The sequence below is a fragment of the Ammospiza caudacuta genome, chromosome 24 (assembly GCF_027887145.1).
Source record: "Ammospiza caudacuta isolate bAmmCau1 chromosome 24, bAmmCau1.pri, whole genome shotgun sequence".
NCBI lineage: Eukaryota > Metazoa > Chordata > Aves > Passeriformes > Passerellidae > Ammospiza > Ammospiza caudacuta.
Genome location: NC_080616.1, coordinates 7,990,165 through 8,051,112, shown reverse-complemented (window position 1 = coordinate 8,051,112; position 60,948 = coordinate 7,990,165). Strand labels below are relative to the sequence as shown.

At 54.1% G+C, this 60,948-nt stretch overlaps 2 protein-coding genes across 2 annotated transcripts; one reads left to right on the top strand and one right to left on the bottom strand.

Annotated features, from left to right (window-relative positions):
- The first annotated feature begins 814 nt into the window (after positions 1-814).
- On the top strand, positions 815-22,401 carry LAMB3 (laminin subunit beta 3). Its single transcript, XM_058819269.1, has 23 exons — positions 815-824; positions 1,302-1,389; positions 2,034-2,191; positions 9,269-9,383; positions 9,522-9,595; positions 9,685-9,864; positions 10,410-10,473; positions 10,698-10,873; positions 11,175-11,295; positions 11,726-11,914; positions 11,994-12,149; positions 12,544-12,743; positions 13,627-13,738; positions 14,028-14,400; positions 14,940-15,100; positions 15,721-15,929; positions 16,865-17,068; positions 17,761-17,905; positions 18,724-18,931; positions 19,906-20,047; positions 20,150-20,326; positions 21,094-21,247; positions 22,022-22,401. The coding sequence occupies exons 2-23, from the start codon at positions 1,341-1,343 to the stop codon at positions 22,156-22,158; spliced, it is 3,504 nt and encodes a 1,167-aa protein (XP_058675252.1). The 5' UTR covers positions 815-824; positions 1,302-1,340; the 3' UTR covers positions 22,159-22,401.
- Positions 22,402-22,913: 512 nt separating this feature from the next.
- On the bottom strand, positions 22,914-35,300 carry CAMK1G (calcium/calmodulin dependent protein kinase IG). Its single transcript, XM_058819270.1, has 13 exons — positions 35,251-35,300; positions 32,301-32,417; positions 30,428-30,556; positions 30,102-30,176; positions 28,999-29,137; positions 28,372-28,495; positions 27,803-27,878; positions 26,900-27,012; positions 25,992-26,070; positions 25,462-25,549; positions 24,431-25,053; positions 24,191-24,310; positions 22,914-23,432 (listed from the first exon to the last, which is right to left on the bottom strand). Exons 2-12 carry the CDS (start codon positions 32,390-32,392, stop codon positions 24,214-24,216), a joined length of 1,635 nt encoding a protein of 544 aa, XP_058675253.1. The 5' UTR covers positions 32,393-32,417; positions 35,251-35,300; the 3' UTR covers positions 22,914-23,432; positions 24,191-24,213.
- Positions 35,301-60,948: the final 25,648 nt, after the last annotated feature.

The following is a 60,948-nucleotide window of genomic DNA, read 5'->3' as shown; positions in this document are numbered from 1 at the left end:
CGACAGCAGCACAACAGGAGGGACCTGGAGTCACCTGGAGGGTCCTGCTGAGCCCCCACCAGTGTGGGAGAGGAGCTTTGGGTTGTTTCACTGGAGAATATGGGAAGGGTTCCATTTTGCTGAGGATGGAAAGCAGTTTCAGCTGGAATTCAGCGTGTGGGCAGCGCCGGGGGTGGTGGCTGCGCTCCTAGCTGCCCTCACTCCAAACAGGGCTTTAGACGTTCCTGACTTTGCTGCAGCCGTATAACAATAATAAAGTTGTGTTTCCATTGGCATAACGGCCCTGCCCTGGCAGCCGGAGTGAGCCAGCCCTGCCTGGAGGGAGCCCATTTGGGTTGGACGGAGCCCATTTGGGTTAAAAGGAGCCCATTTGGGTTAAATAGATCCCATTTGGGTTAAATTGAGCCCATCTGGGTTAAACAGACCCCATTTGGGTTAAACAGAGCCCATTTGGGTTAAATTGAGCCTATTTGGGTTAAGCGGACGGCATTCGTGTCAAACAGCCCCCATTCGTGTCAAACAGCCCCCATTCGGGTCAAACAGCCCCCATTCGGGTCAAACAGCCCCATCCGCGTTTCCCCCGCCGTGCCCGTGCCCGTGCCCGTGCCCGCCCGGCGCTGCCGGAGCCGCGCTGCGCTCACAGGGTGTGGATGTCTGGGGCTCACCCTGAATCACTCCTTTGTCATCGCTGCACCCACAGCACCTCTCTGCAGGTGAGGCAGGGCGCGTTTAAAGCCTGCAGGAGCGGCCGGCGCTCGAGGCTCTGCCGGGGACACGGACACAGCAGGGACACGGACACAGGGGACACCCAGGGGACAGGCCAGGTGAGGTTTCTGTTCGCTGTGGGTGTGTGCTGGCAGCATTCCCTCCCCGGGCTGTCCCACGGGGCTCGTTTCCCTGCGGGAGACACTCACGGGAGGTTTTTATGGATTTCTGCTTCTCCTGGAATGTGAGCTGGGATTGGGTCTGGAAGCGCAGAGTGAGGGAGGGGCTGGGGCACACGGAGGGGCTGGGGCACACGGAGGGGCTGGGGCACCCAGAGTGTGCCCGGGGGCTGCAGGGCTCTGTGTGTGCTCGCTCCATCCCCTCCAGCCCCATCCCACCCGGCACCAGCAGGGCTGGGCCAGGGGCTCATTGCACTGCAGGCAAATGCAGTTTCAGCATCTGGTTTTCCTTTCATTATTCTTGACTTTTACCCCCCATGCTATTCTGTGTAGATTAATTAGAAATACCTCCCTGTGAAGTGAGGAGGGAGGAGGACCCGGAGTGAGCTTTTGAACTGACATTTCTGCTCTTTTCAGATTCATTTCAAACCCTTCCCCAGCTGTGTCTGTGGCCGGATGGAGCCTCACTGCCAGCTGTGGCCATGGGCAGCGCTCGTCCTGCTGGGTAAGGCTCACCCTGGGCTGCCAGAGAGCAGGGGAACGGCTCAGTAAAGAGAAATGCTGGTATTGGGAGCTGAGTGAAGAGCAGTGCTGCTGATGGGAGCTCAGTAAAGAGCAGTGCTGCTGATGGGAGCTCAGTGAAGAGCAATGCTGCTGATGGAGGCTGTGCAGCAGCTGCAGCAGCGGAGCCTGGGCTGGATGGCAGTGCTGGGGGTGGCAGGAGCCTGCTCTCTGTCCTGAGCTGCAGGACCAGGGGACACCAACCTGGGCTGGTTTTGGGGCCAGGGGACACCTCCAGGGCAAGGCACAGAGCATCCCTGCAGCCCGAAACCTGGGGCCAGGGCAAGGAGGTGCTTTGGAAGTAACTCTTAGTACAAAGCACTGTTATTAAAAAAAAAAAAAATTCCACCTCAGATTGAAACATCCTTCTTGTTCACACATGCCCAGGCATGGCTGGTTTGGTGCAGCAAGCAGCTCCTGGTTCTGTGGGGCTGCTCGGTGTCTGTGCCCCTGTCTGTCTGTCTGTGGGGCTGCTCGGTGTCTGTGCCCCTGTCTGTCTGTCTGTCTGTGGGGCTGGTTGCCGTCTGTGCCCCTGTCTGTCTGTCTGTGCCCCCTGGCACCCCCTGAGCCCCGTTCCCGCTGTTGCAGCTGCCCTGCAGCCCCTGGCAGCACAGCGATCCTGCTCCCAGGGCGGTGCCTGCTACCCGGCCCCCGGGGACCTGCTGCTGGGCCGGGCCCCTCACCTGAGCGCCTCCTCCACCTGCGGCCTCAGCAAACCTGAGACGTACTGCACCCCCCACGGACAGGTACGGCCCCTTCCCCTCACCCTGAGCTCCCCTGGGGCGGGAGAGCCTTCCTCCCCTCATCCTCCCTTCTTTCATCCTCCTCATCCTCCCCACCCCGTAGGGATGCTCCAGCCTGGAGAGGGCTCTGAACTCTGACGTGTCCCGACTGGGATGAGCTTTAAGGTCCTTTCCAACCCAAATCTTTCTGTGATGCTGGGATTCGTCCCTGGAGCCCTTCCCTGCCATCCCCCTGGCTGAGCTGGCACCAAGGCTCCGGCATGGGCAGCAAGGGCACCAAGGTTCTGGCATGGAGCACTGGGGACAAAACATCCCCAACCCTCCTGTCCCTGGGCGTTTTAGTTATAAACTGAACTCATATCTGCTTGTCGTAAATGGGAGCGTTCCAGCTTGGAAAAGCTGCTGAAGTTGTTTCCAGTCCCCGGTTGTGTGGAGGCAGGAGATCCCGCTGGGGGGATGATGCTGCATCCCGCTGCGCATTCCCACCCTGCTGCTGAGCCAGAGGGAGAATTTGGGGATAAATCTGCCCGAGCACAGATCTGGGAGCTGCAGAGTGATGTGTCCCCGGTGTGAGCACTTCTTGCAGCCTTCTGTGGCTGCTGTTAACCCCAAAAGGGCCTTGGGAGGAGCCCCGAGGGTTCAGTGCGGGACAGGCAGTTTTGGAAGGGATGCTCCAGAGGAAAGGAGTGGCAGCTCCCCAGTGGGGCAGAGCTTTCTGCACTGGAGCCCAGCTCCTGTGAGTCAGCCTTGTGGTTTCCATCCTCTGCAAACTGCAGGCCAAGCTGTGGCTGTGGATTTGTGGTGGAGCCAGTGCTGTCCTGGCTGGGCTGGGCACATTTCCACTCGTCCCTGGGCTCAGGAAGGGGCAGCTCCTGTCCCAGAGGGGTGTGAGCATCCAATCCTCCTGCATGCTGGGCTGGCTGCAGCATCTCCCCTCCCTCAGGTCCTTTTCCTGCTGACAGTCTCAGTCAGGCATTTCCTCCACTCCCTTTTTCTGGAGCTCTGCTGCTGCTCCCAGGGATCAGCGTTTGCGCTCACAAATAACCCCCAACTGCTTCCTGTGGCTTAATTAGCTTTTCCTTCCAAATTTCTGCTTATAGATGAGGCTGCAGGGCCAGGGAGGGAGGGAGGGAGGCAGGAGCAGCTCTGCACTCGTCTCTTCCAGGCTACAAATCCCAAAACTCTTTGGTTTTCGTGTCCCTCGTCCCTTGCCTTACAAGCAGCAGGGTTAAAGGGGATGTGAACAGTTAACATTGTGCTGAGCTGGGTTCTGCAGCTCTGGGAATGGGCTCTTCTCTTCCTGACATTTTGTTCCTTTATTGAAATGAGAGAGTCAGAGTTACTGAGAGCAAATCCCCTGATTTCTGTTCTGCAGCTGTAATTGCTGATGGAGGTTTGATTATACCAGCTCTCAACTTGGGAGAAATCCCCACGGGTTCAGCATTTCCTAATCCTTCCCTCCCTTTCTCTACTTCCCTAATTTAAGCAAAAATGAACTCGATTTCCCTATTCCCATCCTATAAATTAAACGGGCATGCTTTTTATAGACTCTAGGGCTCTTTTTGGTGACAAGCCCTGCTGCGGCTCAGTTGCCAAACGGGCACAGATCCGGGGGTGGTTTTGCAAGCTCAGCAGAGGGCAGGGGACCAGGGGTTGCTCCTGCCGGCCCCAGGGCCCAATTTTGCAACTCTGGTGGTCACTGATCAGCCGCAGCCTCTGCTCCATTGTCTGCCCGGCCCCGGATCCCTGTAACCTTTATTCTTTGCTCTCCCGATTGCTCCATCCCTGGCCGGGGCTCGGCATTGCCCATTATAGCCCGGGCAGGGCAATGGCCCGGCTGGGAACACTCGGGTTGGGGCTGCTGATGGAGCCTGCAGGGCAGGGAAACGGGAATGGACCGGGAAATGCAGCGAGGATGGGCTTGGGGTCGGGAGGGGCTGAGGGATGCTCGGTGGGACGGGCTGGGATGGACTGGGGGTGGGTCAGCCTCAGTTAGCGCTTCATTTAACTACAGAACAGAATATATGTAAATGTATCTGGTATATATATATCAGAATATATGAAAAATATCAGAATATATGTAAATATATCTGAAATAAATCTCAGAATATATGAAAAATATCAGAATATATGTAAATGTATCTGATATAAATATCAGAATATATGAAAAATATCAGAATATATGTAAATGTATCTGATATATATATATCAGAATATATGTATATGTTCTGCCTGTCTCACCTGAGCTTTGCGGGTGCCTGGATGAGGAGGGTGGGCAGCCCCTTTACCAGCTCTGGTGCCATGGAGCTATCCAGGGGGATGAGAGGAGAGTTCCAGAGGGACCTGTGGGAGCCAGGCGGGGAGATGTGAGCCCACCCCTGGCACAGCACAGGCTCCCTGTGCTGATGGATGGGGGCAGCTGCCTGGCAGGGCTGCTCTGGAGCCTCAGCACCGGCTCCTCTTTGGCTTCTTCCAAAAATACCGGCCAATATCTGCTGGGAGGGACGTGCCAGACAGCTCTGGGGCTGTGCTGGGGCTGGGCCACCTGCCCAAATCCCTCAGGGAGCTGGGAGCCCACCCCGGGCTGGAGCAGGGAGAGCTGTGCCTCCCACTCAGCCTCCCTCACACCCAGCCAGCTCTGCACAGAGCCGGGGAATGGATCTGTGCAATCCAACCGGGCTGGATGGACCAAAGCGTGGCTCTGGTTTGGCTTTTTCTCTGTCCTGTCAGGGGTTTGCCCAGGCTGCTGCTCAGGGCTGATCTCACCAGGCATTCAGGCACTCCCTGTGCCCCCACCTGCCCAGACCAGCCCATTTCCCGTGGCTGCTCCCTCCTCCTTCTCTGCAGCTCATTTCCCTGGCCTGGGGGCTGCAGATTGGCACATGCTGGGAGACACCTCCTCCCTGCCTGGCACCGGCTGGGGTGTGGGATAAGCTGCTGCAGTCTGGGCTTTGCAGCCTGTCAGATCAGCCTGGCGGGTTTCAGATGAGGTTTTGCTGATGTGAGAACAGATGGGCTGAGGAAAGCAGCAGCCACGAGCTTGCTTTTGAGTGAGGGAGAGGAACTGCATTTCCTAAACCTCATCCGTGGGAGGTTTGTCCAACTCCTGCCTTCACCCACCTCAGCTTTTGAGTGAGGGAGAGGAACTGCATTTCCTTAAAGCTCATCCCTGGGAGGATTGTCCAACTCCTGCCTTCACCCCACCTCTGCTGCCCCCCTGAATCTGGGGTAAATCCAAGCTGGGGGCAGAGACCTCTCTGTGTTTGAGCAAAACTCAGAGCTCATTTCCAGCATCATTTCCAAAGTGACACTGATGTCATGGCACAGAGAACCTCAGGCCCGGGCTGGGATTTTGGGGTGTCCTGTGTGGGGCTGGGAACTCCACTGTGATCCCTTTGAACTCCCTGGTTCTGTGCTGGATCTGTGCTCCCAGACTGAATCCCAGTCCAGTTTAGGGAATGCCAGCTGCTCACTGGGCAGTTTAACCATGATGGCAGAGCCTTGGGGGCTTTTGCTGCCTTTTGCCATGGCCAAGGAATGGATTTGTGCCCTGCTCCAGGAGCCTGGCACAGCCGTTGCTGCAGGTACCAGTGCTGGAATAGAGAAGTGTCCTGGGGCTGGAATAGGGAATGACATAACCTGGCTTTGCAGGGGCCTTTGCCCACCCCATTGTTAATAACCCCAAATCCGTGTGTGTGTACAAATCCCCACTGCTTTCCAGTGTTCCCAGATAGAATCAGAATGGTGATTGGTGTCCCTATGGAATATTGGTGTGCAAGGGCTGAGTGCCAGGGGCTGCCTGGCACAGTGCTCTGTGCCCTGGGGCACAGCTGGGACCCCCAAAGCTTGGAGGGGTCTCTGCTCCACGCCTGCACAGCTCAGCCTCCCTCCCTGCTGATGAAAAGTGCGGTTTATTTTGGGCCGTGCTGCTGTGCCAGGAGGGTTTCATTTCAAGGGCTCTCTGCCCATGTTAAAATGGCAGCAGGAGCTCCTGAAATACCCTTGGGCAGGGGCCATCGGTTAAACTGTGTGAGCTTTGCTGCCCTGTGCTCAGGAGCTGGGTCACGAGGCCAGGGCAGGAGGAGAGCACACAGAGCTGCCATGATCAGCCACTTTCAGGTTGTTCTTTGTGGACTTTTCCCCCTTTCCATTCATTTCTGAGATATGACTCTATTTATTCCGAGCACAGGAGTTTTCCCTCTCGCACAACTGTGCTGTGAATTATCTTTCAGAGGTCTGGGATGAATTTCCCTTCACCCCAGAGCCTCCACAACCCGGATTTGGGGTGACTGGAGCAGCCTGGAGGTACAGAGGGTGCGAAGAGATTCCCTTGCAGACCCGGAGCCCCTTTTAGGGCTGCCCTGCCTCTGCTCACGCAGAGCTGCAGCCCCTGGAGCTCCCAGGCATCCCCCGAGCCCGGTCAGAAATGGAAATGGCAAAGGGCTGAAGCAGGGACGTGCTGCTGGAGCTCTCCTCACTCATTTTTGGTAATTCCCTCTGTCCCAAGGAACTTTGAGCCACATAGTCACAGCTGCTCAGGGCAAATCCTGCTGTTGTGCAATGCAGGGGTTTCACAACTCACTGCGAGGATGTGACATGGATTTGGTTTCCAGTGTTAATTTTAGTCTTAATTAAAAAACTGAGGGGAAAAAAAATAAAGGAGATTTTTGCAGCCAGCACAGCCCTGGGCTGCCTGGGAAGGGTTTGTCTCTCACCCTGAAGCTTCGTTTTGATTTAGCACTGGGTCTGAGTGGGGGTGCAGCCACGCTGTCCCTGGCTGTGTGAATGAGCTCACAAGTATGCACGAGTCACTCCTAATGAATAATTTAGCCGAGATTAACCTTTCCCCTTGCAGGAAACCTTCCTTTCCCATTTGCTGAGCACAGTCAGGACTGGTGGGAAGCTTAATCACCGCTGGCAATTGTTCACTAGATTATTTCTGTGGATAATTCCTGCAGCTCCCTGACAATTTGCTGCTCATGGCCATTCTCTGAAATGAGCTCTGCCTAGTCCTGATTAAATTATTTGTGATTCTCGCTGGTAGAGCCAGGGAAATGGCATGATTATATATTTTCAGTGCGATGTTTGCTTACTTTTCGATATTGTTATAAATACTGCAGTTTGCCAACTCCTGTGTGGGGTATTTATAGACAGAGAACATAAAGATTGTGGAAAATACGGAAACAGATGGGTTCCAAGTGAGGATCCCACTGTGCACCCAGCTGGGGGAGGTTCCCAGGCCTGGGACAGAGCAGACCCAGGTCTGGGCTGTGTGAGGAATGAGACCACAGATTGATTTTTGTGAACCACAAATTAATTTTTAAAGGGGAAGCCATTAATGGTGGTGTCACTGCGTCCCAGTGGCTGCCACCCTGCTGTCCCTTCCCCAGCCTATGAAGGGCCCTCTTTAGGGTTTGGGCGGGATTTGGCTCCTCTCTTTAAGCACCCTGAGGAAGGTTTCAGCACAGGGCGCCTGTGCGGTGCTGTTTGTCCCTTGTCACCCCCTGGCCCTGCCCAGACCCTGAAAGCTGATTCCCCTCTGGGCTCCCAGCACTCCCATGCCTCCGGAGTCACCCAGAGCCACTGCAGCCCCTGCCAGCCCTGCAGAGGGTGTCTCATTGCCTTCCCTGTGCCCCTGCCAGGCCCAGACCCCCTCTGCAGCCAGGGTGACATTTCTGAGCCATCAGGGCTGGCTCTGCCACCCCTGGCACGCTCTGCTCCATCCTCCCTAATCCCTGTGGCATGTGACAGTGACAGACGTGTCCCACTGCTCCATTTGGGAGCCTCCTCGGCTGCCACTGGCACCTCAGACTGCCAGGGGGTTTGGGCTGGAGGAGATGATGCAGCTCCAGTGCCCTGGCATGGACACCTCCAGTGGCCCAGGCTGCTCCAAGCCCATCCAGCCTGGCCTTGGGCACTGCCAGGGCTGGGGCAGCCTCAGTTTCTTGGGATAACTTGTTCCACCAGGCTGGAGGTGCTGAGCCCTTCATTCCATGGTCTGAGCAGCATCTTCCCCCTCCCAGTGGTCTCTGCAGTCCCTGGCTCCTCTCCAAGAGCTTCAGCTGGGACTTCCCTGTCCCCAGGGATGCTGCTGTGGGCTCTGGCACCATCTCCCAAATTCCCCATCCCTCTAATTCACCATCTCCCTAATTCTTCATCTCCTAATTCCTGATTCCCCATCTCCCTGTTCCCGATCTCCTAATTCCTGATCTTCTAATTCCCCTTTTCCTAAAATTCCCCATCTGCCCCATTCCCCATCTCCCAAATTCCTGATCTCCTAATTCCCATTTCCCCAATTCCCCATCTCCCAGTTCCCATCGCCCTGGCCCTGCCCTTCCCACCCGGGCCCCCCTGGCTGTCTCCATCCCGGTTTCCTGGTGGTCCTCGCCCACCCCATCCTTGGCTGCTCTCCATCCCTTCCCTGTCCCTTGCTCAATCTCTGCCGTTCCTGATCCAGCCCCTTGGTGGCCGCTGGTGCCTTCAGGGAGCGTTGCCTGGTTAGTGACAATTTGGGTATTGTTTGCTCCCGGGGGACGCCTTTCTCCCGCTGCCCGTGCTGGATCTCTGTTTACTCCCCGGGTCACTTGCTCAAGTGAAGGGCTGAACTTTGAGCCACTCGACTTCCACCCCCTGGCTTGTGACCCACTGCGAGCTCCTGCTCTGCTCCCGGGGGACAGCCCTGGGGGCTGAGCACAGCCTGAGCCCGGGATAGGAGAGACAGCCCTGGGCTGGGTGGAAAGGGCAAAGCAGCGCTGAAAGGCTGCAAAGGGCTTTCTAGCCAGTGTTGGTGTTGCGGAAACCAGGGGGGGTGCTTAAAAAAACCACAGTTCTGATGGTTTGCCAAAAATCTGTGTTAGTCAAAGGCGTTTTGGGTTTAGTTTTTAGTCCATAAAACCTTGAGCTGTGGCTTTCAAAAAGGTGTGCAGGCTGAGTGGCCTGAGTGTCATCAGTCTCACTGATCACGGTCCCTCAGCTCTCATTGAGCTGTGCTGATGCTCCTCGGTCCTCAATGCACCCACCCTGCCTCTCCTCCTCACCCCCGAAGCCTCTGCAGGGGTGGTCACTGTCTTTTCTTTGCAGTGGAGCATGAAGTGCTGCAGGTGTGACTCGAGGCTGCCCCACAGCCACAGCGGGCACCGCGTGCAGAACGTGCTGTCCTCGGCCGGCCGCGCGCGCTGGTGGCAGTCCCAGAACGGTGAGGGCACGCACGGCTGCCAACAGCCCGCCCGAGGGGAGGAGGGCACGGTGCTGAGCTCTGGGGACGGGGAGGAAAGGAGGAAATGGCCGGTGCTGTCCCCATGTCCCCCTGTGACGGTGCCCTCTGTGCCCGCAGGTGTGGAGCGCGTGTCCCTGCAGCTGGACCTGGAGCAGATGTTCCAGCTGCACAGCGTGGTGCTGCACTTCAGGGTGGGTGTGTGGGGCAGCTCCTGTGCTCGTGAGCTGTCACTGCACGGTGCCAGCCTGGTGCCAGCCCATGTGCCTGTCCCTGCCCGCAGGCGCCGCCCGCAGCGATGCTGATCGAGCGCTCCCTGGACGGTGGCGGGACGTGGCAGGTGCTGCAGTACCTGGCATCTGACTGTGCCACTGCCTTCCCCCACGTGCCCCCCGGCTCCCCCGAGGGCTGGCATGACCCCCGGTGCCAGGAGCTGCGGGGGCACCCCGGGCACGGGGGCACGGTGGGTACCGGGGTCTTGCGGTAGTGCTGGGGTTGGGGTAGGCAGGGCTGCAGGGACAGGGGGTGGCCTGGGAGCCTGGCACACCTGGTGAGGGGCATGGAATCCTGGTACACCTGGTGAGGGGTGGGGGCGGTGGAAGGCTGGTACACCTGGTGAGGGCTGGGGCATGGAAACCTGGCACCCCTGGTGAGGGATGGGGGATGGAAACCTGGCACCCCTGGTGAGGGATGGGGGAGATGGAAGGCTGGTACACCTGGTGAGGGATGGAAACCTGGCACACCTGGTGATGGGTGTGGCATGGAAGGCTGGCACACCTGGGGAGGGGTGGGGCCCGTGGCACCCAGCAGTGCTGAGGGCAGCCCTTGGGGAGATCCCTGCTCCTCTGCAGGACCACCTTTGCTGCTCTGTGCCAGGCAGGTGTTGTGTCCCCTGCAGCTCTAACTGTGTTTAGTGAATTTGAGCAGAGGCAAGTCCAGCACACACAGTGCCCAGAGCAGAGAGCAGCTTGAGTTTCCTGCTTTTTAACCTCTTTGTTCCCCTCAAAGGTGAAATTCAGTATCCAAGACCTGGGGTCTACAATCAGCTCCTCCTACAGCCAGGTCATCGGGAGTAAGTGGTGGGCTCCTGCAGGGCTGGGAAGGGAGAGGGGAATGAGGCTCCTCGTGGTTCTCCCTGCAGTGCTGGGAAGTGCTGAGCTGGGGTAACCCCTGGGGAACCCTGAGCTGCTCCTCTGGGCTGTCCCAGAGCAGCATTTGTTCTTTGCTGATGGCTCAGCTGCTGCTCCTCGTGCCACGTCCTCCTTCCCTTGCTCACCCGTCCCCTGTCCCCACCAGGGCTGGGGCCCTTCACCAACCTGCGCATCAACTTCACCGAGCTGCCCCACGTCCCCCGCCAGGGCTACCACTCACCCAGCACCTTCTACGCCGTGACGGAGCTGCAGGTGCTGGGGAGCTGCTTCTGCCACGGCCACGCCGAGCACTGCAGCCCTGCGGGGGAGCAGCAGGGCACGGTGAGCTGGCCATGGGCTGCCGTGGGCATGGGCATCGCTGGGATGGCTCTGGCAGGGACCTGGGCACCCTAGGATAGCTCTGTCATGGGCTGCCATGGGCATGGGCACCCTGGGATGGCTCTGCCATGGGCTGCCAGGGGCATGGGCACCGCTGGGATGGCTGCACTGCCAGCCTGGGGTGCTCCTCGGCCACAGTGACCAGGAATGGGCTGTGGGAGGCTCATTGCTGGGCACAAATGGTGAGGCTCCGCGCTGAGCCGCTGCCCCAGGGTGGGTGTGTGACCCTTTGTCTGTGCAGCAGGTGCCCGGGCACTGTGTGTGCCAGCACAACACGGCGGGGCCGCACTGCGAGCGCTGCGCTGCCTTTTTCAATGCCCGGCCCTGGGCACCTGCCGAGGACAGCGACGCCCACGCCTGCCAGAGTATGGCCCCCGCCCCAAACCCCACCTGGCCCAAATCCCCCTGCCCCAAACCCCACCTGGCTGAAATCCCCCCGCCCTAAATCCCACCTGGCCCAAATGCCCCCGCCCCAAAGCCCACCCGACCGTAGCTCCCAGCCCCAAATCCCACCTGGGACAATTCCCCCCACCCCAAATCCCACCTGGCCCAAATCCCTCCACCCGAAATCCCACCCACAGCCCCCAGCCCTTCCTGGGGCTCTGCGGGGCTGCTGCTCACACGGTGTCTCGGCACCTTTGCCTCTCGTGGCTGCAGCAGCGCCCTGGTGCCACCACAGGGCTGTCATGGGTGTCACACGGGAGCCTTGGGCACCCTCTAGTGCCGCCGCCGCTGCAGCCGGGGGGGATTTGCACGGTGCTGGCCCCATCAGAGCCGTTTGCTGGGGTTTTTCAGGATGTGACTGCAATGGCCACTCGTCCTCGTGCCACTTTGACCCCGAGCTGTACCAGGCCAGCGGTGGGGCCAGCGGGGGCGTGTGTGACAGCTGCCAGCACAACACCGAGGGCAACAACTGCGAGCGCTGCCAGAGCGGCTTCTTCCGCAACCCGCGGCGGGAGCTGAGCCACCCCGAGGCCTGTCTGCGTGAGTGCCCCCCAAACACCCCCCAACACCTGCCCCAGGAGCTGCCCCCTCAGCTGGGCCCTTTCCTGCCCCTTTGCAGCCTGCGAGTGTGACCCCGAGGGCACCGTGCCCGGCTCTGTGTGTGACCCGGGCACAGGGCGCTGTGTCTGCAAGGACAACGTGCAGGGCGACCGCTGCCACCTCTGCAAGCCAGGCTTTGCCCAACTGGCTGGTGCCAACCCTGCTGGGTGCCGCAGTGAGTACCCCTGGGACACCCCCTGCCCCTGGGATGCCCCTTACAAAAGGGAACTCTGTCCTGCCCAGCTGTGGTTTGGGATTCTCGAGCCAAGGGCCCATTTTGTAAAGGTTTATAAAAGCTCTGGGGGTGGTTTCAGGTGTCAGTTTAACAAAAAGCACAGGGCAGGTGGTGTTTGGGGGGTGCAGCTGTGTCCTGAGTGCTCCCAGGGTTCAGGGGTGATGCAGGTGCAGGTGCAGATGCAGGTGCAGCTCTCCTGTCTGGGGGATGCTGTCAGAGCCTGGTGTAGATCAGATCTCCTGAGCTCAGGTGGGCAGGGAGGGAGGCGAGCCCCCCTTGGGTGTCTGGGGGCTCCCCCCAAGGCTGCTCCTCACCCATGCCCTCCCTGTTTCAGGGTGCACCTGCAACGCCCTGGGCACGCGGCAGGACACCGCGCCCTGCGATGGTGACACCGGCAGCTGCTCCTGCCTGCCCAACGTGGTGGGCACTGACTGCGGGCAGTGTGCGGCCGGGCACTGGGGCCTGAGCAGTGGGCAGGGCTGCCAGCCCTGTGCCTGCCACCCCCGCGGCTCCCGCAGCCCCCAGTGCAACCAGGTACCCCCAGCCCGCTGCAGCCTCCTCCTGGGGGCTCCCCTTCCCCTTCCCCTTCCCCTTCCCCTTCCCCTTCCCCTTCCCCTTCCCCTTCCCCTTCCCCTTCCCCTTCCCCTTCCCCTTCCCCTTCCCCTTCCCCTTCCCCTTCCTGCTGGGAGGGGCTCTCAGGGTTGAGCTGCCCAGACCAGGGTGACACTGCCATGGCTCTGTGTCCCCTCACTGTCACCTGTCAGAACACCAAACTCACCTGCTGGGTGGCTCCTTTGTCCTGCCCCATCCATAGGAACCTTCACAAAAAGTGCCGTGTGTTCCCCAGTGCATCCCACTCCTATTTTGCTCCTCCTGATTCTTAGAAAACACCATGACAGACTATTCAGGAAAATGAAAGGAAGTGGTAATTATTGAGGCAAGATTAAGTCACTTAACAAGCCTGATATTTATCAAGAAAGTCCTAATAAGACATCTTCATCCAGGCGAAGGAAGTTAATTACGCTCATTTGTCAATGAAAAGCATGTGTGCCACTTCAGGCTTAAGAGGCAACTGGGAAAATTAAAGTTAAATGCAAAAAACCCCAAACCATGACAAATTCTAAGAGCCTAAGATAGGTTCCAAATGAGCTCAGCGTGGGGAGGAGACCCGAGATGGCAAAGCAGCTGCTCGTGGGCGATTGCTTTGTTTTTGAAACAAGGCTGAGCCCCCTCCTGGTGGTGCTGGGGCTGTTTGGAGCCTGTTTGCATCCTGTGCCAAAGCTGCAGCCTGGCAGGGGCACCTCGGGCACGGCCTGGGCACACACTGAGAGGGGGAAATTGTCCATGGTTGGTTTTGGTGGTCAGAAGCAGCTGGGGCAGAGCTGTGCCAGGCGTTCCTGACGTGCTGCCCTCTCAGTTCACAGGGCAGTGCCCGTGCAGGGACGGCTTCACAGGACAGACGTGCTCGGCCGTGGGGCAGCGGCAGTGCCCAGCCCGGCACTACAGGGATGCTCGGGGAGGGTGCACAGGTACTGCTTGGCCTTGGTACTCCCTGGTGGGAGCACAGATTTACCCACCAGTGCCCTCCCTTGGGCAGCCTTGGGTGAGTCCTGGGCCCCCTGGGCTGACCCTGTAGGGCCAGGGGCTGTGCCAGCTCCAGGGCTGGGGGATCTGCCCATTCCTCTGCCTGTGCCAGCAGGAGAGGATGGACATCAGCTTGGGGTGGGACTCATTAACCCTAATTAAGGGGCTGATTTTACACAGCTATATGAAGTTATTCACGACCACCTTGTCTCTCCCTCCCCTCCCCTGTCCCAGAGTGTGACTGTGATTTCCAGGGCACGGAGGAGCGGGGCTGTGATCAGGCCACGGGCCGGTGCCTGTGCCGCGCCGGGGTCACCGGGCAGCGCTGTGACCGCTGCCAGCGCGGGCACTGCAGCTCCCAGCCCGGCTGCCAGCCCTGCCACCCCTGCTTCCACACCCTGGACGGGGACATCCAGCTCCTGCAGCGGCGCCAGGCCGGCCTGGCCAACGCCACGGTGCGGCTGCCCGCGGGCACGGGGGGCTCCCAGCTGGACCCCCGCCTCGCGCGGGCACAGGACAACCTGCAGCAGGCGCTGGGCATCCTGGGGCACCCCCCTGGCACACAGCAGGGCCTGGCCCAGGCAGGCGGTGTGCTGACTGTCATCAGGTGAGGGATGGGAACTGCCCGTGGGGTGCAGCCCTGATCCACGGGGAAATGCTGGGGTTTCTCTGGGAGATGCTTGTACGGTTCTGCTTCATTTCTGTCCCTGCCGTGCCTGGCTTTGCTCACCAGGGAAGCAGCAGAGCAGCACTCCCACGTGTGCCTGTCCTGCTTTCACATCTGCCTGTCCCATGCACAATGTCCCCGATGCAGGAGGAGTGTGGGGAGCCTGCATGGTGGCGCTCTCAGGGCTGTGCGGTGGCACTCAGAACGGGGTGGTGGCACTCAGGGCTGCGTGGTGGCACTCCCAGGGCACATCCATCACTCCTGGTCCCTGCATGAGCATGGCCCTGCTGTGGAGGGGCTGCAGCCCAGCTCCTCTCTGCAAACCTGTGAGGGCCTGACGTGTCCTCGGCTGTCTCTGGGCTCAGGAGTGACCCTTTGCCAGGTGCTGGCAGTGCCCCAGCACAGGTGGCCCCCTCAGCCCTGCTCTCTGTCTGCTTTGCTCTCTCTCTAATTCTCATTTTGTTCCTGTTCTCTGCCAGGGAGCAGCTTCGAGGCATAAATCCCAACCTTCATTTCCTGGATGACACTGCCTCTCTGTCAAGGGAGCTGGAAGCCCTCAACAGCAGCTTGTTTGTCACCAGCTCCCAGTACCAGAGCAAGAAGACCCAGTTTGAAAGCAGCCTCAGCACAGACCTGTCAGGTACAGCTCTGCAGCTGCAACATCTCTTCATTTGCACTCATTAATTTACCTGAGTGTGACTGCCTGGGCTTTCTCCCTGGCTGGTGGATGAGGGGGGTTTTACCCTGCTGTCAGAACAGCAACCACATCTATCTCCTCTCCAGGTGCTGCCCATGCAGCCTGGCCCATGGCTGGGGAAGGGAGCCAGGAGTGCTCACTCTGCACCTCTCTGTCTGCCCAGAGCTCTGTGTCCTGGCCACCCTCCTTCCTGCCTGTGCTGGAGGGCAATGATGGGGCTGCTCAGGAGCTGGGCAAAGGCTCTGAAATCTGTCCTGCCCTGCCAAAGGCCAGCATCAGCGGGTGTGCCTGGGCTGGCTGCAGTTTAGTTTCAGCCCTGAGCTCAGTTTAGTTTCAGCCCTGAGCTCAGTTTACACTCCAGCCCTGAGTCCAGTCCTTCAGGAGCTCTCTGAGGGAATGGCTGGAAGGTGTTTATAACCAAAAGGAGTTTTGGTGATGTCTTGGTGACTAACCCTGCACCCTCTCCTGTGCAGGAATGCAGTGCAGGGCAGGGGCAGTGCCTCCCCGAGGGGCTGTGCTGCATTTGTGACTCATTTGTGCCTTTTATCGCCTCGGTTCCCCAGGAGCCCTGCAGACCATCCGCTCTGCCCACCGCAGCTCCAGCAGCGCGGCCAGCCTGGCCGGGGGAGCCCCGGGGCTGCTGGCCCAGGCCAGGCAGAGCCGCCTCAGTGCCCAGGGGCTGCAGGGGGACCTGGCCGGGGACACGGCCCGGCTGCTGGCCCTGAAGGGAGAGCTGGCCTCGGGGCCCGACCTCACCCCTGTCATCAACCAGGTGAGGATGGAAAGCGGGTTTGTGACTTGTCCAGGGTGTGGCTGGTTCTCAAGGGGCCCTGCAGAGCTCAGGATCCCATCCTGCAGCCCTGCTCCTCTCCTCAGGCACAGCAGGACACAAAGCACTGTCCAGACAGACTCAGCTGGAGAGCTGGCTGAGCATCCCCTGCTTAGGGATCACAGATCCCACAGCTCTGCCCTCCACCCCCTCCCAGCCTGCCCTTTTCGCTGCAGGGACTCTCTCACGTCACTTCTGTATCTCTGAGACCCCCTTAATTTCTGGCTGAGGTTTCTCTTGTTTCTCCCTCACCGCTCTGTTATTGCCATGGAGACCCATTTCGGTGTCGGTTGCTGTGGAGACCACCAGCCTCCCTCCCCTCTCTGCTGCTGGGGGCACCAGCACATTCTGAGCCACCAGCCTGGCCTGGCTGGGCACGTGGAGGTGCCCTGCTGCACTGAGAGCCTGGGGCAGCTCTGACAGATGCCAGAGATAGAGCTGCTGCTCCCAGGGGCTGCTCTCAGGTGCAGCTCTCCCCCAAAGCAAGTAGGGCACAGGGGTGGTTCTGCACAGAGGTTTGCTCCACACAGATGTGCTGTTACTCATTGGGAGCCACTGGGGCTTGGCTCCTGTTTCTGCTGCAGCTCAGGCTGGTGATGCCATGCTGGCCAGGTGCCACTGGCTCAGGTGGGGGCATCCAGCTCTGCCTGCCCTTCTCTGACCGGCACATCTCCAGTGTTTTGTGCTGTGCCACCTGTGTCAGTGCCAGCCCGTTGGGCTCCATCCGGTGCCCACACAGCTCCTGCAGCACGGGCTCAGCAGTCCCAGCTCCCCTGGCAGGGTGTGCCATCCCTGCGGGGCTGCGTTTGCCTCCCTGTGGGCACCGAGGTGCATCCAGCCGTGCACTGCCCAACCCCAGCTCTTCTCTCCCTGCCCAGGTGTGTGGAGGGGCCCGAGCGGAGCCGTGCACCCCTGCCCGCTGCCAGGGGCTGCTGTGCCCTCGGGACAACAGCTCTGCCTGCGGGGCTGGCCAGCCCTGCCACGGCCTCTTCCCGCTGGCCAGCGGCGCCCTGGCTGCGGCCGGCCGGGCGGCCAAGGAGTTCAGCAGCCTGAGCGCCCGGCTGCGGGACACGGCACAGCTGGTGAGTGTGGGCAGTGCCCGTCCACAGGTGGTGAGTGTGGGCACTGCCCGTGCATAGCTATGAGTGTAGGCACTGCCCGTCCATAGCTGGTGAGTGTGGGCACTGCCCATGCATAACTCTGAGTGTGGGCACTGCCCATCCATGCTTGGAGCTCTGCTTACCACAGCAGAGAGTGAGGAATACCCACCTCAGGGCTTAACCCCTTGGGCAGTTTCAGAAACCCAGGGATTTTGGAGTGGATTTCTGTGTGTTTCCTGCCTCCCCAGCTGAAGGCACTGGGCACAGCACAAGGACACCTCTCTCCCTCCTGGGTTGGGATCAGCATGGCAGGAGGGCTGGGAATATGGAAAACTCTCAGATTCTTCACGTTTGATGCAACCAGAAAGAGTTCATGGGTTAGGGCTCTTGCAGCTTCTTTCTGTGCCTTGCAAAGAGAAAGTGAGGTTCCAAAGTGATTCAAAATGCATTTCAAAGGTATTTATAAAAGCTGAATGGTGCTGTCCCTCTTTGAGAGCTTCCTTTGCAGACCCAACCCTCAGTCATAAACCTTTACAGCCCTTTGAAGCTCTGGCACAGTGAGAGCAGGGTATTGTTGCATCTTTATAGCATTATAACATCCTGCCTGACCCAGGCCAGGGCTGTGAGCTCTGGAGGGAGCAGAGGCCCCAGCAGTGATTGATTTCTGTGTGCAGATCCAGAGGACAGAGCTGTCGGCCAGTGAGATCCAGAGCAGCACGCGGCGCCTGGCGGAGCAGCTGGGGCTCAGCAGGGCACAGCTCCAGGGGGACGTGAGGCGGGCACGGCAGCTCCTGCAGCGCCTGCGCGCCTTCCTGGCAGGTACCAGGGCTGGGCAGGGCTGCAGCCTGCCTCCTGCATGGCAGGTACCAGGGCAGGGCTGCAGCCTGCCTCCTGCATGGCACAGCTGCTGTTTCGAGTGGTCAGAGAATCACTGGTCTTGGGACAGACCTCCAAGGTCACAATCCCAGTTGTGCCCAATCCCCGCCTTGTCACCAGCCCAGAGCATCTAGGTGTCCCTTGGATGCTCCAGGAATGAGGGTTTGCAGCCAGCAGGGACCTGATGCACTGAGGTTTTCTGGCCATGCTCACTGATGCAGACAGACAGACAGATGACCGTTCTCTGGAACAGGCTGTTAATCAGATGAGGATTCCTTATTGTCCTATAAACTGATGGGATGACTTATTGTTCACAGACAGATTGTAATAACATAATGAGCCTCCTGAGCATTAGCTGAATAAGAAAATCAGGTCATTTGGTGCTGCCTGGTGTTAATGATGAGTGAAGATATTTCTGAGCTAATCGCGGGGCTAATGTCCCTTGGGCTCTGCCTGCTTCTGATTTATTAACTTGTATTTGTGAAAAGAAAAAAGGCTTGTCTTGAAAGACACCCTCATCTGCTCAGTGAGGGCTGCCTGGCTGCTGTGGGCTCAGCCATGCTGTTAGCATTGCCAGACTCAAGGCATCACTTCAGCTGTTTCCTGAAGGCTTTGCTGGTGTGAATGAGAAGTGCGTGGAACTCAAAGAGGTGGGTCCAGAAGGGATGCTGGAGGCTGCCTGGAATGAGGAGATGTGTGTGAGACGTGCATGGGTGTCTGCCCTCCTCCTCCCTTCCCTGACGCTCTCTGTCTGTCTGCAGACAAGGACACGGACCCTGCCTCCATCCAGGAGATCAGTGAGTCAGTCCTGTCCCTGCGCCTCCCCACGGATGCTGCCGCAGTCCGGAGGAGGATGAGCGAGATCCAGAAGCTGGCGGCGGAGCTGCAGTGCCCCGAGGACATCCTTGCCCAGACGGCCGAGGACGTGGCCAGGGCCAAGAGGCTGCAGCAGGAGGCAGAGCAGGCCAGGTGGGTGGGGGTTCAAGCCACGGCCAGCCGAGGGTCCCTTGGCTGGGCTGCAGCTGCTGGTTCTCAGCTGGGCTCCAATCTTGCTCTGCCCGAGCTCTCCTGACTTGCACAATCCCAAGTTTTAGGCCAGGATCTTCTGTGTCCATCCAGTGCCTAAAGGAATGAGTCTGCAATCTCCAGACACCTCCCGGGGCCCCAGTGCAGATAAATCTCCCCAGAATAGATCCTGTTAAAGATTCCAGGACAAGAAGGGCTTTATGGAAAGCAGGGGAGGCTTTGCTCTTATCTCGAGTGCCTGTGCTGGGAGATGACAGCATTGCCCTGGTATTAGCTGATACTGGTGACCTACATCCTAATTGCACAAGAGAGCATGGGGAGAGTTAATGGGGTATTTGTTTTCTGGGTGAAAGTTGGGACAATTATTCCACGGTCCCTTAAAAAGTAATTACAGGGTGTCCTTGCCAATTTGGAGCATCTGCTTTGTCACAAGTTGACTTGCAGCAATACCCCAGCGAGAAGGTCAGCAGGATAAATCTGTAAACTCCTTGGCAGTGTCTGACACCTGCTTAACCTGCTGGAAGTGATGAGGCAGAGGTGCCTGGCTTTCTCCAGGGTGCTGTCACCCAGCCCGAGCAGCAAACTGTTCACTGGGGCTGCTTCCATGGTTATTGTTTTCCCTTTGCCACCTTGTCGTGCACCATGAAATAAATGTTTCAGACTAGTTTGGAGGAAGGCATTTATCTCCCCTTTTTAGTTTGTCTCCTCTGCTTGAGGCTGTGAAGTGGAACTGATGTTCCTCTCACAAGGAGACCTGCTGGAGTCCAGATGTGTGGGTTTTGGGGCTGGGACATTGTGACATTGCCAGCAGCAATCCTCTCCTGTTTCCCAAGATTTTAAACCAAACTTCTGTGTCCTGGACTCCCATTCTTTGCCTTTTCCACCCTCACTCCTGGCTGCTTCCCACCTCTCCACAGGAACCGGGCGAACGCGGTGGAGGGCAGCATGGAGGAGGTGCTGGGGAACCTGCAGCGAGCCAACACCATGCTGCTGGAGGTGCAGAGGGTCCTCGGGGGCTCGGGCCTCTCGCTGCACTTCATCCGGAAGCGCGTGGAGGAGGTGAGGGACCCTGGCGGCCTCCCTGTGCCCCGTGTGTTTCCTTCAGCCAGCAGGGCTGGCACGGGGAGAGTCTGGGTGTGACTCTGATCCCTGTGCCCTCAGATCGAGGCCGTGCTCGGGCCAGCTGAGAAGAACGTGGTGGCCATGGGGGCCGGGCTGGCCGGGCTGGCCGAGCGGCTGTCACAGCTGCAGCGCAGCACGGAGCAGAACCGCCTGAGGGCCGGGGACACGCGGGACATGGCGGGGACGGCGGCACAGCAGGCCACCAGGGCCCAGCAGGTACCAAATCACAGCAGGGCCCAGCTCAGAGCAGGGCCGGGGACACGGCGGGGACGGCGGCACAGCAGGCCACCAGGGCCCAGCAGGTACCAAACCACAGCAGGCCACCAGGGCCCAGCAGGTACCAAACCACAGCAGGGCACCAGGGCCCAGCAGGTACCAAACCACAGCAGGGCACCAGGGCCCAGCAGGTACCAAACCACAGCAGGGCACCAGGGCCCAGCAGGTACCAGCAGGGCCCAGGAGGTACCAGGTCACAGCAGGTACTGGCTCACAGCAGGGCCCAGCTCAGAGCAGGGCAGCAGGGCCCAGCAGGTACCACTCACAGCAGGCATCAGCAGGGCCTAGCAGGTACCGGCTCACAGCAGGTACCAACTCGGCATGTGCCCACGGCCAGCTGTGCCCTCGGTGATGCCATGGCACGTTCCTGTGCAGTCATGGCTGCTGAGCTGTCACACCACAGCATCGTCCTGCTGCTGAGCCTTTCCAGAGCCAGTCCCAATCCTAAGGCCCTTTGCTGGGGCCATTCCCAGCCCTAAGGCCCCTTGCTGGCCCCTCATTTCTGGTCTGTCCTGCCTGAGGCCTCCTGCCTCGTGGAGCTGTCTCTTGGTTGGTCTGTGGGTGCATCACAAACTGGCACACATTTGGTAACAGATAATGCTCTGTTTAACATTTATCATCCATTTAACATGCAAGCAGGATCCAGCACTGGCAATGCCCCGTGCCCAGGCTGCTGGGTGTTACCTGCAGTGTTTGTGCCTTTCCAGGCCCTGGCCCAGGTGAAGGAGCTGTACTCGGAGCTGCAGAGCCGGCTGGGGCAGGGCCCGGCGCTGGGCGAGCGGGGCACGAGGGTGCAGAGCATCGGCCAGGAGGCACAGGCACTCTTCCAGGAGACCGTGGCCATCATGCTCAGGATGCAAAGTAAGGCTCTCAAAACTCCGTGCCATGATTGTGCCATGGGGAGGGGCTTGGATTGCTGTGGTGTTATGAGGGAGACTGTGACTGTGTTCACAGAGGTCTGAGGATGAGGGAAGAGACGAGGATCTGACTCCATGTTTCAGAAGGCTGATTTATTATTTTATGATATATATTATATTAAAGCTATACTAAGAGCATAGAAGAAAGGATTTCTTCAGAAGGCTGGCTAAGAATAGAATAAGAAAGAATCATAACAAAAGCTTCTGTCTTGGACAGAGAATCTGAGCCAGCTGACTGTGATTGGCCATTCATTAGAAACAACCACATGACACCAATCCCAGATGCACCTGTTGCATTCCACAGCAGCAGATAACCATTGTTTACATTTTGTTCCTGAGGCCTCTCAGCTTCTCAGGAGGAAAACTCCTAAGGAAAGGATTTTCCATGAAAGATGTCTGTGACAGGAGACAGTGCACTTTGGGCAGTGAGAGGGTGGGATGTGGGCTGGAGCTGCTGCTGCTGTGCCAGGAAATGGAGAGTTTTCAAGGGTGCCACCATGAAGGGAAGCCCTGCCTGCAGTGCCACTGCTCCCATGTTCCTCCACACACTCATTTCCATTTTCTGGCATTCAGAACTAAAGGGAATGGTGTCTGGGGGCTGTTCAGAGGGAGTGCAGCATGTTGGTTTTCTTGCCCTGTCAGAACTGTGCAGCAGCAAGGCGGAGGCTCAGCCCAGCCCCACCATGTAACCCTTCCCTTCCCTGCCCTCTCTCCTCAGCTCTGGAGTCAGAAATTCAGGAAGGCAACAAGGCTCTGGTGTCCAGGGTGTCACGGCTGTCGGGGCTGGAGGAGAAGGTGGGCAGGATCCGGGACAGCATCAAGAGGAAAGTCGCCTACTACGAGAGCTGCTCCTGAGCAGCCTGGGGCATGGCTGCCTCCCCTGCACACCCCGGCTGCTGCGCTCATCCCACTTTCCAGCTGGAGCTCTCCTGTGCCCAGTTCCCTATTTTTAGCAAGTTAATTTTCCATACTTCTGGAAAATAGCTGCACTGAAGCGAAGGAGCACCCCCATGGAGGGGGCTGGACTGGCCAGAGCTGCCCAGTGGTTGGAGGAAAAAGGGGGAAGAGACCTCAGGCTCCCATGGCAAATAAACACATCCCCAGGTTGTTATTTCCAGAGGGTTTCATAAACCAGGAAATTATTTTTTCTTCTTTTAGCCAATTCAAGCTCTTTAAGCTGAATTTCACTGTTCAAATTAAAGCCCTCCTGTGGGGTCTTCTAAAGCTTTTTATCTGTGCTGCAGTTAATTCTTCAAACATGCCACGGCTTCAGTACTTCCCTCTGAGATCTTCCTTCAAATAAGCAGATCAGAGAAGTGGAGAATTTTATCTCCCTCTGTACAACGTCCCTACATTTATGCAAATCAGACAAACACAGGCTCACAGTCAAAGGTGAAGGCAGATGTCTTGTTTGATTTTCTGCCACAATCTGCTTATTTTCCACAGAACATTTTGCCAGAAAAACACCAGTGGGGGCAGGTCTGGGATGCACAGGGAAAGCTTTAGGAGGGACTTGACAGACCATTTCCATGTCAGATCTGTATGAATAACCAAGAGGCCCTTTACAAAACAAAGCTTTATTAAGCAAGTGTTCATTGTGCAATGACAGGCTCGGAGGGGGAGCTCAGACCTTGCTGTGGCATTGCCACACACAGGGAGGTTTCTAGCAGGTTCTGTCTCCTGTTGGGGCTGCACTGAGGGCTGGGCAGCTGAACCCCTGCGTGCCAGAGCCTGGGCTAACCAAGGCCAGGAGAGGAGAGGGTGAGGGCTGTAGAAACAAGGGAGCTGCCCCGGGAGTGAAGCTCTGCATGGCTTTGGTTTGTGGGGCTGATGCTGTGCGGGGCCTTGGTGCATTGACAGCTACACAGGGTGCAGGGAACACAAGCTGAGGATGCCCTATGAGAATGGACACTGGGGCTGGGAGCAGGAGCCTCAGACCTTCCCTCGCCTCCTCCGGGCTGCAATGATCCAGAAGCAGCCCCAGCTGCCTGCAGGGATGGATCCTGGCACTGCTGTGCCCCTGGCCCAGCTGGTCACTGCCCTCCAGGGCCGCTGGCAGGGCACAGCCTCCTTTCTGCTCACACTGCCGGCTCTCAAGTGCAGAAAAGAGTCAAAGAGCCCTTCTGGTCCTGCAAGAGAGACAATTCCAGGTGAGGACGGGGCTTTGTTCCCCTGCTAATGAGCTGCGGTGGGGCAGGCACAGCTCGGGTCCCTTTGTGGCTCTCACAAAGGGCTGTCACAGCTCTGATTGCTGAATTGGCCTCTCTGGAGTCTGCAGTGGCTCTAACTGCGTTTGTCTGTGCTGTGCTGACAGAGTGTGCAGATGATGGCAGGGCTGAGCCAGGCTGTGGTCAAATGGGATCCAACTGCATTGTTTTACTCTGCTTTACAGAATGAGCCTCTCTTTACAAAATGGGCTCTGCTCACAAAGACTTTCAAACCTGCCTAGGCCAAAGAGAGGAGCTGCCTGTGCTGAGCCCTTTGCTCATGGCCCCAGCTGAGACCTGGTGAACAGCCCAATCCCAGCTGAGGGACAGGTTTGCATCGGTGTTTTTCCCGATAATTAATAACATTAAAAGTTATTGAAAGCTTAGTAACATTTTCCTATTAATCAGTGCAGAGTTTGGTGTGACAAACCCAAGCTTGGCTTCCTCTCTCAGGTTCCTGGGCAGCCTCGTTGGGATGTAAAAGTTGGATTGGCCTGGCCCTGGTGGAAGCTGAGAGCTGAGTCATGGCTGGAGAGGTGTTGGTGAAAGGATTTTTCTCTTGCAAAAACCCTGCATTTGTTTATTTCTGTACAGTCACTGTGCTATTTCTGCCTTTCCCTTTTGCCTGCCCTAATTGGATTAATTAGGAGCAGCTGAAGATTGGATTGCAGGGCACTCACCTCTGAGCACGTGGCTGCCTCCATCACATGATCAAACAAACTCCAGTTTGCCCAGTGCCACAGTGAGACGAGTGTTTACTGGTTTTCACTGGAACGAGAACCTCTGACTTGAAATGGCTGCTTGGGAATGGGTGAAAGGGAACAGAAAGAAGAGAAATTGCAATTATTGAGGATTGTTCTGTAGGGGAATTGTCTCCCATTCCATCTGCTGGGAGTTCATGGAAGGACCTGGATACCTACTGGGATCTTGACTTTTTGAGCAGCGCTGTCTCGGAGCAGGAGGACGCCTTGCTCTTCTCATGGCCCACACAGGAGGGGCTGCAGCCACAGGAGCTCCTGCCCGGGGGGCTGTGGCTGTCTGGCAGGGCCAGGCTGCTGTCCCTGGGCAGGGGTCCCTCCTCCTCCAGGGGGCTGTGGCTGTCTGGCAGGACCAGTCTGGGGGTGTTTGGTAGGGCCAGGCTGCTGTCCCTGGGCAGGGGTCCCTCCTCTGAGGGGCTAGGGGTATCCAACAGGGCCAGGCTGGTGTCCCCGGGTAGGGGTCCCTCCTCTGGGGGTCTGGGGGTGTTTGGTAGGGTCAGGCTGTTGTCCCTGGGCAGGGGTCCCTCCTCTGGGGGGCTTGGCAGCTTTTCCTCCCCCATTTCTGTCTCCTGAGGGGGTCTGGGTGGGTTTGAGTGCCCCTGAGAGGAGCCCTGAGCTGTGTCCTTGTCATCTCCTGGCGCTGCTGTTGGGGGGGTCCCCGAGGGGCTGCTGGGCCTGGGGGGCTCGGGGGTCTCTGGGGCAGGGACAGAGCCCTCGGCCGCCCCGTGGCCGCTCATGTGCAGCTTCTTCATGTGGTGCACGACGGCCGCAGCGTTGAAGGCTTGCTGGGGAGGGAGACAAAAGCCCAGTGAGCAGCTGGTGATGGCAGGACACGCTGTCCCCCCCCCAGTGACACCAGTGCTGCCAGCACCGGCTGTCTGGGATGGGCACATTCTGCCAGAAACCCACAAACACCACCTGCCATGGGTGCAGGCTGCTGCTGTGTTTGGAGCTCACAGCTGCTTCCAGCCCAGGGAGACAGGGAACAGCTGGAAATGACCCCTCTGCTCCATGGTTGGGGTGAATCTCACTTTGGGAATATTGCTGCCGTCACCCTGCAGACAGGGACTGCAGGCAATCCCAGCTTTGGAGGATCCCAGGGTTTGGGTGCTCACCCCCCCAGCTCAGTGCTGGCTGACAGCAACTGGTGTTTGCTGGTGAAATGGCTCTGGGCTCCAGCAGCAACCACTTACCCTCCATTTGCTCTTTGCAAAGTTTTTCTGGATCTGAGCGCTGACAGATGGGTAGATGTCACGGTGAAGGGCTGTATTTCCATTAATCCTGCAGATGGAAGAGAAGAAAATGGGCTCGTAGGCAGATGGCATTTGTAAGGCATTCCACATTCTGCAGGCACCGAACTGCTTTGTACGTTCAATCAGCAATAATTAAACCCAAAGGAAAAACAGCAACAAAATGTAACACAAACACACACTTCAAAGCCTGGGAAAGCTCAGGGTGGGATTTCTCCTCTGCCTCTGTTTGTGGAGGCAAATATGCACAAATTGCATCCTTAATTATTCATGGTTTGCTTTCTGTGCACACAAGAAGGAGCCAGCCTGGAGATGCGGGGGAGGCGGTGACGATAATGACGTTAACGATGTTAATGACGTTAATGACGGGGTGGGGGACACTCCTGTGCTGGGGACACTCCTGTTCCCTGCTCCCCCAGAGCACAATGAGCACACTCAGTGACCCCTGGGACCCCCGGGCACCCCCAGCTCACCACGGGTGCCTCAGGGCCTCCTCGCAGGTGAACCTCGCGCTCGGGTTCTTCTCCAGGAGGTGCCGGATGAAGTCCTTGGCTGTTGGGAAAGGGGAAAAGAGAGAGGGATTATTGTCCCGTTATTGTGCCCTTATTCCAGAGCTGGTCCCAGCAGAACATGGGGAATGCTGCTGGAGGAACAGCACAGAGGTCAGCCCCGAGGAGAGGGGTTTGTGTGGCTGCTCCAGGGGAGGTTCAGGGGCATTTGGGGAAAAATTCCTTCACTGAAGGAGTGGTCAGGCACTGGAAGGGGCTGGGCAGGGCAGTGGTGGAGTCACCGTCCCTGGAAATGCTCAAAAAATGAGAGATGGCACTTGGTGATGTGGTGTGGTGGGATTCACTCGAAGACTGGACTTGGAGATTTTTCCACCCTTAATAAGTCCATGATTACTCCAGTAAAGGAAGATTCTTATAATGACAGGCTCCAGATGAAAAAACATCAACTCTGCATGCACCAAACTTCACTCTTAGAGTGTGTGAATTGGAATTGAATTATTCACCCAAAAAATAACTCTAGAAACCATGAAGTGAAAACTGAGCAGATTTAGAAGCTGCCCTGAAGAGTTCTTACATCTCTCCCCATTTTTTTCCCTCTGTTTTTCTTGCAGGAAGGATTGTGATGCTTGTTATTAAACCCCAGCACACCCCCTGCTAAGTTTGTTTGTTTGTATAAAAGATTGATGTTGAAATAAGCCGTGAGGATGCTGCCTGCAGTGAGCTCCAGGAGCAGCTCAGGCTGGTGAAATGGTGGCTGACAGGACAAAAGGAAAAAATGGGGGAGAAATGCAGAGCTTCCCTTCTTACAGAACCCCAGAATGGTCTGGGTTGGAAGGAGCCTCAAAGCTGATGCAGTGCCACCCCTTCATTACCTGACTCGGAGATATCGTCCCAAAACGGAGACTCGAACTCGTAGTAGCCTTCCTTGATCTTCTCAAAGAGTTTGGATTCGGTTTCCTCGTAGAAAGGAGGGTACCCGCAGAGCCTGGGGCAGAGCAGAGACACAGGGGCCCTTCAGTGGCAGCCCAGAGTGGGCACAGGCTCCTCCATACACAGCCAGGAGTGACAGAGGTGACAAGGTGTCACAAGGGCGCTCTGTCCCCTCCCTGTCCCTCCCTGCTCAGGGGATCAGCAAAGCTGCACAAAAGAGTTAAAAACTCCCCTGCAGCAGCAGCAGCAGTGAGAGGACAAAGCCACAGCTGGTACCGAGCTGAGAGTGTGGGAGGAAACGAAACAAAAAGTCCCCGGGAAGATGGAATGGTTTTTGTAGGGAGCTGGAGAAAAACAAAGCCAAGGATGAGGCACAGGCAGAGCAAATGGGATTCCTGTCATCTCCTCTGCTGTGCTCGATTCCCCACATCCCTTTAATTTCTGGGTTTGGGAGGAATTCAGTGCTGTGCTCCATAGAGAAAGGGGAGGTCTGGGGGAGCTCCCAAACCCACGGAAAAGGAAAAGGAGCGAGTTCCCAAACCCAGGACAAAGGAAAAGGAGCGATTCCCAAACCCAGAGCAAAGGAAAAGGAGCAATTCCCAAACCCAGAGCAAAGGAAAAGGAGCGATTCCCAAACCCAGAGCAAAGGAAAAGGAGCAATTCCCAAACCCAGGACAAAGGAAAAGGAGCAATTCCCAAACCCAGAGCAAAGGAAAAGGAGCGAGTTCCCAAACCCAGAGCAAAGGAAAAGGAGCAATTCCCAAACCCAGGACAAAGGAAAAGGAGCAATTCCCAAACCCAGAGCAAAGGAAAAGGAGCAGCTGCTGCTGCCCTGTGGCACTCACAGGATGTAGGTGATGACCCCGATGGACCAGCAATCCACGGCTTTGCTGTAGGGCTTCTGGGCCAGCACCTCGGGGGCTGCAGGACAGCAAAGCAAAGGCAGCCCTGAGCAATGATGGCTTATCCAGCACTGGGGGCAGCAGGAGTCACAGCCAGCCACAGCCCCATCTCCCAGCTGAGTTGTCTGCGGTTTTTGGGTCTTTTTAATGCCATTTTACAGAAAGAACCACAGACAGTCTCTGCCTGCATGCTGAGGTTTAACCACAGAGCTGATCCAGCCAGTGCAGTCTGGTGGGAATTAAATAAAATCCCATTGCATTAAAATAATTTTTATAATTTTTTTCAATAGATACATTGCCCTTAAAAATTACCATCTTCTTTGCATTTTTAAAACATAGAAGTTTTTCAGTCCCTACACTCATTTATAGGGTCTGTGCAGTGCCTCTGTGAGTCCCATGTTGTTACCAACACACTGATGTATTTCTTTCCCCCTTCCAGGCATGTCCTGGATGTGCACTGCCCTTTCTCCAGGAACTCCACCAGCACAAACCCACTCCTGCCCCTGGCTCACCCACGTATCCTGGGGTCCCACAGGCCGTGGACATGATCCCGTTCTGCTCCATTTTCGACAGGCCAAAATCCGTGATCATGATTTTGGAGTTCTCCTCGGGGGTGAGGTACAGCAGGTTCTCAGGCTGGGGACACATTTGGGGCAGGAAAATGGAAAAGAGGAGTGTGGTTACCAATTGTTGTGGTGCTGTTGTGAGGTCCCCAGGATGAGGTGAGAGATGAGAATTGACTCTGAGTTCTCAGCAGGCTGATTTATCATTTTATAATATTATATTAAAAGAAAATGATATACTAAAACTACACTAAAAAAAGAAGAAAAAAATCAGAAAGCTAAAAAAAATTGTAATAAAAAACTTGTGACTGACCAGAGTCCCGACACAACTAAACAAGAATTAATCATTAATTAAAAACAATTCACATGGAACCAATCAAAAATACACCTGTTGGTAAGCAACCTCCAAACCACCATCAAATAATTATTGTTTACATTTCTTTTCTGAGGCTTCTCGGGAGAAAAATCTTGGGAAAGAGAATTTTTATAAAATGTGGCAGTGACAGAGGAGCAGAGGGGGTGGAGCAGGGCAGGTGAGGGGTGGGGCAGAGCACAGGTGGGACAGGCAGGGCTCACCTTGAGGTCCCGGTGCACGATGCCATTCTCGTGCAGGTATTTCACAGCTGTCAGCACCTGGTGGATCACCAGACTCGCGTCCTTCTCCGTGTACACTCCCCGCTCCAGGATCCTGTCAAACAGCTCTCCCCCAGACACCCTGTGCAGAGAAAAGGACTGCAATAAACACAAACAGAGCTTTTGTGTGAGCTCAGCTGAGTTCTGCTCCTCCCTCACCAGGTTTTGGGAGGCTGAGGCTGATGGGAGCTCCTGGGTGCAACGCCAGGCTGCCAGTGGGCATTGCTGGCACACCTGGGCACTCTGGGGAGCTTTGAGGCAAGTCCTGCTGGGGCTGGTGTCACAGACATCTTTTATGGAAAATCCTTTCCTTGGGATTTTTCCTCCTGAGAAGCTCAGAGGCCTCAGGAACAAAATGTAAACAACGGTTATCTGCTGCTGTGAAATGCAACAGGTGCATCTGGGATTGGGCCATGTTGGTTGTTTGTAATTAATGGCAAATCACAGCCAGCTGGCTTGGACACAGAGCCTGAGCCACAAGCCTTTGTTATCATTCCTTCTTATTCTATTCTTAGCCAGCCTTCTGAAGAAATCCTTTCTTCTGTTCTTTTAGTATAGTTTTAATGCAATATACATGATAAAATAATAAATCAGCCTTGTGAAGCACGGAGTCAGATCCTGTCTCTCCCCTCACCCTGAGACCCCTGTGAACACGGGCACAGCGCTGGTACCGCGGTACCCAGCCCTGCCTCAGGCTCCCCCCACCAGTGGCCAAGGGTTTGTTCTGTACTGAACCTGCAGTCAGGCAGCAGCAGCAGCAGGAGGGTGCTCAGAGCTGTTCCCTGCTGCTGACACGGTGCCCATTCCATTTCTAGAAACCCTGCGTGGCACAGCTTTAATTAGAAATGCTTCTGTCTCTGCCCTGCTAAAGTGTCAGGAATTGATTTGCATAAATAGATCCAAATCGGGGTTCAGAAAGTCACTGTTGGTATGGGGATGGGCCAAGGGGGCACAAGGAATGCCCAGGTGGGTGCTGACATCCCACACATCCCCTGCTCCTGCCCTGCCCCTCTGTGTGGCCCCAAAATGGCTCTGCTGGTACTCACAGCTGCATGACCAGGTAGAAGTGGGTTGTGCTCTCATAAATATCCTCCAGAGTCACAATGTTTTCATGCTTTATCCTGCAAAGGGAAATGTGGGTCAGAAACAAATCCTGGCAAGGGCAGAGGGGGGAAAAGCCAGCAGTCACCTTGCTTTAATCACCAGGGAGCGTGCACTGGGGGCTCTGGGGCTGCTGTCCCTGCCCTGCATGGCACAGGACCACTGATGTCCATCCAATTCCTTTTGGGGCACCAGGCCCCACCAGTGGGGCCAGACCCTTTAAATACAGCCCCCAGCACATCAGGAACGCTCCTTGGGCTGTCACACTCACTTTTTCAGCACTGCTATTTCATTCTCCAGGCTGCTGTCCCTGTTGAGAGGAGACTTCTTGATGCATTTCAGAGCAAAGAGCTGGCCAGTGCTCTTCTGCTTCACCAGGAAAACTTCTGAGAAGGCACCTCTGCAGAGAGGGGAGAAACTGTATTTCAGGGGCATGGGATGGACTGACAGAGAGGGGAAACAGCACACAAAACAATGTGCTGGAACTTCACGTGGGTGCTGATTCTAAAGCTGGGGCTGTACTGGAGCAGCCCCAAGCTCAGGGTGTTCAAGGCAAGGTTATGCAATGAGAATCAAACCCCACAATTTTTTCTGTACAGAAAATGTCCATTCTGCACAGCCCAGGAGGGAGCTGCAGTTTGGGCTGTGCCACCCAACGTTCTGCAGGTCCAACATGCAAAGAAGCAGGAGAATTCCAGTTAATCTTTAATTCAGCCTTGTTCTGCTGCTGCTGTCCCCGTGTCCCCTTGGGGACAAAGTGACAGTGAGTGTCTGCCCCCCCAGCAGCATCAGGTATTTATAACCTGCCTAAAACCCCAATCCAGCTTTGTCCTGGGGCTGAGCACGAGGCTGGGGCAGTGACAGTGACACTGGGCCAGTCCCCACTAATCCTCATCAAACCTTAATGATGCAGCTTCTTAATTGAGGCCTTAAATGAGGCTTGCTGGGAGGCTCAGGGCAAGGAAGGGCAGTGCTGTGGAGCCTGGGGGAAAGTGAAAACAACTTTGAGGTTGTTTTAAGTCCCAGATCTTCATTTTAATTCTTCAGAGAGCTGGAGCAATGCACGTGGGAAAAATCCCAATTTCTAATGTTAAATTCTCCTATTAAAGCAATAGTAGGAAATGAACAACCTACAAATCAGCTGCTGGGGCATCTGTTCTATATCTCTGTCCCAAACAGTTTATAATAATTATGCTCCTTATTAAAAATGATGAATCAACAAGTGGGCAAGGAGAGAACAAAGCTTTTTGTAACCTCATTCCCTCAGTGAAAGCTGCTGGATAATTCAATTAATCTCTGAGGCTGACAAGGCTCAGAATTTGGAGGAGCTGCTTCTTTGGGAGCTTTTTCGTGGGCTCAGAAGTCACAGAGAATTTGTCCATGACAGAAGTTGCTGGTGGAGGTAATTCAATTCCTCCCCCACAACCTTGGGAATGTTTTGTTGTCTCATGCCCATGAATAGGCAAATGAAGCTGTTAACGCACAGGGAGGGATTGTACAACTCCAGCATCCTTGTTTTTGTTTCATTCCCCAACTGAGTCAGGGCTCCTGAGCTAAATATACAACTTGTTATTGTCGTGCTCTGCCTGCCAGCCCTGACCGTGCAGCAGGAGTGGGCAAAAGCCTGCCCTGCAAGAGAGGGTCCCTGGGGGCAGGGGGCTGCGGGGAGGGCAGGGGGCTCTGCAGGGAGGGCAGGGGCACCTGGAGCTGTGCCTGGGGCTGGGGGCTCTGCTGCTCTTTGGGGAGGGTGAATCAGGAGCGGGAGCAGCAGCAGCAGCACCTTGGGCATCCCTCACCTGCTCCTGGCCTGGGACCCTGGCCAGGGCCGGGAGGGACCCAGGGACACTGAGCAGGGCCAGGAGGGACCCAGGGACACTGAGCAGGGCCAGGACAGACCCAGGGACACTGAGCAGGACCAGGACGGACCCAGGGACACTGAGCAGGGCCAGGAGGGACCCAGGGACACTGAGCAGGACCAGGAGGGTCTGGGGACATTGGCCAGGGCCAGGAGGGACCCAGGGACACTGAGGAGGGACCCAGGACAGACCCAGGGACACTGAGCAGGACCAGTTGGGCCTGGGGAACCAGGGCTGGGGCTGCTCGTGCCCAGGGACACAGGGACAGCAGCTCCTGTGGGTACTCACGAGCCCAGGGCTTCCATGAAGATGAAGGTTTTGCGGATGTTGCTCGTCTGCTTCTTCCAGGAGCCGCTGCCTTCCTCCTCCTTGCGCCCCATCTCCTCCAGAGTGGAAGCAGGAACGCTGTGAGGAAGAGGAGGAGGAGGAGGATGAGGAGGAGAGGTCACTGCCACAGTCTGTGTTTGCAGGGAGCCCAGGACCCCCCAGTCACAGCTGGGGTCAGAGCTTGGCCTGGGAGCTGTGAAATGTTCCCCAGACCCCAAATCCCATCACGGGATCTGGTCTGGGGACTGGAGGGACACTGGAACCTGAGACAGGGACCTGGAGACGGGGGAAAATCGATGTAAAAGTGACCCTGGGAGTTGGGAGCATCCCTGGGAATGGGGAGCATCCCTGGGTGTGTGGAGCAGGAGGGGAGCCAAGGGCAGTGGGACACAGCTGAACCTTCAGAAGACAAAGCAAAATCTCTCCTTGATGTTTTTTACCCCATTTGGAAAAGGCAGGAGTATTCAAGCAGAGAAGAAGCTCAAAGGTCTTTTTCCATGAGAGGCTGCTTGGATATTGGATTCCTCCTGAACCTACTTTATCTCCCTAATTAGCACGTTTGCAGGGTGTTCGGCTCCTTGACACAATTTTTAAAGGTTAATTTAACATTATTGAAACCGAAATTGACTCAATTGTAAACAGCTGACGCTTTCAGTCCATGAAATCACCGAAGGCCTCATGAACTTGACCTTTATTTACCTCTGGGTTTCCGATGCCTGTGGAACTCACAGAAACCAGCTCCTTCCAGAGCCCAGCCTGATCCTGCTGTCTGAAACCAGGGAAGGTCAAAAGTCCTTCACAAAAACGCTGATCAATCAGTAGAAAACTTTCTGCCAATTATTTTAAGTCCCTAAATAACGTTTTCTTTGCAGTCATCTGCCCATCCCAAACCTACAGATCTGGAATATCACAGAAAGAGAATTTGCAGGCAGACATTCACCTGGTGATGGCAGGTGAGTTTTATCCACTCTAAACAAACATCAGAGCTGGCAGGGTGGTGCCGAGTGACACGGAAACTGAGAGGAGCTCCCATTGATCTCCCTGGCTGCTGCCAAACACAGAATGTGAGGTGAAAAAGGAGAATAAAGTCCCCAAGTAGGTCAGGCTGGCCCTGGGGACGAGTGGCATTTTGGCCTCTGCGCTGGAGCCTGTCCTGGTTGGGAGCAGCTGATGGGACAGAGGGAACAGGGCAGGGAGACCCTGCTGGCCTGGCAGAGGTGACAGTGCCAGCCCTGGGACGGGGGATGGACACTCACTGCTGAGATTTGGCCCACCAAACCCCGGGGCTCAACCCTGGCTCATTTCAGTTCCATTCCCGGAGCATTTTGATGTTTAATTCATTGTGAATTCAACAAGTTCCCTGTTTTAAAGGGACTTTGGGCCTGGGGACAGATCCCAGCCCTGGGATGCACACAGAGGTCACCCAGGGGCACCCAGAATTAACATTATTTTAAAGAATTATTTAAATAATTCACATGATTTTAACCCCTGATCCCACGAGGGGCTGTGGTGCCCTTGTGCCCGTTCACCTCCTGGCACTGCAAGCACTCCGGTGTGCCAGGGTTGCATAATGAGATTAAAAAGCTCATTAACCCATGAAGGTGAGACCTTGTGGGGCTGAGAGGGCAAAGCTCATTAACCCATGCAGGTGAGACCCTCTGGGGCTGAGGGTGAAGTGCAGAACTCAGCCATAACAACCACAGCAACAGGCAGGGCTGCACCTGGGTTTGCAACCTGGACAGAGGATAACAAACAATTGTGATATCAGAAGATAATAACCAAGTGTGATATCAGAGGATAACAAACAAGTGTGACATCAGAGGATAACAAACAATTGTGATATCACAAGATAATAACCAAGTGTGATATCAGAGGATAACAAACAAGTGTGACATCAGAAGGTAACAAACAAGTGTGACATCAGAAGGTAACAAACAAGTGTGATATCAGAGGATAACAAACAAGTGTGACATCAGAAGATAAACAATTGTGATATCATAAGATAACAAACAAGTGTGACATCAGAAGATAACAAACAAGTGTGATATCAGAGGATAACAAACAAGTGTGACATCAGAAGATAACAAACAAGTGGGATATCAGTGTCTGACCTCTGGGCTCCCCTCAGCCTGAGCCAAGCCCTGCTCTGCTCTGCCTGATCCAGCTCGACCCTGCTCAGGGTGCAAGGGCTGTTCTGATGACCTTGCTTAAATCATTCCCGAGGAAATCTGCTCTGCTCCCCCATCCCACGGGCACAAACCCATCTGCAGGCAGCCCCTGCCCCTGGATGATGCTCTGCATTAGCAGAACGATTGTAAGTCATGATTAATGGTCTCGTGACAAACTTCCATGGGCAGGGGGAGCAGACATGCGGCTTGCAGGGCTTTGCCTTTGCAATTAGAAGTTTATGGGGAAAAAAGGGGAATGCAAATTCAAAGGGCTTTGATTTTTAAAAGAAATACAGCAAAGCGAGCAAATCTGCATGTGAATGAACAAATGAATGAATGAGTGAATGAATGAAGTGCCAGGGCAGCCGCCGTGTTCAGGGACAAAAGAACAAGAAATCGAAGCCACGAGCTCGCCATTAAAAACAAACCCACATCAGGGCTCTGGATCCCCCTCCGCAGCATCCATTCCAACTTGGGGAACACTGGAAAATCTCCATTTTCATGGGAAATATCCCAGATTCCCTACAGTACTCTGGGTGGAAAATGTCAGAGACGGCTTTCTATGAAATCACCGAACACAACACGAGTGCTGGAAGATCCTACAGAGGAGCAGCCCTCTGGTGTCTCCCTGCTACAAGATAAACCCAATTTCAGTCAAAGCAGGCGAGCGGGGACCCCACCTGCTTCGCCGAGAGAGCAGGAACGGCAAAGGGCTCGTAAGGAAAGGGAATAATTGCGCTTACCCAGGTGAGCACGGACAGAGCTGCTCCTGCCGGCGGCTCCGCTCGGCGCCGTCTGCGGGGATTAGAGCCGGAGGAGGAGGAGGAGGAGGAGATGGAGCGCGATGGTAACCGGGGAGTCACCGGGGAGTCACCGGGGAGTCACCGGGGGCACGGGGACAGCGCTGCAGGGCTGGGCTCCAGCGCCACCAGGCTCAGGGCTGGACCGGGATCTGTCCCCAGTGCCACCAAGCTCAGGGCAGTGCCACCAGGCTGAGGGCTGGGGCTGGGCGTGCGGCAGCTGCTCCTGCTGGCACTGAGACATCCCCAATAGAAATCCAGGCCCCCTTCCTCACCCAAACAACTCCTCAGGGCTTGGAAACCACTCCCATTGCCTTGGCACGGGCTGGCACTCCTGTGGCACTGCCCTGGCACTCCTGTGGCACTGCCCTGGCACTCCTGTGGCTCTGCCTTGGCACGGGCTGGCACTCCTGTGGCACTGCCCTGGCACTCCTGTGGCACTGCCCTGGCACTCCTGTGGCACTGCCCTGGCTGTCCCAGCAGCAGCTCCAGCCCGAGCAGGGGATGCTCCTCACCATCCCTGAATGGCACAAACCCCAGAGAGCAATCACTGGGCAGAGGTTAATCGCCGTGCCCCCAATTTGGGGCTGTTTTCCCCAAACAACGCCTCTATTCTGAATTTCAGATCCTCCCTGCGAGTGCCTGCCCAAGCACAGCGCATATGAATAGAGGAAATATTAATAATTCCTTGGATCTTTTCGGTGCTGTGGGATTTTTAGAACTGGCAATAACAACTTTACTGACTGCATCCTCAGTTGATTCACACTGCCATCTAGAATAATGCATGGAAAAAGTCCATATCACTGTGGAGTTTAGCTTTATGGCAGGGATAAATCAGCTCTGGGGCAATACTTGAAAATCCCATTCTTTTTCTGGGAATATTTTCCCTCCGGAGCTTGGTTCCAAGGCAGAGGCTCTGGGGTGTTGTTCCTTTGCTGCTCGGGCTCCATCCCAGGGATTTTGGTCAGGATTCCTGGAGGCGGCTCTGAACGTGCAGCTTCCCTTTAGGGCAAGGTTTGGGGGGAATTTCCATGGAATTTACCTGGAAAGGCACTTAAGGCCTCACCTGTGGAGTGAGGGGGAGACACCAGAGCCAGAGGGGTGGGAGAGGCTTTATTAGGGGGTTAATTTGGTTTATTAGGGGCGTTAATTTTGTTTATTAGGGGGGTTTATTTGGTTTATTCAAGGGATATTTTAAGGTAATTTATTTGGGTTTATTTAGGGGGATTTTTTAGGGGTGTTTATTTAAAGGGGTTTGTTTGGGGGGTTTATTAGAAGGGTTTATTAGGGCTTTTTCAGGGGGGTTATTAGGGATGGTTTTGGGGGGTTTATTAGGGGATTTATTGGGGGGGTCTTGTCAGAGGAGTTTATTTAGGGGGGCTTATTAGGGGGGTTATTTGGTTTTTTTTTCTGGGGGAGGTTTATTAGGGTTTTTTTGGGGGGGTTATTAGGGCGTTCCCAGCCATCCTGGGATGGTTTGGAGGAGCTCGAGGCAGAGCTGAGGAGCACAAAGAGAAGCCCTGATGTGCCAGCCTCAGGTGAAGCTGGGAGGCCTCAGGAACAAAATGCAAACAATGGTTATCTGCTGCTGTGGAATGCAACAGGTGCAGCTGGGATTGGTCTCATGGGGTTGTTTCTAATTAATGGCCAATCACAGTCGGCTGGCTCGGACAGAGAGCCGAGCCACAAACCTTTGTTATCATTCTTTGCTATTCTATTCTTAGCCAGCCTTCTGATGAAATCCTTCCTTCTATTCTTTCAGTATAGCTTTAATATAATATATATCACAAAATAATAAATCAAGCCTTCCTAAACACGGAGCCGACATTCTCCGTGTCTGTTCCCTCACGCTGGGACCCCTGTAAGCATCCCCACACCGGCACAGCCCTGGAGCTGCGGGCCGGGCCAGCAGAGAGCACTGCAGCACAGCCCATGCAGCTCCTGGCCCCGGCAGCCACGGAAAGGCGCAGGAACAGCGCTGCTTACAGCAAAGCTGAGAGAACACGAGCGCTGCCCTTGGGAGCCTGAGCAGGGCACGTTATTGTGGCAGAGCTCCTTGAAATAAAGTGCAGTTCAATAACACGTTCCTCTCAGCCTGGGAGCACCGTTTGCTTTTCTCTTTGCCCTAAACCTGCTCTGTAAAGCAGGGAGGCTCCTTCACCCAGGGCGTGGTGGGGATGAGCTGAGCTGGGTCTGGATCCTTTGAGCCTCAATGGGAAGGAGCTGCTCTTTTCTCCAGCTTCATTTTTAAACTTCAGTGGATAAACTGGTGAATGAGTTACCCAAGGAGCTCAGCCTCAGGTTCTGCACGTCCTCCTTAACCTGGGAATTCTGGTCCTGGAGATTACATGGTACCCATTCCTTTAAAAATGGCAAAGAATTATGTAATTAGCCGCTGATTAGCATTACTGTTAATTACCCTGTTCAGTGGCACATTTACTGCACAGCTCCATCATCTGTCCCTAAATAATTCTATCCATCTCTTGTATCTCCGTCTTTTCCATACAAACCTGCTTTTTCTGGGACACATCCCACCCCCTGCTCAAATCCCCATCCCAAACTGACCCCCGACCAGGATTTGGGTTTTGGGGCTGCATATCTCCCCTGCCCAAAGCACCATCCCCAAACTGACCCCCAGCCAGGCTTTGGGGCTGCATTTCTCCAACCTGAGCGATGTTTTCTCTGAGAGCCCCCCGAGGAGAGGCTTTGGGGCACCCTCGGCCATCCTGGCTGGAATTGCAGCCTCGCAGCCACTGCCAACAGAGCCCTCCCTGTGCTGCCAGCCCGCACCCAGAGCTCACCAAGGGGAAGCCAAATTAGGGCCCTAAAAGGGCCTCTCATTAGCCCATTGAAAAACCCAGTGCTAATTATGCCGTTTGAATGGATGTTTACTCCAGGGGTTAATGATGCATCCCCGATGAGCAAAACTTCATTTGGTGCATCTGGGGAGGCTCAGGGCGTGGAGAGGCCTCTGTGCTGCTCCCTCTGCTCAAACCCTTCAGGTTTTGGGGCTGCTCTGCCTCTCCCTGGGGGAATTGGGGTTCCCAGGGCTGAGTCCTGCTGCAGCCAGAGTGACCACGAGAGCCCACAGACCTCGGAGTGGCTGCAAAATGTTTCCTTCTTGAGCAGAGGATTGGGCACACGATGGCTTTGGCAGTGGGAAGGCTTTCCTGGGACCTGTGGGGACCCTGCGGGCTCTGTGCTCACCCCCAGCCCCCTGCAGCCCACCCTGCCCATGAAATCCTGTTTGCCAGCACAAGTTCATTGGAACATGAACAATCTCAGTGTTTGTTTGCTCCTCTGCTCGTGCTGCACAAACCCACCCTCGCTGTTCCCCTCAGGAAAAACCAATTAAAAGAGGAGGAAGAGAAACCCAGACCGTTTTCCCGAGGCCACAGAATTTCTCAGATACCATTTCAAGGTGTTTATTGCAGCCTTTCATCCCCCTCCTGGCTGTTGGGGCTGCATTCCCTGCCTGGCAACAGATGGGATTCCAATTTATTTTTAGCAGTGTGTTTGCTTTGGTTGAACCCTCCAACACCACCCTGGTTTAAGGCCATGGAGCCCCTCGGGGCTGGCAGGGTGGGAGTTGAGCAGAGCAGCTCCTGGGGTGGGACCAGCCCAGTTTTGGGTGTTTGTTCCCATCCTGGGCTGCTCAGAACCTGCACTGCCACTGAAACGTTAATTTAATTTCACTGGAGGGCCCTCAGTGAGGCTGCAGGAGGGTTCTCAGCCTGACTTCTCCATCAGTGCCACAGAAGTCACAGAAATGCCCCAGACAGCCCCAAAACAGGCACAATCACCCCTGAGTGCACAGTCCCTGCACAGGATTCAGCTCTTTGCTAAAAACACCCTCTCAGGCACAGGGAGCTGCTTCAGATCCCTCCTTCTGCGCCTCCCCACAAATGGATTTCAATAATTAAGTGTAATGGAGGAGCTCTGATTGGATTCCTCACTCAGAGGGTTAATTGAGTATTCCTAAATAAGTTACAAAATGTGTTCCTTTGGACCCAGCTCCTTTTGCTTTATCCAAACTAAAATACACTGCTCTCCAGAGAGTTCTTTTTTGAGAATTGACTGGAGATAATTATTTCAGATAATTAAGATCACTGAGCAAAGTAATTTAATTTTCTTCCCTGCCTGTCCCTCCCTCCAAGAAATGTAAATGTCTGTGGAGCAGCAGATCAATAAAAGAACCTTTCCAAAGGTTAACTTGGCCAAGGGTGTTCTTGAGCTGGGAGAGGCCAGCGTGGAGTGAACCCCAGCAGAGATGTTTGGAAAAGCACTGAGATTTCCAATTAAATGATTCCCCCACCAAGACTGGTTTCTGAGTTTGTTTTTGGATTTGTGCGTTTCAAGTTTTCGGGGGTTTTTTTGTTTGTTTGTTTTTGGGGGGTTTTTGTTTGTTTTTTTATTTCAATTATTATTCATGTTGACCAAGGGCAGAGCGGGGACAAGGAGCTGAAGCTCTGTGGCCCCAGGATTTTATTGAAATCTGCTCTGGGCAGACCCAGCAGGGGAGGGAGATGCAGCTGATGAGGAAAGGTGAATTGTGCTCAGATCAGGAATTCCCTGCAGCAAACCTCTGGCAAAGCTGTGCTGGGACAGCAGCACAGAAATGGAACTGGGGGCTTGTGGAGGACTGGATAAGCTGCGTGAGAAAATGGATTTCAGGCTTTACTTTCCTTTTCTGTCTGGTTTTCTGCCTTTTTACCTTCTCTGAAGCCTGGCACGGAGAGCAGGGGTGCTTAGGGGACCTGGCCCCCCAGTGCCCCGGGTGTTTGTGCAGGGAATTGGCGACATTTGCACAAAAACATCTTTTCTGTGCCCTTGTCCTGTAACCGCGGCTCTCCCTTCCAGGGGAGAAAGTGCCCAGCCTCTCACCCCAGAGAAACAAAACCAGCCCTGCTGAGCCTTAAGCAGCTTTTGGGATTTCAGCTTGAGCCAGGGCTGAGCCCTGGGCTGTGCCCTGAGCCCGGAGCTGCTCCCAGCTGGGCCAGGCCTGCCTGAGCTGGGGCTGCAGGGCAGGAACCTCGGGGCTGCAGGGACCCTGCTGGGGAGTGGGACTGAGGGCTGGGTACAACATCCTGGGTACTGGGTAATAGATACTAAATATTAAATACTAGATACTAAATGCTAAATACTGTGTACTAAACACTGGATACTGGGTACCAAATACTGGGTACTAGATACTAAATATCAAATACTGGATACTAAATACTGAATTCTAGATACTAAATATCAAATACTGGATACTAAATACTGAATTCTAGATACTAAATATCAAATACTAGATACTAAATATTAAATACTAGGTACTAAATATTAAATACTAGCTACACAATGCTAAATACTGGATTCTAAAAACTACTAGATACTAAATATTAAATATGAGATACTAAATGCTAAATACTGGATACCAAATACTGAATACTAGATACCAAATGCTAGATAACAGATACTAAATACTAAATACTGGATATACTAGATACTAATTACTAGATACCAAATCCTGGATGCTAGATGCTAAATACTAGATACTAAATACTACATGCCAAATACTATATAACAGATACTAAATACTAAATAGTGAATACCAAACCATGGGGTCAGTGTCCATGGGAAAGCCCCCCAAACCAATCCTCCTTTCAGCTCCAGGAGGGCAGCATCCCTGGGCAGCATCCCTGTCCCTGTGCTTTCCTGGCCCTCTTTGTGTGCCCACGCTCCCCTGGCAGTGCCCCCCAGGCCCCTGGCAGTGTGCCCAGGTTCCCCTGGCACCCTGAGGTTCTGGGGAGCAGCACTCAGGGTGAGTGGGGGGCTCTGGGGGCGGGCAGGGCTCCCTGAGTGCCTGCAGGGTGTGGGAGCCCTGCCTGCTCCCACAGCACCACCTGGGAGCTGCCCTGAGCTGAACCTGGGGCACTTCAGCCCGAACCCACCGGCTAATGGCTGCACGCTCGTATGAAAGCTTCCCGTGGCGTGTTCATTATGGTTTGTGTTCTACAGGGGCCACTCACCCACAGCACAAACACTTCAAGCCTGCCAGAGCTGCTTTGAAGCTGCTGGGGAGGTGAGCACCAGAGTTCTGCCGGCTTAATTAGAACAAGAGGTTACAGGGATGCTAATGCCTGATCTTGCAGGGCTGACAGGAGGGATTAAAGGTGCTGCAATCAGGTGCCTGTGAAGCGGAGGGTTCTGGATGCTGGGGGGTTTTTCTGAGCTCACATTCATGGATTGTGGCTCCCCTTTCTGGCTGAGGGAGCTCCTGGTGCTGGGCTGTGCCTGGGACAGGGCTGGGAACAGCCAGCAGGGTCTGGATCCCCAGGAGGGTCTGGATCTCCAGGAATTCAGGTGCTCTGGACCTCCCAGGAATTCAGGTGCTCTGGACCTCCAGGAATTCAGGTGCTCTGGATCTCCCAGGAATTCAGGTGCTCTGGATCCCCAGGAATTCAGGTGCTCTGGATCTCCCAGGAATTCAGGTGCTCTGGATCCCCAGGAATTCAGGTGCTCTGGACCTCCAGGAATTCAGGTGCTCTGGATCCCCAGGAATTCAGGTGCTCTGGATCCCCAGGAATTCAGGTGCTCTGGATCCCCAGGAATTCAGGTGCTCTGGATCCCCAGGAATTCAGTGCTCTGGATCTCCCAGGAATTGGTGCTGGGCCTTCCAGGCTGTGACAAGTTACACTCAACCTGTCTCAAGGTGGTGAAAATCTTGCAGCAATTAATTAACTTATTGTATTCCTGATGTTGGCTGTGCCTCCCTGGCACCCAGAGGATCTCAGCTCTTTGATCTGGGGGTGATTTATTGCACAATTACACATCCCCACACCATCACTCATGCTGGGAAGAGGTGCTGTGATCTCATCAGGCTGGGCAAACGTGACACGGGAGGACTTTTATCAAGTGGAGAGGGGCTGATGGATGGAGGAGCCAGGGAAGTATTGATTGGAGCCAATATTTTATTTTCTACATTGATATTGTGCAGACAGTGGCAGACAGAGACCCTGCACGGCCCTGGTGCTCCCTCCATGATGAGGAATTACCCTCCTGAGCAGTTCTGTGCAGTGAGGGATGGTGCTCTGGGACCTTCAGTGACTTCCCAGGGAAATGTTTGTTCTTTAATTATGGAAAGAAAGAGGCAGAACACGCCATTGTATTTCTCGTGCCATCAGAAACAGCGTGAGGGGAATGCTCTGGGGATGTGGGGCTCCCTGTGAGTGCTGCTGGGCTTTGGGATGCCCAGGAGCTGCTCAGGTGTTCTTGGGGTGGCTGTGGGACTGTTGGGGTCCCTGTTGGGGTGGGTCCCTGGGGCTGGGGTGTCTCTCCAGGAACACCAAATCTCAGGAGCCGCTGCGGGCTCCTCCAGGGGCTCCAAAGGCAGCAGTGGCTGGGGCCAGCCATGTGTGGATGAACGTCCCTGCAGCTCTGGGCTGTGGAAGGTGGTATCAGGAGAGATTTTAGTCTTGGTTTAGTCCTGGTGTCCCTCCTGACTCGGATCCAGAGCACCATTCCAGGGTTTGGGTTCTCCTCTCATGTCAAGGTGGTTCCTGTGAGTTCGCCTTGCTGGGTGTGCCTGATGTGCTCCCCTGCTCTCTGTTCTGCTGAGTTTAAATAAATCCTGCATTTATTACCCAGAGTTTTGCCCATATCCATCAGGGCCAGATGGTGATTGTGGTTCCCAAATTGCCATCCTCCTTTTCTCCCCACCAAAAACAGGAAGGGGGGGATTGAACTTGGACTAAAACTCTTTGGTTCTTGGTGGCTCAGAAGTCATCAGGAGACACCCAGGAATGAGACAGAGCCCCTGGCTTGTGCTGATTCATGATGAGGTGAAGAACCTGCAGGATTTGGGGTTGGTTGGGCTTTGTGCAAGGTCCAAACAGGGAAGATTTTCACCGGAGTTTCTGCACCAGACGATGGGGGTGAGTTTGAACTGTTAAATAAAAATCGAGGGCGGTTTTCTCGCAGCCCCGGTCCATCTGTCCGTCCTGCAGAAGTATGCTGTCCGGCCCAGGGGCGCTGTATTCTCGCCGCTCCCCACTGGAGGTCACTGGAACATTGGTTACCATTGTCCCCCAGAACAAAGGAGCTGCCAAAGTGACGTTGGGCGAAATTAATGTTTGAAATTTGCGGAGATTTTTATCAGTTTCACGTATGAGAATAAATCTCCAAATTGCTCATAATCCCTGTGCGTAATGGGTATTTTATAAACACTTCTTATGCCCCGAGGAAACATCAGCAGAGGCTTTATTTTACAGAAGTATGACTCAACTGCCAGGAATTTTGAGCAAAGCTCCTCTAATGGGTTCTCTGTGCCCCAGCTCTCTTTGTCATACCCTGATGGATGTGTCAGAAGTTCTAAAACACACCTGAAGCCACTCTGTGGTTACCAGCAGGAAACCTGAAAGCTGCCATCACCATCAGGGCATTCATCCTGTTTGTGGTGTTAGAAATGCTGGGGAGAGGAGGAGCAGCTCGAGCTTTGCAAAGCTTATTTATTATTATTACTATAATATATAATATATAATATATAATATATAATATATAATATATAATATATAATATATAATATATAATATATTATATATTATATATTATATATTATATATTATATATTATATATTATATATTATATATTATATATTATTTTTCTTTCTCCCCCTGCCCTGGTGCAGGCAGTGTCCCTGCCCACCCAGAATTTTGGGAATCCTGCTCAGATCCATCCCTGCTGTCTCAGAACCCTGGCAGGAGCAGCCTCGGTGCTGGAGCAGGAGCAGCTGATGAAGGAACAGGAGCTAATTATCAGCAATGAGAAAAGTTTGGCAACTCGTCACAGCCTCATCAGTGCAAACCAAAGCTGCTTCCCAACCCGTCTATCAAAGTGCAGTTGCTGTTAATGATAGACTGAATAATAATTAGTATTAACTGAAAGGATCCCTTTCTATTTCCCAGTGATATTTCAAGGCGAGCAGCAGACTCCTGGCTTTGGGTGAGATCCAGCTCCAATATAGCTCTGGGATTTACATCGCAGGCTGTAGATGGAAAGCGAATCTGTGGAATTTGTCAGCCTGTGGCAAACCCGGTGCCATGTGCTGGGAGTGATTCCTGGGGCTGCACCCGGAGCTCAGACAGAGCCTGGGCCCGTGGGAGCAGCTGGGGAATTCCATGGCAGGCGTGGGTGGTGCTGGGAATGGGCTCCCACAGCCTGGGTCCCCGTGGAGCAGGGCTGAGATCATGTCCAGGGAGCAGGAGCAGGGCTCAGACACGTCCAGGGAGCAGGAGCAGGGCTGAAATCATGTCCAGGGAGCAGGAGCAGGGCTCAGACACATCCCCATGGAGCAGGATCCTGCAGGAGCAGGGCTCAGACACATCCATGGAGCAGGAGCAGGGCTCAGACACATCCATGGAGCAGGATCCTGCAGGAGCAGGGCTCAGACACATCCATGGAGCAGGAGCAGGGCTCAGACACATCCATGGAGCAGGAGCAGGGCTCAGACACATCCAGGGAGCAGGAGCAGGGCTCAGACACATCCCCATGGAGCAGGATCCTGCAGGAGCAGGGCTCAGACACATCCCCACAGCCAGGATCCTGCAGGAACAGGGCTCAGATACATCCCCATGGAGCAGGATCCTGCAGCAGCAGGGCTCAGACACATCCATGGAGCAGGATCCTGCAGGAGCAGGGCTCAGACACATCCATGGAGCAGGAGCAGGGCTCAGACACATCCATGGAGCAGGATCCTGCAGGAGCAGGGCTCAGACACATCCATGGAGCAGGAGCAGGGCTCAGACACATCCATGGAGCAGGATCCTGCAGGAGCAGGGCTCAGACACATCCATGGAGCAGGAGCAGGGCTCAGGCACATCCAGGGAGCAGGAGCAGGGCTCAGGCACATCCAGGGAGCAGGATCCTGCAGCAGCAGGGCTCAGACACATCCCCACAGCCAGGATCCTGCAGCAGCAGGGCACTAAAGGGATGAGAACCTCCTTGGCTGGGAACTCTCCATGCTGGCGACATGCAGGATGTGTGTCAGCATTGAGGTTTGAATGTTCCCACAGGGCAGGAGGTGCTGTCTGTGCTCTCACAGGGCAGGAGACGCTCTCTCTGTGCCCAACAGCTGCTCTCTCTGGTGCTCAGCCCTGCAGGTGACAGTGCTGCCCTCCCTGCAAGCTTTGGGGACAAGGGAGGTGGTTTGCTGTGAGCTGCCAACGCCAGCATTATCCCAAAACGTGCCCCAAAGCAGCCCCGGATTTGCAGGAGGTTTGAAACCCCCGGTGGGGTGTGCAGGTGTCTGGGGCAGCCTGCAGAGCAGCCTGGCCTGGCTCACAGCACAGCTCCTGCTCCGTTTCAGAGCTCATCCTTAAATGTTTGCTCCAAAGCCCTGGAGCCCCAAGAAAAGAAGATGCAAATAACTTGACTCTTTTCCCATGGAAGCAATTAAGGAACTGTGTTAATAAGAAATGAAGTTGTTTGTAAATTTTAATGGTTTAAAAGATGCCCCAGGGAAATCACAGACAAATAGGAGCTGTTTGGTGCAGACCCTTTCCAGCCAAGCTCCACCTCCGTGGTGGATGTGATCAATTAAAAATTAGCAGGAGAAAATGACACATTCTTTTTCATTTCATGCCTTTGGCCAGGAGCATTTTCTAACACAATGATTTGGGCTAGGAGGGGAGTGTGGCCTTGTTTCCTCCCCATTTCATCCCAAAATAGCTCCAAAGGGAAAAAAAAAACCAAACAAAAAACAACCAAGGAAGCAACCACTACCAAACCCCAAAGGCAGCCCCATGAAAATGTCTGAATATATGGGGTTTTTAAATTCTGTGACTCAAAGCCCATCCCATCAGTCTGAGGCCCAAGCCCAGCTCTCTGGGCTGGTGTTTGGGGCAGGAATTGCTGCCAGGGCTGTTTTGGGGCAATGAGAGCTGCCCAGGGCTGTTTTGGGGTTGCTTTGGGGCAATAACAGCTGGCTGGGGCTGGTTTGGGCCAGGAATTGCTGCCTAGGGCTGGTTTGGGGCAGGGATTGGAGCAGGGATTGCTGCTTTGGGGCTGCTTTAGGGCAGGGATTTCTGCCCAAGGCTGTTTTGGGGCTGTTTTGGGGCAATAAGAGCTGTCCAGGGCGAGTTTGGGGCTGTTTTGGGGCTGTTTTAGAGCAGGAATTGCTGCCCAGGGCTGCTTTGGGGCAGTGACCCGGCACACCAGGGTGGCACTGAGGGGTGCCCAGGGGTCCCCAGGATTCCGTGGCTGCCCCAGGAGCCCGGGCTGAGCCGAGCTGAGCCGAGCCGAGCATCCCCACTCTGCCGCGCAGCCCCTCCTGTGATCAGCAGAATTTGTTTCCCCCCGGATCCCTGTCGGGCTGCTGGACCAGACCCCGAAGTGTGGGGGGCTCCACAAAGGCCTCCTCTGCACACTAAAGAGCCCGAGCTGTCACTGCAGCCAGTCTGGGAGTCACACCGGCGCTGGGAGCGTCCTTAGGGATCCCGGGCTCATTGGGGCTCTGTGACTGAGCAGGAGCAAGCGCCGGGAGGGGAGCTGAGCTCTCCCCAGCCCCGTCGAGGCTCATTTCCCTCCCTCCATCCCCAGCACTCGCAATCCCTCGATAATAAATGCAGCTCACATAGGAAATACCCCCCGGACTGATTTCTCTCCACTGCAAGAAGTGATTTAAAAGAAGACGAAAAAAGACATTGAATGTGTTCATTATTGATAATCTTAAAGATTTACTGCAGGCTTTCAGAAAAGCTGCTGCCTTAAAGCAAACTGCTTTTATCTCCTTTTTGTTTGCTTAGTTGCCTTTTGTGGGTTTTGTGTCTTTTCCTTGGGTAGCTCGTGTAGGTAGGAGCTTGAATTATTCTCCCTTTTGCTGAGGGGGAGTTTGGCAGCCCCTGGAGCAGGGGAAGCTCTGTGGGAGCTGCAGGAGGGGTCCCGGGCTGGCACAGGGCTGTGCGGGTGCAGCACCCTGCTCTGGGGCCGTGCCCACTGAGAACAGCAGGGCCGCCCCTTCTGGGGGAGATCTGGGGGCAGCTCCGTGCCCAGAGCCCTGCGCAGAGCTGGGACCCCACCCGTGGGCACTGGGGCTCTTAGGAGCAGCACGAAATAGAAATTAATGGTAAATATTTAGCGAACGCGCAAAAAGGCCCCACTTGGAGCAGGTTTCTCCAGGATTCTCCAGCAATTGCAGCTGTTTCCAGTCTCTGCCTCCTGAGCCTGGGCTCTGCTCTGCTCCCCTGGCTTGGGGTCAAAGCGTTCTGCATCCCTGCTGGAGGAGCCAGGGGGCTGCATTGGGGTGGGATCAGGTCACAGGGCCCAGGTGGGGGGCAAGGAGCTCCAGCTGGGGCTGTGCAGAGCTCATGGAGCATTTCAGAGCCATCAGGCCTGGCCTGGAATCCCAGAGTGGGTGGGTTGGATGTGACAGATCCTTTCACCCCAGCCCTGCCATGGCAGGGACACCTTCCCTGCCCAAGGATACCATCACTGACCCATATATTATTATATTATATTATATTATATTATATTATATTATATTATATTATATTATATTAATTATATTATATTATATTTATTATATTTATTATATTTATTATATTATATATTATTATATATTATTATATTATATTATATTATATTATATTATATTATATTATATTATATTATATTATATTATATTATATTATATTATATTATATTATATTATATTATATTCCTAGGTTCCCTGGACAGAAAGCACCAGACCCCAGGGTGTTCTCTGATCACAGGCATCACAAACCCCTCCCCTGCTCACACAGCAAAGCCACGTGCCCCAGCCCCGATGGTTTAACAGCATCATACTTCACCAATCAGAATAATTAAAATAACTAAAATTATTTTTAAATATTCATCGAGTCCAGATTCCGTGTTTGGCTTTCTTGGTCAATTTGGTTCTTGCTAATCTGGGGGAAGGAAAGAATGTTCTCTAGTGCTTAATTTGCATTAAAAACACTATAATTTGTAAGTAAATTGGAAAGCTTTTAAGTGAAGAGGGAACATCAGTGACTTGACAGTCAAAGCTCCCCTTTGTTTTTCAAGCACAATGTTCCAGAAAGATGCTCTTCCTTTCTTGGAATTACATGGCAGCAGAATGAAGCCTTGTAATTGTTCATTAATCCACGGTCATTAGCAGACCCGGGCAAGGAGGCACCGGGACTGGAAACCAAAGCAGGCACTGCTGCACCAGGAATTCTGAATTTCTCAAGTTGCTGAGGGGGGGAACGGGCAGCAGAGCTGGGGCTGGGAGGGCAGGGCTGCTGCTGCCTCTGCCCGAGGCGTTCCAAGCTCTCCCTGCGCTGAGCTGAGCCTTTCCCTGCGGGTTCTCCCTCCCCAGACGGAGCCTTCCCCTCCCCGGGGAGCTGAGGAGGGCCAGGGGGGCACTGAGAGCCCAGGGTGAGTGCAAAGGATGGAAAGGGGGCACTGAGAGCCCAGAGGGGTGCCAAGGATGGAAAGGGGGCACTGAGAGCCCAGAGGGGGTGCAAAGGATGGAAAGGGGGCACTGAGAGCCCAGAGGGGTGCCAAGGATGGAAAGGGGGCACTGAGAGCCCAGAGGGGGTGCAAAGGATGGAAAGGGGGCACTGAGAGCCCAGAGGGGTGCCAAGGATGGAAAGGGGGCACTGAGAGCCCAGAGGGGTGCCAAGGATGGAAAGGGGGCACTGAGAGCCCAGAGGGGGTGCCAAGGATGGAAAGGGGGCACTGAGAGCCCAGAGGGGGTGCAAAGGATGGAAAGGGGGCACTGAGGCTCTAAAGGATGGAAAGGAGGCACTGAGAGCCCAGGCTGACTCTAAAGAATGTAGAGAGGGCACTGAGAGCCCAGGCTGGCTCTAAAGGATGCACAGAGGGCACTGAGGCTCTAAAGGATGCAAAGATCTATCCCCAACAGGGCCCTTTCCTCATCTGGCACAAGGAACGCAGCTGAACTGCTTTGGTTTGCAAGAGATGCCCAAGGAGCCAGGCTCCACTTCTCTCCCTTTTTTGGAGCATCTGATTGTGTGGATATTCCTTTAAACCCCCTTCTCTCTCTTGTATTTAAGATGTTGCTTTCTTTGTTGCTTCCACCTCTTTATTTAGGAGGAGGAGGAGGGGAGAGGAGGGAAAAAGGCAGCAGAGGAGCTGATTTCAATGCAAATCTATTGTTCATAATTGCAGTTTTAAAATCTTCTCAACCTTCAGCTGAACAATGATAAAAGAATAATGGCTGTGAATTATTAGCTGTTCCACTTACCTTCAAAATAGTTCTTACACTGTTGTGATACTTGGCTATATTTATTACTGTACTTCTTTTCCTTTTGTAATGAGCTTGTGCTTCCTGTGGCCTTAATTTTCTTTTTGGACCTCTGCTCATTCTGCATCTGTATTTTTGTTAGGGATGTACAGGGCTAAAATCAATTAAAAAATCCCTTCCATGCTTCCAGAGTAATTAGATCATTTCCGCAGTACTCTGTTTCCAGGCCTGCCTGGTTGAGGTAACAAATACTGAGATAAAAATGGAGCAAGGCAGTGAAATTGGAGAGTTTTTATTGCTCTGCTGGAGGTGTCTGCACACACGTGGGCTCAGTCCTGAGCTGAGAAGTTCCTCGTGTCTGAAATCCAAATTCCTGCCAGTTGTGGCTGAACAGCGAGCACAGAGAGCAGCTGGGCTGGGGGCAATGTTTTATTTTATCCCCTTTGTGCAGCATTTCACCCCCTTTGTGCAGCATTTCACCCCCTTCATTCCGTGTTTCCTGCACAGAAATGGCCCCAGGTATGGGATGAAGGGAATCCATCCCCAGATCCTCACCTTATGTATGCAAATGCCTGAGTCTGGAAAAACTCTCAATGCAGAGGGAATTCTTCATCTTTATTTGATTTCTTTCTTCTTTTTTTTTTTTTTTTTTTTTTTTTTTTTTTGGAAGCGTTTTGAGATTTAAAGGCAGCTATGAAAAGCTCTCAGGAGGAAAAGGAGAGATTTGAATTGCAGTAAATAATAAGAGAGAGAGCTGAGGCTCCTAAATCTGCCTAAAGCCCCCAGTTCCCAGGCTTTGCTGCCCCAGGCTGGCTGTTGGAGGTGTCGAACACCTTTCCCTGCAGCGACGGAAGGGATGGCTGTGTGGGTGGGCTGTGGGGATGGATCTGCCTGCCCCTGTCCAAAGGGACAATTGATCTCCCTGGTTCCTGGGGGTCCTGCAGAGGGTTCGGATGGGCAGGGGAAAGGGCTGAGTGCTGGGGGATTGATGGTGCCAGCCAGGCCCCACATCCCATCCTGCTGATTCCCTGAGCTTGTGGCAGTGTGGGACCCTGAGGGGCTGCTGGCTCTGAGCAGGGGTCACTGGGATGGTTTATAAAACCCCTTGGCCAGGAGTTTTCTCCTGAGAAGCCTCAGAAAAGAAATATAAACAATAATGATCTGATTGCTTGGAATGTGCTCACCAACATTGATTGGTTCCATGTGAATTGTTGTTAATTAATGACCAATCCCAGTCCAGCTGTGTCAGACTCTGGTCAGTCATGGGTTTTTACTATTCATTCCTTTCCAGCCTTCTGATGTCTCCTTTCTCTGTCTTTAGTATAGTTTTAATATAGAATAGAATAGAATAGAATAGAATAGAATAGAATAGAATAGAATAGAATAGAATAGAATAGAATAGAATAGAATAGAATAGAATATCTCAGCCTTCTGAGAACTTGGAGTCAATTCTCATCTCTCAGCTCGTCCTGGGGACCCAACAACAGCACAACAAGCAGGGAGTGCCAGCTCTGGGTCCTGGTACAGAGACACCTGAGAGCAGAACAGGCACACTGAGAGAATTCAGTAACGTGGGGTGATTCTGAGAGAATTCAGTCACACAAGGTGATTCCCTCTGGGTGTGCTAAAGAAACCTGGAGCTGCTCCATGTAAACCATGGAATTATGGCTCAGGATTTTCGGTGCTGCCTGGTGTAGAAATGATCTGTGTCTGGGGTGGGAATTATCCCTTTCCTCCCCTAAAAAAGCCATTGTGGGTTTCCTTCTGGAAGCACAGCAGCAGGGGAGAGCAGAGGCTTCCCAACGTTCTTGAGAATGCCACTGAGGACAGAGCTATGTCATTAATGATCGTTAGCGGCACTAATAACTCGAGAGGGGCATTAATTAAGGACAGAGTTAATGACAGGCAGGTGGAAGGAGCTCTCTGAGCACTCTCAGCACTCCCAAAGGAGCAGGAGCAGTCTCATCCCCATCCCCAGGGCAGCACAGACTGCCCAGGGATGACCAGGGCTGAATTCACCCCTGGCTGCAGCAGGATCCTCTCCTGAGCCCCGTGCTCGGCTTTTCTCCTGACTGAACCCCAAATAAACCAGCCTGGGATGGGCTTGGCCTGGCAGAGGAGGAAAATCCCAGCTCAGCCCCCGGGAACCCCTGCTCCTCTGCTGGCACCTGCTACCCACGAGCATCCCTGCATCCTGAGGACAAACACGGACCTGTCGCGCTGTGATTGCTGTTCCTCGGCTCCTGAGCAGTGTTAGAACCTATTGCTTGTGACAATGCACCTCAATTAGCTCTGAAAATCAGCACTACACGCTCTGTGCAGCCCGAGGATGGGGTGGGTTCCTCGGAGGACTGAGCTGCTCGATTTCAGCTTAAGGATGATGTTTCTCCACCAGGGAGTCACCAGTCACAATAATTACATTGCTGTCTTCTCATAATATGATTTATTTAGATGTTGCCGTATGAATTAATTCTCTCTAATTGCTGCTCTTCTCACTGTAAATCAAGGTTTCTTGCTTTCTGGAGAGTAGTGAACATGATCCTACACTGAAGTAATTAGTCCAATTAGAAAGGAAAGCAGATGTGGAAAACCAATTACTTTCAGGAATATGTCTGCTCCTCTGTAGCCCAAACGCTGTTCAATCAAAATGGAACAGCAGTTTAATAAAACATTGTTTTATTCATAAACTCCATCCAGCGGTGAGACTCCACCTGCTCCTCTGGAGGAGCCACTTTGGAGCAGCTTTGAGGCCGGGGAGCTTCCTCAGAGCTGCTCCTGCTGCACGAGCTCCAGGGAGAGAACAAAGTGGTCAGCACAGGATTGCACCCTGATCCAGGTCATCGGGAGCTGCTGTTACAAAGGGAAGGCAGAGGAGGAATTGTTGTGAGCTCTGTGTGAGCACAGCAGGGACTGCTCCGATTACAGCAGCAGCAAGGTTCCCCCGGTCCCTGCTGCCCAGAGGAGCTGTTAAATCACAGTTTGTGCCCAGCCTGCAGAGCTGCGAGCAGCTCCCTGTGTCCCACTGAGCAGGGGCAGCCTGCAGGGACGGAGCCAGGCAGCTCTGCAGAGCTTTGTTCTGGCAGATTTCACAGGCCAGGAGAGGTTCTGTGCTCCCCTGTGCCTGTCCTGGTCTGGGGACAGGGTTTGGTACCAGAGGATGCTCTGTGTTAGCAGAGAGAGGGAATCCAGCCCCAAGTGTGCTCTCTGTAATTAACTCTGCACTGATGATGATGATGGTGAGGGGTTTGGTACCTGAGGATGCTCTCTGTTACTAGAGAGAGGGAATCCAGCCCCAAGTGTGCTCTCTGTAATCAACTCTGCAGTGATGATGATGATGGTGAGGAGGCTGTGCCAGCCCCTGGGCACACACAGCTCCTGTGTCACCAAACCACGGCCCAGAGGCCTTCTGGGGTTTGTTTTCTGACTTCTTCATTAAAATACCTGCAGAGGAGCTTTGCACTGGAGATTCACCCATCTATTTTCCTCTATCTGCTGCATGGAAGACAAGTGTTCTCATAATTGGGCCATTAAAGGAGGTGTTGAAATGTTACTAATTGTCAAAGGCAATTAAGTATGGCAACATGTCACAGGTAAATTAACGAGGCTCCAGGTGTTTCCAGCAAATTGCAGTTCTGTGGGCGCGAAACACTTCCAGTCTTCTCTGCTGCTTGTCTTGGAGTTTTGGCGTGCTCTGCTTTGGGGTTTGGCATTCACTAAAAGGCTCCTTTTGGTGTTGAAAAGTGAGGGAGAACACTCAGAGCTCCTGCAGCCACTTCTGATGGCGGGCAGGGATCCCCAGGGACACCTGCAGTGACCCCACAGTGCCACTGAGGATCTGAGGGTTTGAACCCCAAACTGAAGCCCGTGGGTTTGCTCCTTGTTCTGCTGCCATCCCCACCCACAGCTCCACATCTGGGGTGCCCCATCCCCACCCAGAGCTCCCACACTTGCTCTGCTCCCCATTCCCACCCACAGCTCCCCCATTTGGGGTGCCCTGCAGCTGTGGCAGCGCTGCCACCCCGCTGGCACCGTGCCCTCCCTGCGTCCCTGCGGGATGCTCGCAGAGGGTGGCACTGTCACCAGGCTGTCATTAGCCAGCCTTTGTTCCCGTTCTGCTCCCAGGCACGGCCTGGGATTGTGTGCATGTGCACAGCCTGGTGCAGGGAGGGTGGAACCCTAATTGTATATTATTAAAATATTATGATTTTCCCCCCCCTTTCCAAGCTGTGGCACCTCCCCACGCCTGGTGCAGCTGGCTCCGACTGGCACTTGCAAGGTTGTCCTCCAGGTGCTGCATCAGAAATCTTTTGACACAGTGTCAGTAATTAAGTGTACAATTAGGAGAATGTCTGCAATTAAGTTCAATCAGTCAGTCAATCAAATCTACATTTGTAAAGGGTTTCTAAAGGGCCTCTCATCCAAACCTCCCCTCTGCTTCTGAGCTGGGCTAAGTTAACACCAGGCAAGGCAGCGTTTATGTGGAGCAGCTCGAGGGGCTGGGAGCTCTATAGTGAAATGCTGTTCGAGGCCTGGCTGGCTCCTCAATCAAAACTGCTTTAAGTGAGGCACTGAGGCACAACACGGAGATGTAACCATTCAAAAACCTGAACACTCGTGCCTTTTCCAGCAGCGTGTCTGCCTGGGCTTAGCAGTGTCATTCCTCACCTTGTTTCCTCTGGGGAATACTCAGGAAGGACAGATTTTCTGCTGGAATCAGCCAGCCTGGTTTTGTGCTGTTTCAGGCATCCCTCAGCTCCTGACAGTTCAGGTTTTCCCAGGAGGCTGCAGAGGGTGAGCACTCGCTGATGTTGTGCTGCTGTTCCCAGTCAGTGAACCTGGAGTGGGAACTGCCCTGCTCGGGGTTATTTGGGTCATTGTTTGGGTTATTATTTGTGTTGTTCTTTGTGTTATTATCTATGTTATTATTTATATGTTATTATTTGTGTGATTATTTGTGTGATTCTTTTCCTCCAAGAGATCAGGGGTACCCGTGCCTGAAGGCCTTCATGCACCTCAGCACACACATCCCCCAAGGAAAGGTGCCCCAAATCCAGCCCTGTCTGGGATTCTCCCTCACCGAGCTGCAGCGGCAGAAGCTGTTCAGGGTTTGGTGTCACCAAGTGCAGCAGGAGAGGGCCCTGGGGGTGAGGGTGATCTGTCCTGTGCTCAGCCTGAAACAGCTGAGTTCTCCCTCAACTTCCATCTTATTTACATTCATTTTATTACTAAATAAACGGGTCTAAAATATTAATGGAGTTTTTACAGGTTCTGAGGGTGGTGTGGATTTGGAGGGAAGCAGGCACAGCTGGGGATTCCGTAGGGAGAGATTTTTGAGGGAATGCACTGGTGCAAGTGCACTGAGGCAGGAGAGGGCGCTGGGGTGAGGTGCCCCAGGAGAGGGCACTGGGGATGGACGAGGTGCCCCAGGAGCAGCAGGAGAGGGCACTGAGGATGAGCTGCCCAGGACAGAGCACTGGGGATGGATGAGCTGCCCCAGGACAGGGCACTGGGGATGGATGAGCTGCCCCAGGAGCTCCCCAGTGCTGGAGCAGACCCTGCTGCTGGCACTTGCTGGCTGCTGGGCCCTGCTGTCACTGCTGTCCCCCAGAGGAGCCTTCCCCTGTCTGAAGTGCCAGATCTGTATCACCAGCTGCTCTCCAAGGCCTGGCAACGCTCAGTCTCAGACTGCAGACATTGCTCCAAAGAGTGACTGCAGGGTTTTTCCTGTCTCTGGTGCTACATCAGTGTGAGCAGCAAGCCGTGGCTGCTTTGATAACGAGCTTGCATTTACACAGCACCTGTCAGCTTGAAGGGAGCTCTGCTAAGTCAGCCCCAGCTGACAGAGCCCTGTCCAGGCTCTGCACGGCTCTGCCAGCCTGGCTGCTGCCTCATTACGTGCCTTGCCTCACTGGATGGAAAACTGTTACCCAAAGTGTCCTTCACACAGGGAAAAAGAACAAATGGATGAGTAATATGTGCCTTGTGGTGCTGTGAATGTCCCCAGCATGTCTTTAATACCCAGATTTATTTGTGTCCTCATGCCCTGGCCTCTCCTGCCCTGCAGAGGGAGGCTGGAGAGCTCAGGGGAGGAAGGAAGGCAAAAATGCTCCAATGGATCTTCAGCAGAAGCGCAGAACTCTGCCCTCCACACCTGGGGCAAGGCAGGACCCCTTGTTTTATTGATTTTAGTTGGTAAATACACAAAGCTGTGTGTTTGTCATCCACTTGTGCTTGACATGTGAGACTTACCCTGGTGCACTTGGATTCCTTGTTTTGCTGGAACAACAAAGGAAAAAACCTTCAAATTGTTCCCAGTGTCCTTGTCACCCACCACCAGAGCTGCAAAGAGTGGCTTGCTGAGCTCCCAGAGGTTCTGAGGGAAAGCCCTTCAGGAAAAGGAGGTGTTAAGGGCTGGGTTGGATTCTCCGAGCAGCCTGGGATGGTGGAACCTTGAAGATCCCTTCCAAACCAAACCATTCTATGAAAAGCTGCCAGGACTGGTTCTGGTGCTGATGAATTTCAAGAGATGAAGGACGAGATGGACAAGAAAGCACAGAAAGCTGCACCAGGGCAGGGCCGGCCAGAGCCCCATCTGCAAACCTCCTGTGCTCTGGGCTGCAGCTGGAACGGTTTGGTTTGAGCTCGAGGGTGAGCTCAGCACTGAGCAGGACAACCTGGTTTGTGAGATATTCAACCAGGAGTGGCTCTGGGAATAAACACCAGAGACTGGCACTGCTGAGAGGAGAGCTCAGCACCAGGGCAGGGGGAGATGGTGGCTGTGGCTTTGCTCCCTCCTGTGCTCTGTTCTTGTAGGAAAAACCATCAGCAAGAGGCTCCTGAATGCTTTTCCAAACAGAGAGAAGGGGCAGGTAGCTGAGAAATAATACAGGACAATAAATTCCTGAAATCTGCTACTAACTCTACCAAGGCGAATAATACATCCTGATGGGAGCGAGACGTTATTTGGTTTTTTGTTTTAAATTTGCCAAATTTCATTTCTTTTTGCATTTGTCTCAGGGAGGTGAGGACTTTGAAAAGGCAATTACAAGTGGTGAATGATTAGCGTTAGATGTGACACATTTATGCATCAAATATGTTTAACTGCATTAACCTTCAAGGAATTTACACTGACACCTTGAAAGATCTATCCTGTGCTCAGCCTGAAAAATCTGAGTTCTCCCTCAACTTCCATCTTATTTACATTAATTTTATTACTAAATAAATGGGTCTAAAATATTAATGGAGTTTTTACAGGTTCTGAGGGTGGTGTGGCAGGGGATTTGGAGGGAAGGAGGCACGGCTGGGATTCTGTAGGGAGGGATTTTTGAGGGAATGCACTGGTGCAAGTGCACTGAAGCAAGGTTCATTTCTGGTTTCTTCCCTGGCTGTCCCATCCTGGCAGGAAGATGACTGAAGGGATGAGGTTACAGAGCTCATTTATCCACTTTAGGGTTTAATTTCCTGCTAATAAGGTATTTAAACCTTCCAGAAAGCAGCTTGTGGTCTTTGTAGACTTTTAATCTTTACATATGATGCAGAAAGGAAGTACATGCTGGCAGAGGGTGCTTACTGCGGATTTTCAGGAGGTACTCGGGTCACTGCAGAGCTCCTCGTGCTGCTCCTCTCTGTTTGCAGTGTGGTCTCTGCTGGTGTACCCCCATTTCCAGTGGTGCCCCCCTCTGCAGGGCAGCAGCTCCTCGGTGCTGGCTCAGCTCCATGCCTCTTGTGCTTCACTCCACTGAAATCTGGTTAGCTACGAGACAGACTCCGGTGGAATGAAGGACAACAGAACCCATGGATGTCCTTCCTCACTGCCCTGGAGACAGACTCTGGTGGGATGAAGGCCAACAGAACCCATGGATGTCCTTCCTCGCTGCCCTGGAGACAGACTCTGGTGGGATGAAGGCCAACAGAACCCATGGATGTCCTTCCTCGCTGCCCTCGGAGCACGGGCAGGGTTTGGGGTGCTTGGGGGTGTTAGGGAGGCCTGGCTGGTCAGGTGTGTGTGGAGGTGTGCGCTCGGAGCTTGGAGGGGTTCTCTGGGCTGAAATCCTCCTTTTCCTTCCCCCCACACATCCCTGGTGCTCACCTCTGTAATTTAGCCTGGAGCACAGCAGCCACTTTGGCCACTTTGTCCCGTTCCTTGTGGGAGCAGCTGGCCCCGGGATGTGGCACATATTACTCATGTTCTCCATCTACTGAGGGCCCTCCAGCCACCAGGAGCTGGCAAATTAAAAACCAAAACCAGGAGCTCCTGCAAATTAACTGCTCAAGGCGGTGCTGTTGTCTTTCATGGTTTTACAAGGGAGGTGCGACCAGATGATGGCCAGGGTCCCTTCGGCCTTAAACCCTGAATTTACAAACCCAAGGAATGCCTGGAGGTGATCTGCCTCAAGTGCTGGAGCTTTTTAAAGACCTCTGGCCATCATGGGAGTGAGTTAAGGTACTGCTTCCCTTTAGCCCAGATAGGGGAGAGGTAATCCCATTAATTTGGGAAGCCCCGACAAAGCAGGGAACTCAACCCTGTCCCAGCCAGGCTGCCCCTGTCTCTTCTGGGAGATGGGTCCTGGATTTTATGGGACTTCCCTGGGGCACCATCAAGTTTTGAATAGTTAAAAATGCTCTAAAAGGTGTGCAGCCTCTTCCTGAGAGCTTCCCATCTGTGAAAGACACAAAAATAATGAACATTAAGGCTATTAGGAATATTCCCTCATCAAAGTCCAACCCATCCCTTCATCTGTGCAGTGAAGATATTTCTGAGATTCCTGCAAAGGAATCTGATTATAGATTAAATATTTTACCTTATATATAGATAAAATTAATAAATAAGAATATAATGCATATTCTTAGCATTGCATTTTGCTTCTCCTCTAAAGAACCACAATCACCAAAACAAATCTACATCAAAACACACAAATTCCATGAATGAAATGGAAATTCTCCACATCCCAACAAGGAATTGCAAACGGTGTTTCCAGTTTGGGTGGCTTTGCCAAATGAAGCTCCCAGCTCCTCCCTCCTGGGAACCCCGGGGCTCTCAGGAGGGTCCAGCTCTCACTTTTGGCAGGTCTCCCACGCTCTTGGAGAACTTCAGATTTCCAATTTTAATTGGCTTACACTTCCCAGCTTGGGAAAAGAGAGGTTAGGGCGCAAAACTTGCCTTGAAGGCGAACTGCAACGTTTGCGTGCACTTGAATTTAAAAAAAAAAAAACAAAACCACCCAAAACCCCAGCCCACAAACCCCAGCGCGGAGGTGCTGATGAAAGATTTAGCAGAACAAATAGTTCGGGGTGTTTCTCTCTCGCTGTTAAAGGCAGAGCTCGGAGCCTCTCCCCGGCTGTGTCAGGACTTGTCGGGAGCTTTGGGTAAGCCCTGAGAAAGGGTGGCCTCGGCAGGAACCCATCAACCGAAATTCCTCCGTGCAATCCTGCCCGCTTTGAAACGCCTTTTATCGGGCAAGTTGGGACGGGCTCGCCCCTCAATGCCTCTGCTGAGCTGCGGGGCATTAACCCCTGGGAGCCCGGCAGGCACCGAGCCCAGCTGCAGCCTCCCTCGGGAGCAGCTCACATCGTTAAATCAAAGTGCTCATCAGCGGAATCGCACATCAAATCAATGCTAATAAAAACCCGAAATACCAGCCCCACCTCCAACGGCTCCCCTCACTCCTGAGCAGCCAATTTAAAGTGTGGGGAGTTGGGGTTTTTAAATTTTAATGAGATACCCCTTGATTTTTGCTTTTTGCTGGGGAGAAGTGTTGGGGGTCAGGCTGCAGCTTCACCTGAACAGCAGCAAAGGTCTGGTGCATCCTCACAAGGGCAAACCTTCAGCTAAAGGTCAGCTAAAATTGTGCTGGACTTGCCTGAACTTTAACGTGAGCAAACATTTCTGTGTTCCTTTGTCTGTGGGGGAGCCAAGGCAGATGCTCTGAGCATTGAAAGGGCTCTGCCTTCTCCCCAGGGATGGCAAACTCTGCAAACTCAGTGCCATGCCCTGTGTGCTCTGAGAAGTGCCAGGAGCTCCCCATCCTGAGAGAAAATACAAAATAAATTCTGTCCCTGGGTAGGGGCTCAGCTCTGACCCCCTGAATTCCAGAGTCAGCCCTTCACAGCCCCATCCAGGTGTGGTGCCCAACAAGAGCCTTTGGGCTGCTCCTGCTCATTCAGGGGTTCCATTATTTCCCTGCCTTTATCAGACATTATCCTCTCACTTCCCCAAATGTTTTCCTTGCAATTGGCTGCTATTTCTTTCAAAAGGGAAATTTCTCTTGGTTTTTGAGGAAGTTTTACCCCATAAGAATCAGTTACATTTGAAATTGGCTTTACCCCTTGCATTGCACGTGGAGAGGAACCTGATTGCTCAGCAGCACTGAGGTCCAAGCTTCTGATTCTCTCTTGGAAAGTGAGAGAAGCCTTTGGACACTTTTGCTGGAACTCAACAGCCAACACAAACAAGAAATCCACAGCAAGGGGCAGGGGCAGCCTGAGCCCCCAGTCCCTCTGATCCCAGAGACCAGGAGGGAGCTCACCCAAAGTAAGCATCAGCATCCCATAGCACCACATCACAATGACTTTGGACCTCAAAGACCTTGGCAAACTCAAACTAAAGCAGAATAAAATCATCTCCATAAGGCAAGCTACCAAGTGTGACCACTTTCCAAATGTTTCACTTCTTAGGATACCAATGGATAGGGAACAATTTTAAGTGATTTACATAGAAAATCAGGAGAAGAGCCAACCGATTGAAAAGAAGTTAAATCCTTACAAATGGTGGCCTGGACAGCAGCTCAGGTCTGGTATTTGTCGCACCAGTGCAAGTCCAGAGCAACTGCACAGTTGTGATTGAACCTGAGCGTTCTCAAACGGCAGCAGCCTCCACATTCCCGCTGCTTTGGGAACGTCTCCTCATGTACCATCAACTGCAGCTTTCAATACCTGTACTAGGACTTAAAACATCCCAGGAACTGCTTAGGAAGGTCCCGCTTTTCCTTTCAGAAACCACATCCTGGCCTCTGCTGCCCCACAGCCAAGGGCAGCTCCTTGGTGTTTGTAGGGAACGAGCTGCCGCCTGCCACAGGAGCGGGTTAATTAGGGCAGCTCGTTAGCGCAACCTGCGCCTGCGTCCCCCAGGTGTCCCCATCCCTGCCCAGGTGGTCCCCGGGCACGCCCCTGGCCCAGGTGTCCCCGAGCCCTCCGGACACTGGAGGGTCGCTCACTCACCTGGCTCTGCCGAGCACGTCCCAGTCCCGTCCCGCGGCCGCTGAACTCCAGCCAAAGCAACAAAACCAGGTTGGGGACACGGGGGACCGAGCTGGGGGCTCGGGCTGTGCTTAGAGCAGACCCCGGGGGCGGGGGCCCGGCACAGCGCGGTCCCATCCCGGCCCCCGCCGGGCCC

Coding starts and splice junctions, on each gene's coding strand:
- CAMK1G (XM_058819270.1), bottom strand. CDS start 32,392: ATGGGGCGCAAGGAGGAGGAAGGCAGCGGCTCCTGGAAGAAGCAGACG. Junction 29,138..30,101: donor TTCTACCTGGTCATGCAGCT/GTGAGTACCAGC, acceptor TTCTCTGCACAG/GGTGTCTGGGGGAGAGCTGT. Junction 28,496..28,998: donor TCGTGCACCGGGACCTCAAG/GTGAGCCCTGCC, acceptor ATGTGTCCCCAG/CCTGAGAACCTGCTGTACCT.
- LAMB3 (XM_058819269.1), top strand. CDS start 1,341: ATGGAGCCTCACTGCCAGCTGTGGCCATGGGCAGCGCTCGTCCTGCTG. Junction 2,192..9,268: donor ACTGCACCCCCCACGGACAG/GTACGGCCCCTT, acceptor TTTTCTTTGCAG/TGGAGCATGAAGTGCTGCAG. Junction 17,906..18,723: donor CCTGCGCGCCTTCCTGGCAG/GTACCAGGGCTG, acceptor GTCTGTCTGCAG/ACAAGGACACGGACCCTGCC.